This window comes from Ziziphus jujuba, chromosome 10 (assembly GCF_031755915.1).
Source record: "Ziziphus jujuba cultivar Dongzao chromosome 10, ASM3175591v1".
In the NCBI taxonomy this organism is placed as follows: domain Eukaryota; kingdom Viridiplantae; phylum Streptophyta; class Magnoliopsida; order Rosales; family Rhamnaceae; genus Ziziphus; species Ziziphus jujuba.
Genome location: NC_083388.1, coordinates 11,182,421 through 11,246,039, shown reverse-complemented (window position 1 = coordinate 11,246,039; position 63,619 = coordinate 11,182,421). Strand labels below are relative to the sequence as shown.

Here is a 63,619-nt window from a genome sequence, read left to right as displayed (position 1 = left end):
TGCTTTTGTTGTTTTATGCAGACAGAATCTGTCTACATTTTGAATCTCCTATGAAACCATTTAATAATGAGGGATTTGGTTTTATGTCTGTTGGCCTTGGAATTTATATATGCAACTTGCGTAATTTTTTAGTGGGGAAGAAAAGAACTTAACTAAACTAAGCTGCAAGTACTGCACTGTGTTTCAACGCCTTCAAATTGATTGAGAAAACCAAACTTTAGTTTCAATTTTAGTTAATTTAGTACTTTCTAGTTTGGGAGAATTGCAATTTCAATCTTCAAATTTAAAATGTTGCAATTTAAATTTTTATCAATTCATTGCATTTTGGTCTAATTTATTGCAAACAACTATTAATGCAGCATTCAAATTAGAAGGTATTAAAATGCAATTTTATGAAATTTAAGTGCTTAAATTGCAACAAATTAGATCAAATTGCATTTTAATATTGATGAAATGGGATGGAGTCATTAACCACTGTTAGTTAAAAAAATAATAATAATAATATTGGATAAAACTATAAGAAATTGAAATTTGATGGTCTAAGTTATAATGTTTTCAACTTAAATGCAATTACTCCAAATTGGAGATACTAAATTAGTGTCATCCATTTTATTACTTCTTTTGTCATCTATGTAACCTAACCCTCTCAATTTTGTAGTTTTCTCATCAGGCTTTTGTTTTTGGACGACACTAAAAGATTTATTTATAGAAGTACTTATTGGACTTGTTTTCAAGTTTTGTACGTGGGACTGGATTTGAGGTTGTAATTTTAGACTATGATAAATTTTTCAGGGCGGTGATAAAATGGAAAAATCCATGGATCAAAATTTGCTAAATTTAGCTGAGAGTGGAAAATTATACATATTACCGAGACCATCCTACTCATAATAAACTTCAGTAAAATTATTACCAAAAAATAACTTCAGTAAAATAAGTAGATAAATATCTAGTGGTAATTCTTTATTGGGATAGGGATGGAGTACCAAAACTTAACACTTTGCGGTCGGAAGCATGCAATAAAAGCATATATGCTTTTGACCAAGTGCATTTCTGCTTACTTTGGACCAAGAATGGCACTTTGTGGTGTCTGTTTTATTTGTTGCAGTACAAATTGGAATTGTGCAAGGAATTGGAAATATTGATATGATAAAATTAACCATATAAAATGTGACAGTATTATTCAGGAACTAGGATCCTCTTTTTTATGCTGATTTATTTATTTTATTTTAATTTACTCATTTACATCTTAAAATAATAATGTATATTTTATTTAAGTTATTATCTTAATACATTGTCTAGTTACTTGTATAATTGTATTATTTATTTTAAGAAATAATTTCATAAACTTCCCGTATAATTTGAAATTTTATGCAGACTTACCAATGTGTTTTTATTTATTTATTTATTTTAAATACTTCCTTTGTAATTAGAAGGATTTGCAAATATGCTTCCTAGTGTTTTTTTAATTTGTTTCAAAAACTTCTCTTTGATTTTTATTTCTTTACAATTGAAAACTTCCTTTCGTTAGTATAAGATATAAAAGTAACTCCAAATTAATTTGTAGGAAGATCCAACAACCTATGTAACATAGATTAAAAAATATTAATAAGAGTTTCTAACGATGATATTTAATATATTTGGTATTGAAAATTAAGTTTTAAGTCTCATGGTAAAAAAAATTATTTCATTTTCCTATTTAATGCAGAAAAAGGGAAGAAAGTTTAAAGAAAATAAAATTTAAAGGGAAGATTGTGAAAAAAAAAAGAAAAAAAAAGAAAAGAAAATGCGACGGTGAATAAATTTCATTTAAAGCTCTTAGATTTGTTATAAAATTACAGCTTTTACCTATGCTTTTCGAAATTCATAAAATGCGCATTTACCAATTACTGATGGACCATGGAGAAGATTCACCAAAAATGAATCTTGGGGACATCCTTCTTCGACAATTAGGGCTCGTTTGGTACGCAGGATAGGTCCGGATCGGACGGGATCGGACAGGATAGGTTCGGATCGGACAGGATCGGACAGGATCGAATAATGCAGTACTGTGTTTGGTATAGTTCTGGACTGAATGTTGGACTAGTTGTCCTATGTTTGGTGCAGGATCGGACTGGATTGGATTATTTTATAATTAAAGTATTTATTTTGTTATATATGAAAAGATTTAAAATTATATTTATATTTACAAAAAAATTAAATATTATATTTAATTAAAGTTTTATTATTACTTATATTTAATATGTTTTGTATAGATATTTATATGTTCAATTAATTAATAATAATAATAATTTAATGATATTTATAATACATTTGTAATTTTTTTTTTAACACCCATAAACTACTTAAAATATTGTTTTCAAAACTGATTAAAATAAAATTACTAATCATGAATAACAATTAAATACAAATAAAAAAAAATTGACATAATATTTAATTAAGAACTTGTTAATAGCATAAATATATCCATCTTCAATTCATACATATAGATATATAGATATATAAATAAATGTCACATGTAGTTACACTTTTAACAAGTATGACATCCGTATATATATATTGGATTTTACAAGGATAATCTAATTATATAAGAAATAAGTAAATAAACCCATTATTAGTAAGCCAAATAAACAACCTAATACAAAACCATTACCCCACTCGTTGTGAACTTGAGCACGTGTATGTACGGTGGTGGTATTTTGTATTGGATTTGCTTCATTGCGATTCTTCATTGTTTGTTCTACAAACTCAACATATGCAATTTCAGCTTCTTCAATTGTATTATAGGCTTGATATAAATTATTTGTAAATCCGTGCACTTGTTGATGACATTCAGACCAAGAATTATATATCCCTGGTTGTCTACCTTTAAACACAACATAAACCCTTCTCTTTGCCATTCAATATTCCTGCATATAATAATAAATGACAATATAATATAGTAAATTATTAAAAAAAATAACAACTAACCAAATCAATAAAGTGCATGTTAATATTCTAAAACATAACACATAATAATAAAATTATCCATACATGCATAATTAGAAACCAACATTCAATACGTTACAATATATGTCCATAAGTTTCAATTCCAAATGTTCATAGTTGTCATCTTCTCATACATATCCATAAATATATAATCCACAACATACTAATTTAGTTATCCAAAAATCCACGAGCAAATTCAATCTTCTGCGCATCGGTTTTAATAATCTTGAAAACCTCAACGTTCGATGGATCCGATCTCATTGCCTTAGAGATTTTGAGATTGTCAGTAATATGGAATCCTAACCTGTCAAGCTCCATAGCTAAGTATTGTGGATAGTTGATATCAGACTTCTCCAACTTGTCTAACTGTGTAGCCAATTTATCTATAAACTTATCTGCTACATTGTTTAACCCGCTAACGATGTCAACATCCTTCGATTGAGCTTTCCTCTTACCTCTTAATTGGGATTGTGTGGGCAGTTGACTATGTGTTTGATTCATAGACATTGGAGAACCCACATCATCAAATTGGTCATTATCAGGCTCCATATTTATATCATTAACTAAATCAATTGGAGTTTGTGCTCCATGTCCTGTTGCCCGATCCTTCCCAAAAATATTAGCAAGCCTCTCATATATCGGGAAAGGTTTATCTCTCCAACTTTTTGCACTTGGATTACTCTAAAATAAAAAAAAACCATCATTTAGTAAAAACATTATATATTTAACATAAGAAACACAAAATTCAATAAAGTTATTTTTCGTAACAAAGTCAAAACCTGCACATATGCTTTCCAAGCATCGTCACTATCAATCTCCACACATTTAAGAGTGTCATTCCATCCAAATCCACTTTTGTTCAGCATGTCGTATATGATGCCATATTGCTTCTTCCACTTTTTTAGCTTCGATTCAATATGTGGAGTTGCTCGCAATCCCGAGTTAGGACACATTTCAGCCAGTTGCCGCTCAATCATATTAAGTGTACCAGGTTTAAATGCTCCCGTATCACAACGTTGCCCACTAGCTACAGCTTCATCTAAAAGAACCAGCAAAGCTTCTTCCTCACCTCTACTCCATGTACGCCTAGATTCACCCCACCTATTATCGTTACTGCTACCTCCAGCTTCCATTGCTATTCAAGTAAACATTTCATGATTCCAACATTATCAAAACAAGATGCAAACAAAATAACAATAAATCTCAAATGTTGCACTTAATATAATATAAGTTTGCCTTCATACATATTATCCAAAAGATTTAACAAACAATAGTAAATAAGCAGTGAGAACATAATTTTTTACATAACCATCAACTAGTAATCATGATGACCTCTCCACTCACCAAACATTTGCTTAGCTAACTCATCTCTCCAATTCGTCCATTGATCTGAGGAAGCAATTGACCCTATAATGTCCTCCTCTTCATTAATGTCCACATTTTCCATCCTATCATATTCGACTTCTCCAGGATCGAGTGTCATTTCTCTTCTAATCAGATTATGTATCAGACAACATGCAGTAATGGTTTTGATTTGTGTTGCAATTGGGTAGAAAGATGGACTTCTTAAAATTGCCCATCGCATTTTAAGAACCCCAAAGCATCTTTCTATGATATTTCTAGCTGATGCATGCTTCATGTTGAAATACTCTTGATGATTTATGGGTGCACAACCATCTCTCCATTCGGAAAGGTGATATCTTGTTCCCCTATATGGTGCAAGAAATCCTTCACCATTTGTGTAACCAGCATCCACTAAGTAATAACAACCTAACACAGAAAAATTTCTCCTATTAGTTTATGCAATGTTAATCCACTCGATGAAATATTTAAGGATTGGTCTTACCGGTTGGTACTCTTAGTCCATTTGGCCTACTTATTGCATCTCTAAGTACTCTGGAATCTGAAGCGGAGCCTTCCCAACCCGGTAATACAAATATAAATTCCATATTCGGGTTACATACACCTAAGACATTTGTTGCGATCTCACCCTTTCTTGTTCGATATCTTGGCTTATCGATTTCAGGTACTTTCACCTTAATATAAGTTCCATCTAATGCTCCCAAACAATTCTATGACACAAACAATTTTACTAACGTCAGATAATGCTACAAGTCATCTAACTATAAAATTAATAACCAAACTAGTCCACATACGTACCTTAAACATTTTCCATCTATCATCCGAGCAATTATCTGACACAGGTTCAGGATGCCTCAACAAAATGGAATGTAAGCGCAACACCCCATTCAATACTGAATTGAAATATCTACTAATTGTCTCCCCTGATCTATAGAATCGACTGATAATTGTACGGTTTTTTGTATGATGAGCAATTATGTGCAAAAATATGCACACTTGCTCTTCCAATGTAACAGTACCATCTCTTTTCACATATCCATCTTGGCGTAATAACCGACATAAAATAACAAATGTTCTCCTATCCATCCTCAATTGACTAATACAAGTGACATCATTGTCCAACAAACTATCTATAAAAGATGTACGCAAGTCGGTATTCCTAGTTATTCTATTCCTAACACGTCTTTCATTTTTCCTTTGCCACGCTACATACATGTACATAAAAAAGATAAACATAAAGCCCCAACAAAAAGATTGAATCACAACTAATTTTCTTCTATCCATCTCTACAAAAAAGAAAAAAAAACAACAAATAAAAAAAAATTATCAGAAATACAATAAATTGAGCTGCTATTGCCAATACAATTGAATAAATACAGAAAACAAAAATCTTCCATAAATAATATATTTATATATTAGCATTCACAATAAACATTATATATATTTGGAAGGTCAAAATAAAAGGTGGATTTAAGTATTTTTAATATATATTCAATAATGTTTATTCATACTATTCTATAATAATATATATTATAAGAACAAATTTGTAGGCGAAAACAAAACATTAATTAAAAGTGTTGTTCAATAAGTAGTTTGGTTTTTAATTTTTATTAGTTTTACTTGATTACATGCGATGTGTTTGCTATAAATATTTATTGGTGTAGTTTTAATCAACGTTTGTTAAGCATTTCAAATAATAATAATTTAAATATAAAGGTTAAAAACACTAAATTAAAAACTATTTTAAATTCAGTTTAATGTTGTGATTGTATTTCTTGTTTTTTTACATTTTTTTATAAAAATTATAATTAATTTAAATGAATAATAAATTATAACTACCATTAACTCTAATAAATATATATTTTTAGACACTTTGGGCTTGACACTTTGGGCTAATTTGGGCTTATCTCAATGATCCAATTCCCATGGCCTATTCACTAATTTGGGCTAAGTTACTTAGATGTGGGAATACATGATATGTTTGATTAATTTATGAGAAGGAAAAAAACAAAAACGTAAAAAAAAAAAAATAAAAAAAAAAAAAAAAAAGGTCTCTGCCGACTTGACATAAAGTAGTTGTTAGGAGAGCTATAGCAAAAAAGAGCAATGCTTAAAGTCACGCTATGATAAACAATTACATCATTACCTACTTAACTTGTCCATACTTTTTTATCCTCCAAGTTTCACATATCAATTTGACTTAATTACATCAAGTATGCATACGTACGTGTCCTCTAAATATAATATATATATATATATATATATATGTATACGCACACTGGAATTGCATACATCTAGTTATATAGCACTTCCAGACCTCAATTTTTCCAAATATACACTTTGGGCTAATTTAGCAATATATCTTCTGAAAAACTCAACATTTCTTCTTCCCATCTTCAATACTACATGCAGGCTTTTAATCATTATATGGTGAAGACAAGCACAGAACGACCATCCCTTGAACTCGACCAGAGATTGGATTAAACTAAATATTCGAAAGCAGCTTTGCTCATCAAATTTTTGTAATATCAAATTTTATATGTAACTCATGTTCTTGATATGATATCATATTATATGTACAGATACTGAAAATTAGCTGGAAGCAATACAAGACATGTCAATTCTAATTTGTTCCATACAAAAAAATTATGATGTAATATTTTGGTCAGTGTTCACCTCATGGAGCACAAGTAAAATCTGGACAGCAACAAGCATAATATATCAACTACTCTACAGACAGTAGGAGAAAAGACACAAAGAAATCGCTACAAAAAAACCCATAAAAGCAGAGCAGCTAGACCAAATCTCACAGAACAAAACCATCCACTCCCATATCAATTATGTCTGCTGTCCTTTCCTTCCACATATACACAGGAAATAAAAAGACAAATGGCTTGCATAAACTTGAAGTCTTATTATTTTTTTTTTTCCATAGAAAGCTAAAGATTACACTCAAATTCATTGAACAAATAACAATGACAAATTAAATATAACATGCATAGCTATGCCTTCAACACCTAATAGTTAACTACAACAATCTGCAAAGAGATAATCTCTCTCTCAACTGTACGTTCCTAAATCTGATGAACACTCATGCATCACAATATCCTAAATCAACTCATATTCCTCTTCCAATATTGACCCTTTCAAAGGTACATATTTCATATTTGATGAATATGCAGATGCTCACAATGATCTACATTTTATCCACCTTAATTCTAATGGCAGCATTCTCTCCATATTTCCCTCAAGCTTGGATAATAAGGATAAATTTTCTGGCAGTTTACCAGTAAGCTTGTTATGTCCAACACTTTGATCTTAAGACAAGCAATGACATCCTATCCGTTTCATTATTTCCTCCAAGTACTAGGAAGAGTGAAGTCATGAAGATAAGGATTTGTACAGAAAATGACATAAGTTTGCTTACATTTATCATGCTAGGCAGCTTTATAATTCGAAATTGTATGTGTCCATCTGAATAAACTCAACAATATAACAGGAGACATGCCATAGATATTACTGAACTGTAAAATGTTGACAACACAAAACTAGGAAAACACTTGAACACACACAAGTAAAATGACTTTTTAGAACATTCTATAGGGTTCATGTCAGCAAACAAACCAGGTCACGTCCATCAATTCTTCTAAGTACAAAATTTTCCAGCCAAAAAATAGAAAGATGGAACTTTAGTTTCCGAGAATGACTCCCCCCCCCCCCCCCCCCCCCCAAAAAAAAAAAACCATGGTTTTTGTCGAGTAGATTTTACATGAGACATACTATCTGTAAAGATAAGTACAGATAGTAAATTTGCATCCAAAAAAAAGCAAAAGTAGAAAAAAAGTTGAAAGATCCACATGCCCTATATGATTCTATGAAAAACCCTTTAATTTCTTCCAAAGAGAAATTTAGGTTCTTTGCAACCTATGAATGTTACAATTTTCCATTATTTCTACCAAGAAAGTAAGAAGCATTGAAACACAAAAATGAACTGTGCATTGAAAAACACAATCGAGCATGTATGATCATAGCCCTCCAACAGTTCGACAATGTCAGATAAAAATAAGATAAGCCACATTTCGAGTCCAATAGCCTTTCAATCAACTAAGGACACGTTTGGTAGACAGATTCACTATTCCAGGTGAATTAAGAATGGCTATTCCCAGTGATAAAAAATACAGGAATAGAATAACTATTCAGAATCATGAATTTGGCTGCAACAAAAGTTAATAGCTTTGAATAGGAAATATATATATATATATATATATATATATATATATATATATATATATATATTCACAAGTGAAAATAAATGGAAATATGCTATTTTCTTCTTCACAATCTCCATATCTCCACATGAGTTTTTTTTTTCTTTCAAATCCAAAATTAAAATCAAGAAACAAGCAAAAGACAGAGAGAGTATAATTAAGCAAAAGACAGAGAGAGTATTGGGAATGAATAATTACCTGTTAGATACGGTTACTGGCCTTGGGGATCAGCAGAGTGGAAGAGTGGGCTGAAATGCTGGAATTTCGGAGTTGGGAGAGAAGGTCGGTTGCTGAAATGCTGAAATACGATTACAAATTTAATAATTCAAAACTAAAAAACAAAATAAACCACAAATTAACCACAGATCTCGGCCACTCACAGTGACAAATTAAGCACAAAACCCAGTTTTCTGGTCGACGTTTGGGTTGAGATTCGAGCGAGGACTCTTGGCGACGATAGAAAGGGTGACGAGCTCCAGATGCCGTTTCACGAAGTTGGGAGAGAAGGCCGGTTTCGGGGAGACAATCTGGTTGAAATGGGTTTCGCCAGCGGCAGAGTTAGGGTTAGCTTTGACAGTGGCTGGCGTGCTGGTAGTAATGGCTTCAAACGTCTTCGGTCAAGAATGGCTTCAAATCGAAAAGAAGAAAAACACGGGTGTGAGAGGCAGGTTGAAAGCATGGAAAGAGGGCAGGACAAAAGTGACCCAGGTGTTTTGGTGGGTCAGTTTTGTCCCCCTTGTTTCGGATAATTCGACTAACGGGACACATCTATCCCGTCCTTCATTTTTCTTCCCAAACACCAGACTGGGACTCAAACCCATCCGGTCCTGACCAATCCCATGTAACAAACACCACCTTAATAGCATGTGCTCCACTTGTATTTAAGTAGTGGATATTTTAATGTGCCTTTATTTGATAATGCAATATCTAAAAGTTTTTTTTATTTGTTTTTATGACATCTACTTTATTTTTATTAGGTATATAAATCCTCATATAAATGCTATAGAAAAGCAGTTCCTTTCAAAATCTTCAAAAGAAAAGAAAAGCAACGATTGCATATATATACTAGTGCATATTTTAAAGGTATATTATCAACAAAAGTCCCTAAACTACATAATTTGTGACATTTTAGTTTCTAAACTAATTTTTTAAACAATAAGATCCCTAAACTCCTTATTATAGTGCATGGTTGGTCCAAAATCCAATTTTCTTCCAAATATTTAACAGAAATATAAATGGTTCTCACGTGTCATTTCATAAGGGCATTATATGTCATTTTGACTCAATGATCCTCTTGTCTTCTTCCTAAATCCCTTGTACTGAAATTTTTTTTTTTACAACATTGCTTTTGAAATCAAAGAACAATGAGCTGGAATCCAAAATCTCTATTGTCAGGACCCGTCCAGAATTCCTTCCCCGGAACCCTAGACAGCCCTGATCCCAGGGAAACCCTACCGAACTCTCCAACGGAAAATCCGGCAGAGCCTCCCCTAAGGGATTTACTTAACACAAGTTACCTGCACTGAAAACACACTTCTAAAAACATCCCCTTATTCCTCCCACAAACTACAAACTGATTTCCACAAATTTCAGCACTTCTCAAAAGCAACAACAGTCCAGTGCATAAATAAAACAGAAGTATCCCAATAGTATACAGAGCTTTAAAAAGTGCTAAACAACAGAAATACAACAAGGCTGAAAGAAATAATACACTGAAATGAAAGAGTACAGAGTACGTCTCGAAACACAACAGCAGCGGAAAACTTGGTTCGCTCCGGAAGAACGTCTACCACCACTTGCACCTAAGGGAACGGAATTTAAGAGTGTGAGATGCTAATCATCTCCGTGAGTAACCCGAACTACTGAACACCTTTTAATAATAAAATAATAATAATAATGATGATCAAGGGAATTGAATAAATACCAACAATTAATAAATAAATAATAACTACTGTTGGAAAATAATAATTTCCCTCAAAACTCTCACCAATCGCTCCGTTTGAAATGTTCCCTTTTTAAAACCTTTTCGCAAAACCCAATGTACATACCTCCCAAAAACCAAGGGATTAAACCATTTGATAAACAATAATTAAATACATACATACCCCAAATATATAATTAAAAAATATAATAAATTATAGTAAATAAATTTTGAACACCTTTGGGGTTTAAACCATTATTTGCAATTTACACCGACAATTACACCTGACGCACCACACCATATACCGGTGATGCCCTCCGATACCCAGCGTCCCGAGGTACCGACTGGCGGGAGGTTAAAGAGAGAAACCTGCAGCGGTCACTTTGGCGTCCCGACAGTACCAACTGCTAAAAAAACCATCACCCGGCCAAGGAGGGGGGCGGCTGTGCGCAACAATAACCTTGCCTGCCCACGGTCCAATGGCAACTCACGGGTGAAGTAAAAACCGCACGCTAAACCACATAATAACCGCGTGCTAAACCACGTGTCCATACACCATACACCAGAACACCAATACTGTATGAGTGCGTCCAAAAATAAACATAAATAACCAACCGTACCGTTTTTCCAAAAACCACCGTGGGAAGTATACCAAAATTTCACAAAACACCATCCCACATATTTTATCCAATAACCCGGTACGAAACATTGATAACCAACAAACCACAATTTTCCTCGAAATACGAGATGCAACCACAAAAATACCGCGGGCATAATTTATAAAATTTAACCAAATATTTTCATAAAATATTTAACCCAATTATGCCCGAGAAATCACATTTGAAACCACGTAAAACTAATACCGAAACATACCTTGCTCATGCATAACAAATAAATTAAATTAAACCGCATTAAAACCATAATTAAACCACACCACATGAGCATAATTTAAATACTAATTTAAATACCAACTAAATATAATTAAATTGCCCAAAATAATTTTTGAAGATGGGTCACTCACCTGGAGAGCGCAAATCAACTAAGATCCTCCTCGGGATCAACTCTGCTACTCGCGCGTGCACCTAAACCACCACAGTGCACAACCCAAAAATATTAATATTTTATTCGGGTAATTCCCAAATGGATACCCGGGGAGCGAACAGCAAGCGACATCTAAAGGGTTACGAGTTATATACCGAATCGAAGCTCGCGTGATGAGGATCACGGATTCGGTCTTACTTTCCGGTGATCGGACCCGACGAGGTCGGAATCTCGCCGGAAAGCTTTTCGAGTTTCGGCTCCGCAATTCTCCCAAACTGTCGCAAATTGGCGGAAACGGAAGTCGGATTCGGGTTTAGGAGGTCGAACACTGCGGACTGGAGCTGGCGGCGCGTGCGGTGGCCGTTGGTCGTGAAATTTTGCAGACTTGTAGATCTTGAGGAGAGCAACCCAACGGGACCGGCGATGAGCAAAACGGAGGTCGGACGGCGAAGAAATCACCGTTTGAAGATTTCCGACCCCTCGCCGGAAAATGCTCCGATCCCGGCGCATCGGTGGTCCGATGGCCGTGATTTTTGGTGGGTCGGCCGGACTTGAGGAGAGGATCAAGGCTAGCTGGCGCGTGTACTGTAGAGCGGCCGGAAATGGGTCGATTTACGGTGGCCGGCGGTGGAGGGGGAAAAATCGCCGCCAAACTTCGGACGTCCGATCTGGGCGCGTCCGGCGGCCGTTCGCCGTGAAACTTGGAGGTTTTGCCAGAAATGAGGAGGGAAAACTTTCTGGCCGGCGCGTGTACAGTAACTCGGCCGGAACAGTGGAAAACTCCGGTGGCTGGCGGTGGCTCTCTCTCTCTCTTTCTCTCTCCTCTCTCTCTTTCTCTCTCTTCCCCGGGAATTTTAACAAATAAAAACCCCTGTGTGACACTGTTCATGCCACGTGGACCAATCAGAAGTTGACACGTGGCATTTCACTGTTCACCGACCAAAAACATTAAAATAATACGGTATCCGGTAAACTTCAAACGTCCATAACTTTTTAACCGTATGTCCGTTTCGAGCGTGCCGCTAGTCTATGAACTCGTATCGACGAGCACTTCACAACCATGCACGAGTCAAAGCTCAATTCCCCATAAATAAAAAGTCAACTCCGGCACCCCCGGACAGTTTGGACCGCAACTTGTTTCGTCCATATCTTCCAAACCGTAGCTCCGTTTTCGACGTGCTACCAGTCTACGAACTCGTGGCATCGTGCACTTCGCCACGGTACCCTGGTCAACTCGAAACACTTAGGCCCTGCATCAATTGGGCCCTCAACTCCGGATTCCATGTGGATCATGGATTTGGAAACTCCCTTGTTGTTCTTAATTTATTTGTTTTTTCCTAGTTTGAAAAGTGGGTTTATTCATTTTAAGACTTGTTAAATACTGTTGTTGTTGAATTGGTAATCGGTGCTATTTACAAGGTTGTACCTAGATTGATGTCGGCTATGGTCATGGAAGCAATAAGAGGGATTAGGGCAACTGCTGTGGTTGTTGGGAAAAAAGCCATGAAGATATACGCATACATGTAAGAAGGGTTTGGTGAACTTTGGGAAGCTGGTTTATAGTAGATGGGAATTTCCAAATAGAGAAGGAATGGGATTTGTATATTTTATTTATTTATTTATTTATTCCTGTTACAACATTTTATTAAACATAATAAATAAATATAATAGTTTTTAAAAAATTTAATTTGATATATGTATATTTTGGTAAAACGATTAAGTTGGCTTTGAATATTGATCAGTTATCATATAGTTTTTTTTCCAGCCTTGTATGTCTTGCAAAGGTATCGAATTCGAAGTTTTCTAATTTAGGGAATGAAAGGGAGATGAAAGTGAAAATGACCTTCAATACCCTTACAAAATGAATATGTGAAAATTACACACATGTTCCATTAAATATTTAGACGGAAATTGAATTTTGGATCAAATGTGTACCATTATAAAGAGTTTAGGAACTAAAGTGTCACAAAAATTAAAATTAGTTTAGGAATTAAAGTGTCACAAATTATATAATTTAGGAACTTCCCTTGATATTATCCATTTTTCTCCTCTTCCTCCTCCTCCCCCCCTTTCTCTATCTAGCTACTTTTTTATATTTGAGGATGATCACAAACCAATCACATAATATGTATATTTTGTTTCAGCAAAAAAATAATATATATATTTTGAAGTTAACAGATCACTTATCATAAATATGACAATCCTCGTTGTAAATCTGCTTAGTTAATTTTCCTGCTACAGCAGCTACTTCTGCATGGTTGGCTTTAGACCTGGCAATTTGGATCATGGCACGGCGACACGACTCGAAAACGACACGAAATAAATGGGTTTGGGTTTATTATAAATGGGTTCGGGTCATAATCGGGTCAACCCGTTTAACACGATTATTAATCGTGTCATTTTCGGGTTGACCTGTTTAACTCGAAATTGACCCGTTACGACCCATTTATTAATCGTGTCATTTTCGGGTTGACCTGTTTAACACGATTATATACCTATTACAACCCATTTAAATTTAATTTTAAATTAATATTTTATCACTAATATAATATTTAATAACTAAAAAATATTATAAATTAAATATTTTATAAAAATAATTTTCTATTACTAATTTTTTAAAAACAAAAAATACATCTTTAATAAAATAAAAACATAAAAATAAAAAAAAATAAAAAAAATTTCGGGTTAATAGGTTAATTTTAGGGTTAACGGGTTAATAGGTTAGTTTTCGGGTTAATAGGTCAATTTCAGGTTAACGGGTTAATAGGTCAACACGACCCGTTAAAATAATCGTGTTAAACGGGTCGTGTCGTGTTGACCTGTTTATAAACAGGTCGGGTTAGTGTTTTAGGTACCTGACACGATTAATAAATGGGTCGTGTTCGGGTTAGGCATTTTTGACCCGATTATTAAACGGGTTGACACGAACACGACCCACCAACCCGAATTGCCAGGTATAGTTGGCTTCACATGGTCACTGTCTCACTCACGGTCACTTTCACACCCCATTACTTTTCCTATATATTATTATATTATATTTATATACCTGCTTTTTTATTTCTTTTCTTTTTATTTTTAGTAATTCGTTTATCAAACTCATCTCCAATTTCTAATCATTAATCAAATTCTAAAAATCCAATTGTTTATTTTTAGTACTTAATTAATATTTTATTGATATCATGCGATGTACTGTATAATATATGTATTTATAATTGATGATTTTGAAAATGATTTATAATAATTAATTATATTTAAATCAAATTAAATTAATTAATTATATTATTTTTTATGAATAAATATCAAAGCCTACATTTATTATCAATTTTATAATTTCATTAATATTATATGATAGATTTGCAAAAATCAAACAGTTTGGACATCGTTTTTAGTGGATTGGATATGGGCGTATCACTCTAAATTCAATTAAAAAAATAAATACAATAATAAAAATTATGCAACATAAATATAATAAAAATTAGGTGATTGTACTAATTTGTGAAGAACAAACAACTTAAAATTTTTTAAATGTCTTGTAACAAAGAGGATTTTAAATATAAATTTAGTCAACTAAGTGAGAAAACAGAAAATAGCAATAATTTTTTTTATAATAAAAAATATTTTAACAAAAATTGAAATTAAGAAAAAAATATTATTCAATAGTTATATGTTTGATTGATTAAAGGTAAAAAATTTTAAAAATTGATAAGGATACAAATGTTATTTTAAATCAAAGATGGAAATTTTCTCTAATTCCTAAAATTAAGCCTTTAGTCCAAATTAAAATTTTTCTTTCATTATTTGAATCAATTTTAAAAATGATCATTTATGGTCACCACTTTTCCCAATCTAAATATTATGAACTTAGCCTTATTTATGTCCTCATTTATTCAAGAAAAAAAAGTTAATTTTCAAAATAAATAATTAGCCTTATGTAGGCCTTTATTGTTCTCTAAAAAAATTATTATTATTTCAAAAGGGTATTATTTGCTTTATTCAAAATCAATTATTACATTCCAGAGAATAAGCTTTTTTTATTACACGAGTAATTTTCATATTTATTATTATTATTTCAAAATCATAATTTTGATGTTTATGAGAAAAAAAAATGCAATTTGGATATTTTGGACAGACATGCCTTAAATAACTAGTTATCTTTATGTTTATTTTTTTCCACATTTAAAACCCAAATTAAATTAAATATAGCTTAGTTACCAATCGTAATATTAACTGTACATAAATGACATTTAATTAATATTTATGAAGTAATTAAATTTTTTTAATTCATCAATAGAAAAGTATTTGTCCATAATTTATTATCCTAATTTATACTTAGTTAAAAATATTGTTTTTAAAGTTCTAGGATCAATAATATTCTTTTTATGCATGAAAATTTTCAAATTTTAAATTTTAGCATCTTAATATCATAATTGATATTTTTATATAATATTATTTAATTGCCTACATTAAAAACTCATTATAATAGTATATACAATTTAAAATTTGAATAGCTATGTATTGAAATTATCCATTTTAAATTATAATGCTATTTACTATTGGCAAATAATATACGTAAATAATTTATTTGAGACAAATTTTTAAATTTTAAATTTTAAAATTTAAAAAGTTTTATACTAAAAATTTAAAGTCTTAAATTAATGGGCATTCAATATTGTTATTTATTTTCATAATTTATGAAATATAAAATTTATATACGTTAACACTTTTAAATTTTAAAATTTCAAATTAATGATTAACTGACTTGTTCTTATGGAATGTCAATATTATGTATAAAGAAGTTTTTTGAGTAAATTGTATGATATAATTCTTCTTATAGATTAAAAGATGACATTTGTGTAGATTTTTCAAAATTTATTACTATTTTATTTTCTTATATACATAGTATTTTCATAATTTGTTATTGTTTTTTTCACTTGATTAAGAAGATACATTTTAAAAAGTAATAAAATATGTACATAAATAACAATTAATTATAATTTAAGAAATAATTGTATGTAATATTAGATAAATGAACATAAAAAGAAATAAATTAATTTTTGATGTAAGTAACTTTTATTTTTTTCTTTTTATTTATTTTTAATTGCATTATGTATAACATTTGCTCTAACTTCTAGTAAAATTATAAAGATAGCTTTTTTATTTTTTTTCAATATATTCATCGTTATAACTTTTACTTGAGTTAAAATTTGTAATCATGTATAGAATTCAAGCAAAATGACATATACATATATTATAATTTCTACTATTGGTTTTAATTTAAAAAATTAATTTATATTGGATACCACTTTTTAAAATTTCAATGTAAATTCTTTAGTTTACTGATATATACTTTTAAATATTTATTTTCATATATTATAGTACATTTAATGCTTATCGAATACAATTATACCATTTCTTTGGGAATATTTTCAAATATTTCGCCAAACATAATTTTAAATTTTAATATATAAAATTTATTTTACCATATTTATTTTACATACTATTGTAACAAAATTTGGAAAAAGACGATATACAATATTAGAAAACATTACATTATTGGAAACATTTAGGGTAATGGGTAATATAAATTTAAAATATAAAAAATAGTAAATAGAATAAAAAAATTATTTTTATTTTATTCCAAATTAAAATCAAAACATTATTCTTCAAACACAGTAGATTCTAACAAAATAAAAAATAAAACATCATAAAGGAAAAAAAACTAAATTATCTGGGAGAAATGCTTAATATACATACATTGCTTCTTGTTTAATGTAGTTGTTGCAAATTCCGGGAATTTCAACATCACCTGAGCTAAAAAAAACATTAGTCTCTTTTTTTTTTTTTTTTTTTTTCTACATACTCTCGACTTGAAGAATCTCTTACATCTTCTCCTTTTTAGATTTTTGTCCTCTATCATCTTGGAAAAATTCATACATAAAGGTGAATTAAAAATCAATCAGAATCTTCCTCAAAAACCTTTTATTTTCTTGGACTAGTTTCTATAGAGCATATTCTAATTCATCATTGTCAACTTTGTTATGAGATTCATCATCTTCAACAAAAAATCTATAGCATGGTTCACTTCGATGCTCATGATTTGGACAATTAGATAAAGATCCATTCAATAAAAAAAGCTAAATTAAAATTAAACAATAAAAAAATAGAAAAATCCTAATAATCGAAATTGAAATATCAAAGAATAAAAAACGCCAAAATTAAATAATATAAAACACTAATAATCAAATATTGAATATCAAAATTTTAAACAACCTAAAAGTTACATTTACTAATTTATAGACAAATATATTTTGGTTATTTGATAAATAAAATAAAATCAAATAATATGTTTTGAATAGAAATCCTACTTTGTCATATTTAACAACTATATTATGAAAAAAAAATCTCAAATTTCTTCTATTAATTAAAAAAAAATATTTATGTAATATTTTTAATGGTAAAATTATGTATATCTTTATTCTATTCCATATAATGCTTATCCAAATAATTGCAAATAATCTTATCATAGTGATTGTCATATAAAATATAATATATATCATTATATTATTGTAAATATAGAATATATTTTCTATATGAAATATCCACAATCAAATATTCATTCCATTATTTTCACAATCAATTTTACCAAAACTAAATAAAATCAAATATATACAATATGAATTGATTTTCTATATGAAATATTCATAATTAAATATTCATTTCATTAATTTCATAGTCAATTTTACCAAAAATGAATAAAATCAAATATATATATTTTTAATATGATAGAATCTCATTATAGTTGTTTGACATCCTAATAATAATTAATGAAATTTTTTTTTTTTTATATTTTTGGAGGGAAACTTAAGTATTCATAGACTATCTTAATTTTATATATAATATAGATTTCTTTCTTTTTATTTATTTTATTTTTTAGTAATTAATTAATCAAAACTCATCTTCAATTACCAATCATTTTTTAAAGCTCCAAATTTTTCATTGCCCAATTACCTATTTTGCTTATGAAAAGGAAAAAGGAAAAAGATTATTATCATCAATTATGATATAAACAAAAAAATTATTAAGTTGTAGGTTGTATTCAATTGGAGAAAAAATTACTACCATTTATAACTAATGCTCTAGATCGTCTCTTTATTTTTAACCTCATTAGGACTTTCCTAATCTACAATAATCTGGTACTAACATTCTTTTTATAATTCAAGTTTACATTTATTGTGTATTTTTTCTCCTTTCATTTTCATATCTTTTTGTTGATATATAATGTATAACTCTCATACAAAATTTTATAAATCAAAATAATTTATATGCCAATGTAATTTTTTTCTGAAACAATTATTTGTTACTAATATACACTAACTACTATCAGAAAGTGAATTTTTTCTTTTTTGATACATTAATTGATTTAATTTCTTTTTCCTACGTGTTTTAATTTCTCTCCTTTTACTTATTTATTTATTTTTTGTAATAGCACATTTTAAATTATCTCATGTATGAGAGCTTATGAGTAGTAAAACATATTAAATATAATAATATTCTAATGTATGCAAGATGGTTAATTTGGAAGGTAATTCAATTAAACATAATTGCTTTATGCAAAATTTTATAGATCTCTTGTTAACATAATTAAAATTTAAATAGTGCTATTTGGTCGATGTTTGTTCTAAATCCTAAGTTTAAACCAATATAATATATATATATATATATATATATATATATATATATATATATATATATATATATATATATATATATATATATATATATATATATATATATAAATTTTATGGTGCAGATGGTCCAAATGCAGATCGTAAGTATTGACGACGGTTTCTGAAAAAATTATCATTAATACTCTTTCTGTGTAATAGTATTGATAACGATTTTTTAAAAAAATTGTCGTTAATGCTCACAGTCTACATGTGGACCGTCCGCACCGTAGACAAATTCAATATAAATATATGTATATATATTTATAACTGCAATAACTTTTTTTTTTTGGTTTTTTTTTTTTTTTTTTTTTTTAACTTATTTTGACTTCTAATTTCATATTTCAGCTTTGTTCTCCATATTAATTTTTTTGACCTTCCTTTTCCCAATAAGAAAGTGGCAGCACTAGGCATATGCTATAATACTTATTTTGAATGGTTTGAAAAACATAAATCTGAATGTTATAAACAGTTTTAACTTCGCTGTGCTTTCAAATGTAGTAATCATAATTTGTTTCCTAAATGTGCTTTAGTGTGTTCATTGTAAGTCAGTATCTAAAAATGGTCCAAACTAATATAATTGCCAATTAATGTATGTATATTTAAACTAAAAGAAAAGTGTATTTAATTTATTTTTTTCTCATTTTAATTATATTCATGGATATACAACCTTTTTTTTGTTCAAATTTCATAATAGATGGAGATCCAAAAGAAAATCTTAAATGATAAATAATTTGTTAATCAATTATGAAAGGAAAGCAAAATGATCAATATATATATATATATATATTTATATATTTGATCATAAAAAATGTTGTAAACGTTTATTATGAAATAAACGACAAAGGTAAAATAATTAAAATAATTTTATCTTTTACGCTACTGCAAGTTTAGTTTTAATGTAGAAAAAAATGATCATTTTTTTTTTCTCTCTCTCTCTGTCTTGTTACTTTTTTATAGTTTAGGATGATCACAAACCAAACGCATAATATGTGCTTTTTGGATTCAAAAGACCACTTACCATAAATATGACATTTTTCATTGTAAAAAATTCTCAGTGTCATCTTATCGTATTTAGGCTTTTTTTATGCTTCTTTAACTCTTTATCTTTAAGAATTCCAACACTATTTTCACAGTGTCACCTTTTGAATATTTTTTTTACTCATAATTATTGCTCAAAATAAATTACAGAAAATACTCAAGAATCATCAACATCTTCATCTTTCTCTCGACTTTTTCTCTCTTTTGTTTTTCCTTTTTTCTTTTTTTTTTTGGGTCATATTTAATAAAAAAATATTTTTAATTATTTCATGTTATGTCTCATATTTGTTTCTTTTTCATCTTTCACACGAATGGGCTCTTTTTGTATATATGTGATGTGATATAATGCTTTCCTAAACTTACACTACAACAAATACAAGATTTTCTAATGTACAGTTATAGCATTTTAAAAAAATGCAATTACTAATATAAAACAATAACATGTTTAATTAATTTTTTACATGTTAAAATGTGTTGAATAAAATTTTATTTTTCAACAACAATTTTAAATGCTATGAAAATCTATAGCATTTTCAAATGTTAAGAATATACTTAAATAGCATTTTCAAATGCTATAAAATATACTTAACATAACATTTAGAGTAGCTATTAAATAGAATTACTATACAAGAAAATCCTAATATAGTAACATTTATTTTAATGTCAATTTAATCCAAAATGCTACAAATTAAATAATTTGTAACTAAGGTGAATAAGCATAAAGAAATACAAATGAGTCCAAACTAATTTTAAAGTTTCATAAATGATAATAATTCCTCTCTAAATTGATTTTCGCATTAAACAAGAAATTAAGATGGAGTAATATCACCAAGGAGGAAAATAAAATGAGTAAAAATATATGGGGAGTAAATAATAAATATTCATACATATAATTCGTAATTCAAACTCTAATAAAACAACATAAGACCATATATACCTTATTTATATTCTCTGTCATAAGTACTTTGCATATTTTACCTTTACCTCAATATTTTCTCCTAAATTTCTTTTTCAATTTGTCTATCTCTTTATCAACCCTTTATTATTATTTTTTTTAATATGTTCATCAATCTTTTAGTTACATGGTATTATATAATTTTTATGAGTGTCACTTGTTTATTAAATGTTATTAAAGTTTAAGTTCATTGGATTATAATTTTTAGAATGAAGTTTTTCTTTTTGATATTATTATTTGTATAGAAAGAAAAATAATATCAATTGAAGTTGTTAGGTATCCAAAAAATAAAAATAAAAATTGTTATTTTTTTCCAATTCTTTTCTATTTAAATAAGGTAAAAATATCATGCCATGATTGGATTAACTCAAAAAATAATTTTGGGTTAAAAGGGAGACTAGTTTGGAGGGATGCATTAATACATTGACTAATCTCCCTTTTCATCCAAAGTTATTTTTTGAGTTAATCCAATCATGGCATGATATTTTTACCTTATTTAAATAGGAAAGAATTTAAAAAAAATTAACAATTTTTATTTTTATTTTTTGAATAGCTAACAACTTCAATTGATATTATCTTTCTTTTTATACAAGTAATAATATCAAAAAGAAAAATTTAATTTTAAAAATTATAATCCAATGATACTTCAACTTTAATGATATTTAATAAACCAGTGACACTCCTAGAAATGACATAAATACCATGTAACTAAAGGGTTGATGAACATATTAAAAAAAGTAAATAAATAAATAAAGGGTTGATGAATAGATAGACAAATTGAAAAAGAAATTTTAAGAGAAGATATTGAGGTAGAGGTAAAATATGCAGACTCTTGTGGTAGAGAGTATGAATAACGTATATATGGTCTTAAGTTGTTTTATTAGGGCTTGAATTACAAACTATATGCATGAATGTTTGTTATTTATTGTCCATATAATTATACTCATTTTATTTTCCTCCTTGGTGATAGTACTTCATCTTAATTTCTTGTTTAATACTGAAACTTTGATATTATTGTTGACTTATTTGTATTTCTTTATGGCTTATTTACCTTAGTTACAAATTATTTAATTTATAACATTTTGGATTAAATTGACATTAAAATAAATGTTACTATATTAGGATTTTCTTGTATAGTACTTCTATTTAATAGCAATTCTAAATGTTATGTCAAGTACATTTTATAGCATTTTAAAATGTTATTTGAATATGCTATAGATTTTCATAGCATTTGAAAATGTTATTGAAAAATAAAATTTTATTTAATACATTTTAACATGTAAAAAGTTGATTAAAAATGCTATTGTTTTATATTAGTAATTGAATTTTTTTTAAAATGGTATGACAGTAATCTTGTATTTGTTGTAGTGTTGCTAATTAAACCCCTGATGCATTGAGGCTTTGAGCTGAAAAATGAGTATATATGTAAAGGTCATAGAGATAGATAAGTTAAATAAAAACAGAAACCAATCATCATGACACTAGACTAGAATATTTAGTTTGTTCTTTGACTAGTACATATTATGAATATAAAAGAACTATGATTTTGTAACCAGAGAGAAGTGCATTGTCAGACTAACCTTTTCAGATTAGGATGGAAAGAATCCAAAAATACAAGTTGTAATGCAACCAAAAATGGAGATGAAGTTGAAGAACCCATGCAGAAACAATAAGTTAGCATCAAAAATTCCTATCTCCCATCTGCTCGTCTTCTCATTTGTTTTGCTCTTGGGTGTGGCTCTCATCCTCCAGCATTTTATTCTCTTAAGTAGGTTCAAACAACTTCACATTGTGGAATTTGCCAGATGATCCTTCAACCTCCACTGTATGATGGCTATCGTCATCCTCTACCTTGTTTGTTTTTTCATCCTCTAATGGAGGTCTCCCTCCTTATCCACTATCATATGTTCTTCTTTTGTTGCTTTTGGTGCCTCCACACTGTAGTATCTGCTGGATGCTTCCACCTCTGCTACCTCTTGATTTTAATCTTCACATTGGAAGGATCCTTGGCTTTCTCCCTGCAATAAGATGCCACGGCCAAAGACAATAATGACGGCTCCTATAAACCCCCAAAAAACAATTCATTAAGTAAGAGAATAATAATTCACGTATAATAACATATATATGCATATTTTTTCAAAATTAACAAGAATTTGGAACTATTGCATTCCTAGTTTGAGATTCTCCTTGAGGATTAGAGTTTTTAGAACCATGAAGAAAATCGTGGACAAGAGACTAAAGGAGATAAAAAAGATAGGCCCCTCTAGCTTTATCAATCAGCCTTGTATGTAGATGGGAAGACCAGAAACAAAAAAGCCCTATATAGACAAGATACAATATTAATAATCCATTTAAGTGGAATACACATTATTGTAATGACGTAGCAATTGAGAGAAACTAAAAAACAAATATGGAACATGCTTAGATACTTACACGGTATAAATAGGTACACAACATGATATTTAAGCCCCATAGCTATTCTAGGCCTAAAAATTTTGCTTGGCTAGGCCTTTCCAGGATATGCAGAGTCTCCAATCTTAAAAATGATAACAAATATGTAAGTTCATATAAATAATTAAGGAAAAACGAATTGAAATAAGAAGCATTTTTTTTAATAACCTATCGGAATATCCGAGAGCTAGGGGTGACAATTTACGTCATGTAAGTCATCACAACTAAAAAACGATATGAAATTAGCAAATTTAGATTTATTATAAATGGGTTTAGATCAAATTCAGATCAACCCATTTAAACGATTGTTAAATGTACCAATTTCGGATTAACAATTTCGGGTTTGACCCGTTTAACACGAAATAGATCAAATTGACCCGTTTAATAAAACATGTCAATTTTGAATTGACTCATTTAATCTGAAATTGATCAGTTTAAGTAAACATATTAATTAATATGTCAATTCAATTCGACATGATTATAATCCGTTTAAATTATAATTGTAATATATTAAATTTACCATTAATAAAATTTCAACTAATTCTTTTTTATTACCAAATTACAAACTTATTTAAAATTGTGTTATTAATTTTCTTTTATTAATCAAAAAATAAAAGATATTAAAACAATATTTATTTTATTTATATGTAAAATGTTTAATATGTGTAAGAATTTATGGACATCAAAAAACTAAAAAATAATATGCCAAAGAGTATTAGAGATATAGAAAATTAAAAACATGATTATTAATAAAGTTTTTTATATTATTTTTAGAGAAGTGATATTAGGTTTGTTATGTATATATATATATATATATATTTAACTATTATATGAGATTGTTATAGTATCATATTATATATTATATATTATATTAGCATAAATCTGTAACTATAATTATATAGGCTCACATACATATACATATATATATTAATTTAGGATTAATTAATTATTAAATTATTTTTATTTTATATGAAATAATTAATTTAAACATGCCAATTTATTTATTTGGGTAAATTTCATTTTTTTGCTTATTAATGCCAATTTATAAATGCAGAAGATGCAATTCATATAGGATAATATTCCATCATTTGACATTGTTTATTGTTGCTTTTTATTGAACATTTAACATGCCTTAAATTTTTCATTGATTAGAACATGCCTTTTACTTTTTCTTTATTTCACATTTTTAATGATTGAAAGAATTACAAGCATAGTCGATAGGTATGGACAACTATTAATATAACAACTGTTGTCTTTTCCTTTTTCATGCCTTTTGATAAGCATTCACCCATCATTGGTTTATGATGAAGGATCTTAAAATATATTTTGTTAATGTGTTAAAATTTTGAAGATACTCGTTAGTTTTTCAATTTCGTTCTGTTGTTTTTGTATCTGTCATTTTTTATATTGTCATGAATCTTCAATGTAACAAAACCATTTTCTTGCTTTTCCTCCAGTTTAATAAAACTATTGTTCTCTTTTCCTTTAGGCTTTTATGACGCTTTCTTTTTACTTGCAGATATGGCACTGTGGCAAAAGGTTGCCCTTTGCAGATATGGCACTATGTTGCCCTTTGCAGATATGTCATTGTGGCAAAAAGTTGCCCTTAGTTATGTGTTATAATGGTTCCTCTCCTTTTGGGAAGGAATTCGATACTTGTCAAGGTGGCCCTTAAAAAGGGTATGGAGATACAAATCTTCCTGCTCTACAAATATATCATTGCTTTGGTGCTATTGGTGCAGCTTGCTATCATGTATAGGTACATAAGATAACCTTTTTTTTTTTTTTTCATATATGTTAGTAATTTAACATAACACTAACCTTTTTAATTTTTTCTTAAAATATGAACACCTTGCCTTCACTAATTCAGAAGATTCTCTTTTAGATTATCACATAGGGAATTCTTGGATAAGTTCAATCTCCTTTTCAAATTATTAGTTTATAGTATTAGGAATTGTATCCCTAATTGATCTTTTGAGTTGTTATTCTATTCAAGTGCGTAATTGATTTATATTTATCTTAATTAGTTGTAGGTTGCCTAGGATCCTAAAATATATTTTGTTAATATATTAAAATTTTGAAGATACTCTTCAGTTTTTCGATTTTGTTATGTTGTTTTAGTATATGTCATTTTTTATATTGTAATGGATATTTAATGTAATAAAACTATTGCCTTGCCTTTCCTCTAGTTTAATAAAACTATTGTTCTCTTTTCCTTTAGGCCTTTATGACGCTTTCTCTTTATTTGCAGATATGGCACTGTGGCACAAAGTTTCTCTTGGTTATGTATTGTAATGGCTCCTCTCCTTTTGGAAGGGAATTTAGTACTTGTCAAGGCGCACTTAAAAAGGTATGGAGATACAAATCTTCCTACTCTACAAATATGTCATTGCTTCGGTGTTATTGGTGACGCTTGCTATCATGTATACGTATGTAAGATAACTTTTTTTTTTTTTATATGTTAATAATTTAACATAACACTGACCTTTTTAATTTTTTGTTAAAATAGGAACACCTTACCTCCACTAATTCAAAAGATTCTCTGTCAGATTATCACACTGGGGATTTGTGGGTAAGTTCAATCGCTTTTTCAAATTATTGGTTTATAGTATTAGGAATAGTATCCCTAATTGATCTTTTGAGTTGTTATTCTGTTCACATGCATGTTTGATTTATATTTACCTTAATTACTTGTAGTTTGCCTAGGATCTTAAAATATATTTTGTTAATATATTAAAATTTTGAAAATACTTTTTAGTATCTGTTATTTTTTATGTTGTCATGGATCTTTAATGTAATAAAACTATTCCCTTGCTTTTCCTCCAGTTTAATAAAACTATTGTTCTCTTTTCTTTTAGGTCTTTATGACACTTTCTCTTTGCTTGCAGATATGGCACTATGATAAAAAGTTTCTCTTGATTATGTGTTGTAATGGTTTCCTCTCCTTTTGGGAAGGAATTTAGTACCTGTCAAGGCTGCATTTGAAAAGGATATGGAGATACAAATTTTTCTGCTCTACAAATATATCATTGCTTCGGTGTTATTGTTGCCGCTTGTTGTCATGTATAGGTACCTAAGATTGGTTTTTATTTTTTATTTTTTTTATGTTAGTAACTTAACTCAACATAACACTTAACCCTTTTAATTTTTTCTTAAAACAGGAACACCTGACCACCACTGATTTGGAGGATTCTTTTTCAAATTATTTATTAATAATCATGTTTTTAATTTTTATATATTTAATACTCTTAGGCATATTAATTTATATTTTTTCAATGTCCATAAATTCATACATGCATTAGACATATTATATATAAATAAATAAATATTATTTTAATATTTTTAATATTTTTAATTAATAAAAGAAAATTAACAACATAATTTTAAATAAGTTTGTAATTTAGTAATAAAAAAGAATTAGTTAAAATTTTATTAATGGTAAATTTAACATATTAAAATTATAATTTAAACAGGTTATAATCTCGTCGAGTTGAATTGACATATTAATTAATATGTTTAGTTAAACAGGTCAATCTAAAATTGACAAGTTTGGTTAAACAGATCAATTTCAGATTAAGCGGTTCAACTTAAAATTGACACGTTTAATAATCATTTAAATAGGTTGATCTGAATTTGACTCAAACCCATTTATAATAAATTAAAATCCGCTAATTTCATATCATTTTTTAGTTGTATTACGTGTGATGACTTAAATGACTTGAATTGTTACCCCGAGCTCTTGGATATTTGGTAGGTTATTAAGAAAAAAAATGCTTCTTATTTCAATTCCTTTTTCCTTAGTTATTTATTTGAACTTACATATTTGTTATTGTTTTTTAGATTGGAGACTTTACATATCCTGGAGAGGCCTAGCCAAGCAAAATTTCTAGGCAACGCAATCATGATCACCTGGTCTTCTTTTTGAGAATTTACAATGGTCCTATTATAGTCATGGACTCCACTTTTAGCATTTACTTCTAGCCCTTAGCTTGTTGCCCAGCTTAAGGAAAATTGGATCCGAGGTCCTCTTTTACTTGTGACCTTAGTACTCTTTGAGCAACATACAACATGTTATTGGTAAGTTCTTCTCCAATTTCACTTGCAAATTTTTCCTTTATAGTTTTAAAGGATTCATCTAAGAATATCTACAGTTTCTCATCTTGTTTTCTTACTTTTTGTTGCTGTTTTTGATTTTCTCTTATCTGGACAGGACAATAAAATGCTACCATGCTTTGCTTGCACTGGTGGCTTATATATGTTGTATTGGGGCAGGAATTAACATGGGATACTCCTTTATACATGAAGGCACTTTAGGTCTTGAATGGCTGTGGGGCTTAAATAGTAAGTTGTGTGGCTATTTATAAAGTGTAAGTATCTAAACATGTTCCATATTTGTTTTTAATTTCTCTCAATTGCTACATCACTGTAATAAAGTGTTTTCCACTTAGATTGATTATTAATATTGTGTCTTGTCTATGTAGGGCTTTTTTATTTCTCATTTTCCCATTTACATACAAAGATGGTTCACAAAGCTAAAGCGGCCCATCTTGTTTATCTCCTTTAGTCCCTTGTCCACAATCTTTCTCATGGTTTTAGGAACTCTAATTCTCAAGGAGAATCTCAAGCTGGGAATGTAATATTTCTAATTTCTTGTTAATTTTGAAACAATATGCATATATATACTATTGTATTTGAATTGTTACTCTCTAACTTAATGAATTGTTTTTGTTAGGTTTATTGGAACTGTCATTATTGTCCTTGACCTTGGTATCTCGTTGTGGGGAGAAAGCCAAGGATCCTTTCATGATGAAGATCAAAATCATAATTATAATTACAAATTTATACTGATATAACATATAATATGATAATATAACAATATCATACAATAATTAAATATATATATATATATATACACACACACAGACACATAATAAACATAATAATAATACTACTTCTTTAAAAATAATATGAAAAACTTTATTAATAATTATGTTCTTTTAATTTACTATATCTCAAACATTCTTAGGCATATTAATTTTTATTTTTTGATGTCCATAAATTTGTGCATGTATTAAACATATTGTACTTAGGTAAATAAATACTATTTTTATAATTTTTATTCTTTATTTTTAATTAGTAAAAGAAAATTAATAATGCAATTTTAAATAATTTTGTAATTTTGCAATAAAAAAGTATTAGTTAAAATTTTATTAATGGTAAATTTAATATAATTAAAATTGTAATCTATATGCATTATAATCGTATTAGGTCGGATTGATACATTTAGTTAAATGGGCCAATTTAAATCAATTTCAGTTAAATGGGTCAATTCAAAATTGACACGTTTAATAATGGTGTTAAACGGATTAACACGAACTTAATCCAAAACCATTTATAATAAATCCAATTGCACTAATTTCGTGTCTTTTTTAGTCATGTTACAGTGTTATGAACTTAATTGCCACCTCTAATCACTCTCATGCTCTTATTTTTTCTATATATTATATTATATATTTATATACTTGCTTTTATTATTTCTTTTCTTTTTATTTTTTATCTTTAGTAATTCATTATCAAACTCATCTTCAATTTCTAATCATTAATCAAACTCTAAATTCCAATTATTTATTTTTAGTACTTAATTAATATTTCTTTCTTTTTATTTATTACTTTTTTTAGTAATTAATTAACCAAAACTCATCTTTAATTGCCAATCATTCTTCAAGACTCCAAATTCTTCATTACCCAATTACTGTTTGCTTATAAAAAGGAAAAAAGGAAAAAAAATTAGCATTAATTATGATATAAACATAAAAGTTATTAAGTTGTAGGTTGTTGCAGAAAAATTACTACCATAATGCTCCAGGTCGTTATTTTATTTTTAGCCCCACTACTACTTTTCTAATCTACAATCTCTCAAGTATAGTATGGTACTAATCTTCTCTTTATAATTCAAGTTTAATTTTATTGTACATTTTTGCTCCTTTCACTTCCATATCTTTTTGTTGATATGTAATGTATAAACTCTTATTTTTATAAATCAAAATAATTTATATGCCACTATAATTCTTTACTAAAACGATTATTCATTACTAGGGATAATATCAAGAAAAGTCCCTAAACTATATGATTTGTGACACTTTAATCCCTAAACTAATTTTTGTGACAATTAGGTCCCTAAACTCTTTATAATGGTACACCGTTGGTCCAAAACTCAATTTCCATCTAAATATTAAATGGAACATGTGTAGTTCTCACATGCCCATTTTGTAAGGGCATTGAAGGTCCTTTTCACTTTCATCTCCCTCCCATCTCCTGAATTAGAAAACTTTGCAAGAAATACAAGGCTGCAAAAAGAAAATATGATAACCGATCAATATTCAAGGCCAACTTAATCCTTTTACCAAAATATACATACATCAAATTTAATCCTCTAAAAACTATTATATTTAATCCCTTAAACTATTACATTTGTTTATTATATTTAATAAAATGTTGTAACAAATGAAAAAAAAATAAATAAATAAAATATACAAATCCCATTCCTTCTTTACCTGGAAATTTCCATCCACCATAAACCAGCTTCCCAAAGTTCACCATGCCCTACTTACATGTATATGTATCTCTTCACAGCCTTCTTCCCAGCAATCACAGTTGTTGCTGCAATCCCTCTTATGGCTCCCATGATCGTGGCCAACATCAATCTAGGTAGAACCTTGTAAATAGCACCAATTACCAATTCAACAACAATAGTAGTCAACAAGTCTTAAAATGAATAAACCCACTTTTCAAACTAGGAAAAAAAATCAATCCAAGAACAACAAGGGAGTTTCCAAATCTGCGACCCACAAGGAATTTGGGGTTGAGGACCCTATTGATGAAGGGCCTGAGTGTTTCCTTTTGCTAGGTGACCTTGAGGTCTTCGATGGAGCCTTTAGATATGCCAATGATCCCACCAAACAAGTCTCGTGCGAATAGTGATAGGGCTTCCTCCTCAATGAATAGATGTATTGTGGCCGTTGAAAAAGTATAGAGATTTTGGATTCCAACTCATTGTTCTTTAATTTCAAAAGCAATGTTGTAAAAAATTTTCAGTACAGGGGATTTAGGAAGAAGACGAGAGGTCATTGACTCGAAATGACATATAATGACCTTATAAAATGACATGTGAGAACCATATGCATTTTTTGTTAAATATATGGATGGAAATTGGACTTTGGACCAACGGTGCACCATTATAAGGAGTTTAGGATCTTAATGTTTAAAAAATTAGTTTAGGGACTAAACTGTCACAAATTATGTAGTTTAGGAACTTTTATTGATAATATTCCTATTTTAAAATATAATTTAAAAACAAGAAAGCCAAATAAAAATAAAAATAACATACATAATTATATCCTACTAATTGAGGGATTTGTTATGCATTTACATTTTTATATTTAAATAAAATTTGGAATAAATTTTGTTTAGAATAAAGTTTTTTTTATCTCTTGAAAAAACTTAGAAAGCATCTTGTTAAACATTGTTAGTAATAAAAATAAAATAAAGAAAATAAAAAAGAACAAAATTATAATTATTTGAAATTTAAAAGTTTAAATTGCATCTTTTTTAACTTGAAGATTTAAATTGTAACTACTCCAAATTAGAGATGCCAACTAACCATTTCAATTTTGTAGTTTTCTAATCAAGCTTATGTTTTGTTGGATGAAACTAAAAGATTTTTGTATACATTAATAAGGAAAAACAATGAATCAAATTTGCTAAATTTGTCTGAGAGTGGAAAATTATATTAGCGAGACCGTCCTGCTCATAATAAGCTTCAGTAAACTAAGTAGATAAATATCTAGTCGTAATTCTTTATTGGGATGAGGATGGAGTACCAAAACTTAATTATTTGGCATTGGAAGCATGCGTTGCATGGATGCTTACTTTTGACCAATAATGACACTTGTGATGTCTGTTTTCTTTGTTGGAGTTATTATAATATATATTTTATTTAAGTTATTATTTTAATAAATTATCTAGTTATTTTCTTTTTTCAATTATTATTATTATTATTATTTTGTTTGATGCTTTAGCATGGGAGTTATTCCGTGAAAATTCACTTAAATAAATCATACACATTTTATGTACCTCTATTAAAAAACTGTTGAATTATATTCTATTTTGTTAGCATATAGTTAAGACTGATAGACTAATAATATAATAAATTTTTATATTAATTTTCAGCCGTGTCTCCCTAGTTTTTACATGGTTTTACATGCTTAGAGATTTATTCTTTTTTTTTTTTTTTGTCTTTATTGATATGTTGGGTTAATGGTGGTTCTTGTGCTTAATTTTTTATTTTATTTTATTTTTTTGGTTAATATTCTTGTGTTGTGTTGCTAGTTACATGAGACTAAAAATATATTTCTTCTAATTTGATGCAATTATTTACAATGAGGAGTCCAATGGGCAAGTTGATGAAGCCAACAGATTGTCCTCATAATTACTACATTAAAGAAGTGGAAACTATGTGGTTATTCTGGTCTTGCAAATGATGTTGAACTTATCACCTACTTTGTTGAGAATGCAGTATAACTGAAGAAAGTCATTATCAATCCTTTAATGTATTATTGTTATTCCTAGAGATGACCACAGACAATTGAAGATATAATGGAAGTAGAAAAAGGCAAAAGATCATGCTATGAAGCATGTGAAAGAAAAGGTTCCGCCGAGTATAGAATTTATATGTCTCTAAAGCCTTACAAAGTCCACATTACCCCAACGACATGGCATAAACCCAAATGTTAAGAAACATTATCTTGACAAACCCTCAAGTAGGGAATCATATATAGTTGTCTTGTTGTCTTGTTGAATCTCTAGGGCAAGTGCAAGGAGAGAGGTTTTTGGGGAAGTTGTAGATTTCATGCATAGAGAGAGAATTGTTTTATTATGGTGAAGTAAAAGGACAAATGAAGAGTATGCCAGTGAAGGGAGAGCTATTTACTTCTACATTTAGTTTCTTGAAAATTTTGTGTTAGGATAGGTGCAGGCTTGTTGATGTAGCTAAGAACGAATGTAGAGTAAATTACCAAAAAAAAAAATGTAGACTAGGGTTGGAAGGCACAGCTCTCTTTGGATTGAGAGGAGCATATTTTATATATTTATCTATTTTAATTCATAGAATTAACTTAATGAATTTATATTATATTCTATTGGATTATTTTATTATTTTATTAAAGATTATTGCTATTTATTGTGTAAGACAGTACGGTGGGTATTATAAATTTTTAACCTGTACAAATAAATAAGAAAATGAAGCATCATCTTAACATATTTAGATGAAACTATTTAAAGCATTTTCAATAGAAATATAGATTGTGAAAATTAATATGCCATAAGCAAAATAAATATTATTTTACAAAAAAAGTATCTCCAATTGGAATGTTTAAAATGAGTGTCACGCTGATGTAATATTATCAAGGTGAATATCTACTTTTATAGGTTTAGTTAGACATTCCATATTTATCATAAATATAAAATTTTCCTAAAATATAAATGTTTTTCGAAATATCAACATTGTTTCATAGATAACAATCCACATTTATTATTAGACATTTACCATTTACCATTGAAAATGCTTTTAGCAAATGTTGAATTACATACCAGATAGTCTGTTAGTACCTTACATCCGTCCAAAAATATTACATAATGGTTATTAATAACATATAACGTACCCAAAGCTACTGAAATATAAGTGGACAGCTTCAAATTTAGTTTCCCGCAGGCTAATTGGATGCAACCCAACTAAAATATATTTCAACCAAAACAAAATCTTCTAGAATCCGTTAGAGCCAATGAATATCTAAATTAATATCTGATTAAATGTACGTAGAAGAGGACTGTAATGATCATGCCATTGTTACTTTATAATATATTACACAATGTTATTTTGGAAAAGGAGTCTAGGCCATAATATTTTAATTAAAAAAGATTAAGTGGTGGCTTATAATATTTTTCAAATAAAATATTAACAATATATTATTTATAGTTAACAAATTGTATATGAAAAAAAATGTTTTTTTTTTTTTTTAATATCTTGACACAAGAACAAAATCATACAAATTGAAAATGAATTAGGACTATTTGCTTTTTTTTTTTTTTCAATGTTTTTCTATGCTACTTTTTTAATCTAGTGGAAAATATCAAATCATCTCATCACACCCTATTTTGTTAAAAACAAAAGGACAAAAAAAAAAAACGAAAATCAACATATATTGCTGCTAAAATTCATCATGTGAGTACTAATTCCTATATATAACCATTGTAAAACACCTTCTGACACTGATGAAGTGCTAGTCAAAAGACATTAGTATGGCGTTAGAAATGACATTGCTAAGTCATTAGTATGTCCGTTTTTGGTGTAGATTATGTCTTTGTTTTTTCTTTTTTTTTTTTTTCATAAAGATCGCTTTATTGAAAAATAAACTTGATATACATTGTTATACTCATTTTCTAGTAGTTTAAATTTTTAGAACAGAATATAATTTAAGATAGTATTAGAGCTATGTGACCAAGAGGTCTTGTTTTCAATATTTGATACCCTCATTTGAACTTGAACTACTATAAATTGTTGTTTGGCACGGATTTTTCCAAACTAGCCTACTTCTTAACAGGTTAAGCTTTGAGAATAGATGTTCATAGATTTTTTTTCTTTTTTTAGGAAGAGAATCGCTCATAGAATTTGATTTAGGAGTTTTCTTGCTAGATTTAATTTGGATTATAGCACATTATGTAAGCTATATTATAACTTGATTAGAGTATAGGATATATAGTGTACTTATTGGTCTGTTAGGCACACTTCTTTATTTTTTGTAATATCTGCTGGGCACACTTTGACTAACTCATTGTTCAAATAGTTTAATGGTCTTCGTTTCAACCTTTTAAAATTTTGTGCATGACACATATTTCATTATTGTTCATTCAAAATTTTCATGTGGAGTATAACATATTGGAAATCACTATTGTGATTTCATTTACATGGAAAAATATTCATATTAAATTAATTCCTTAAAAACTTAAAATTTATGGTAATTTTACATAGCATCAAAGCTTAAAATATTAGGGATCAAGATTCAAACTAAACCATCATCTTAAAGCATCCCCAAGAACTCCTTAAATGTGACATTCTCTTTATTTTAAAAAGATAACATTAAAAAAAAAACTCCAATAAACTTTTTATTTTGACTTTTTAATATAAAGAGTTGGTTTGGCTCTCCAAATGTAGAGAGCCAAAATCATTATTTATTTCAATATTATATTTGTTTAATTGAATATAACATATTCTTCTATGCCACTATTATACTATTTAACAGATAGGTAACTCATATAAAAAATAGAGACTACAAGTAAAACAATAAATATTTATAGAAAAAATAAAAATAAAGAACTTAAATAGAAAATTTATTGGAGAACATTTTTAAATTTTATTTATTATTTAAAAAAATGTTTTTTATTATAGAAAATATATATTTTTTACCTCAAAAAGTTCCTTGGGGATGCTTTTATGAGGATCAAAGTAGTCTATAAGTAAGAAAGAATATTTACATACCTAGATGTACATATTAAAATCACTCTCTCAATATACTCTTTTACCTTAAAGAGTTCCTTGGAGATGCTTTTATAAGGATCAAAGTAGTCTATAAGTAAGAAAGAATATTTACATAGCTAGATATACATATTAAAATCACTCTCTTAATATTTAAGATTTTGAAATTAGTGGTAGTTTAATAAATTCTCCTACACTTCATGTATTTCAAATGTTAAAAAAAAAAAAAAAAAAGCATAGATGAATGTATAGGGAAAAAATAATAATAATAAGCAGATGGCAATTCAGGTCTATTTTATTGAGCCTCTCCCAACAAGAAATTTGAATATTGCCCCAAAAATAAAAAACAAAAAAATTGTCTCACTCTTTTCCTTTTTCCTCGAGTTTTTATAAATAAATATAACAATAATTGAAAATTAAATACGCCAGAACCAAAGCACAAACAGAGAAAGAATGAAGGTGGGTTAAAAATTATTAGGGAATCAGTTATTCGATCTAAATCAAAGTAATTATGTTCAACATTAACATTTGGGAAGATCTGCCGGTGGATGAAGCAATTTTTGATTGGGAAGCTTTCCATCTAATACTAACCAAGCCATCTTCAATCCCCAACTCGTGTGGATCTCAAGGTGACAATGCATGAACCATACACCTGTTTACAAGCATCATCATTATGCAATAGTGATTAAAAATTAAAAATAATAATAATAAATATATAGTTATCTCTAGTTTTCATATTTAGGCTAAATCAATTTTTATGTTCATTTTAAAATTTCCCATCTTATAATCGTTTAAAATAGTTCCTATATTTCTCTTGTTCGAATCCTGCATTTCCCACATATATAGTATAATTTTATTTTCAAGATAAATGTAATTTATAAATTAATATCAACACAAAAATAAGTAATTTTACTTAATTTTTTTTTTTTTTTGGTTTGGTAAGTTGTTTGGAGAATAGACTACTTATTCAACAAATATTAATTGATTTTAAATTTCTATTCACTACAAAACATCACCAAAACTCACCGGGGTTGTCGGCTAGGAACCGAATAGTAACCCATCCACCAGAAGGCACGCCAACAGTATTTCTCTCAATGGGGTCAACCAAATTGAAATTTTTAGGGTCTTTATTTGGATCAAAGTTTCCAAATCCTTGACCAACAACAAAGAAATTAAATCCATGCAAATGGAGAGGGTGGCTTTCAGCACCAAGAATGCTCGTGTCCTGCATGACCAACTCCACACTAGTATTAAAAGGAAGAACAACAACCTTTGTCCCATTGCTTACCATTGTATTGTTTGGTGGGGTTCCTGTATAATTAAAAGGAATTAAGGGACTATTTGGAAAACCCGGAGAGTAAACCCCAAATGATTGCCCAAAGAAGTGACTCTGAAGTAAGGCAGTGTTTGGGAGAGCAAAAGAAATGTTATTAATTGAAGCAGACATTGTTCCATTAGGCCCTTGGCATGTTTGGTTATGTTGGCTGCATGGATTTGTTCCAAGTCCTACTGTGAAGAAGAAGCGTTTATCAACCTTTTGTGGGACATTAGCAGGGAATTGAGCATTGGCTAAGCTTCAGAGTTTCGTCGCAAATTTTGTTGCGAAAGAAGTGTCATTTAGAGCAGGCAAAACCGGTTTGTAAAGAGGAAGTTTCTTATTCACTGAGAGTGTTGAATGAGAGGAGGTTTTGCTGGGAAGTTGGTATTCTAAAATACCAGCAACGGTGGAGTTGTCAAAGGTGCCGAGGCCTGTAACGTATGGACTAGCAGTCATTAAGAATGTGGCATTTGGAAAGTTTGGTTTGGTTTTGAGAAGAACATTTGTGGTTTGTCCTGGGGTTAATAGAAGTGTGTCAGTCTCAAAAGGTTTAACATAAATTGCATCGGCTTCAACCACTTTGAGGGTGTGGTTTGCAATGCTGAAGAAGAGCTCGTCATTGAGTGCAGCGTTGATTAGGCGGAGAAGGTAAGTCTTCCCTGGCTTCACCTTCAACTTGAATGTATCTGTTAAAGATCCAATATTAGTTTTAGAATTTATACAAATTTTAAGTTTTTAAACATGGGTTTGAGCAAAAGTTGTTGGCAAAAAAATATTTCTAGGAATAACTACATTTTACCACCTCCTGGAACCCCTTATTTTGCCCTTTTCACAATTATTTTCTGTTAGTTAAGTCCAATGCTATATTTCTATTTATTTTATTTTATCTTATTTTTTGACAATGTACATATATAGATATATATATAATTTTTATGATTGAACTAAATTGACAGGGACGAGAAAGGGATTTATGATTTAGCAGAGAGTTTAAAAAGTAGCATAGTGAAGGAGGCATCCAAATTTTTTTGTATACCTTTGACAGAGCAGTTATACAATGGGCCTGGGAGCCCATTGATTGTGTAAGCATCAGACACATTTGGGCCTCCACCAGTTTGCAAGGCTTGGCTAATGACTGCCTCAGGATCTGAATTCCACCACTCACCTGCACAACATTTTTAATGCATTCCAGTCAATTTGTTTTTGTTTGGAACACTGTAGTAAAAGTGAACATTGAAAATTGCTCACTTAATTTATACACTCGGCTTAGCAAATTATATTACATTGGGTCCTTACCTAAGATGATGGTAACTTCTTTGTGTGGCTTAGTGAAAGGGTAAGGAACACCAAACTTTGGGAGGATGATTATGGGACCATAAACAGTTGACCTTAGCCATGAGATATGGGCATGCCAGAAAAGGGTGCCTCTTTGGCCCACAATGGTGTAGTTGTACACATAGCTTTGACCAGTTTGGATTGGGCATTGGGTCACATAAGCTGGCCCATCAGCCCACCCTGTTTGAAGTTGTCTAATACCATGCCTGTTTCAAAACTAAGAAACTAAATAAATAATCAAAGCTATCATAATTATAAATCTAAGCAAATTCAGGACTGAAAAATTCCTAATTGTAATTAATCCTTAATTACCAATGGATGGAGATGTTGTTTTGAACATGGTTAACCACTTTAATAAGAAGACGATCACCCTCTCTAGCTACAATACGGGGTCCAGGAAACTGCCCATTGACTGACACAATGCTTTTTGTGTGACAAAGTCGCGTCACATTTTGCAATTTGATCTGAAAAAAACCGATCAAAGAAAATAATGCCAATAATCAAGAGATAAAAAAACTTAAACTTAAGAAAGAAAGTTAATATATTAGTTGATATATACAGTAATTTTTTATATTAAGCGTCGCCGAGTTTACGTTAGACTTCTAGTGCCCAATTATATATATAATCAGCAAGATATTTCATCTAAATTATATGTAACAATATGCCAGACGTCCAACACGAAAACTAGTCGATGACACAGAGAAGAATAAAATAATATATATATATACACACACATATATATAAATTTGTAACACATACATCAAACTTATAGTGCCTGGTTGTGGCAGCAAGTGCAGGCTCAGAAAAGAGAAACATGGTTATGAAAGAAAAGAGAAATAGACTGAAAGATAATGGTGATGGAAGAAGAAGATGAGGCACACCCATTTTTCTTTCTGGAGAGAACGTATGAACTATAATTTGGAGATGGGGGTGAAGCTGATAAGTACCAGCTAGGTTGGTCGAAAAAGCTAAAGGGAGTGAGCATATATAGGAAAGGAAAAAAAGGTGTTTGGTAATTAGATTAGGTGGCAGAAGACAGGATATATTGTCTATAGAAAAGGAAGAGATTGTATAGCTTTTTTTTTAAATAGGACAAGTTGTTAGAACAACTTTAGAGTGGTGTCGAAGATAATCAATTTCTATTGACCACCTTTCTTTTCAAGTCAAACCTTTAATATCCTTTTCCTCTAAATAAATAATATATTTACATGCACATTTACATGCCTTATAAAATATTCTAAAAGTTATATTATGTGATTTTGACCTGCTTCCTTGCTTACCAATGACTTCCAAAATTAAATTAAACTTTAAAAGCTGAAAAAACAAAAAAAAAAAAAAGTTAATTAGGTATATATATATATATATATATATAGCAAAACATATTTTTCAACATATTGTAAAATGAACAATCTATTGTAACATATCTCGTAATATATTGTTGGATGTATTTCATCCACCATTTAGTGATTGACTTTTCCCCTAATAACAATTTCATATATTACATATAAGTGTAATTTTCATACAATATTATCAAAATAGTATTTTATTGAAAAGAAAAAAAAAGTTTATAAATTTAATATATAGTTTTTTTTATTTAAAAAAAAAAAAAGCTTTTTGATGGATATCGTCGGTCCAGAATAATAATTGAGAACTATGAACTATTAGTAGTTGTGTCTTTTCAAAACGGTGAGAGTCCAAGAATTACCTAGTCCATCATTGTCCGATTGTACCAGTCTTTCTCTCCAAAGTGCTTTGCATGTGGAATCCACTTCAAACAGAATGGAACTACTGGGAATCAAACCCGCAACTCCAAAAAAGAAAAAAATGATGGATTACTAGTTCCTACCACATATAATTATTTTAATAAATATATATATAAATTATATTTACTATACAACAAGATATATAACTTTTAATTAATCCGACGTCTTCTGTCTACTTCTTTAATTAATATTAATTAGTTTATGTATATTATAATCAATGGAAGCCAATTAACAATAAAAGGTTGTGAAAATTGTAGCAATTAATATTGTCCGCATGCAGCTGTCTCAGCCGATAAACTTACTAATAAAGCAAATCCTATATGAAGCAGTCATTTTAAAGTAAGATATGACCAAAAATATAGTAATTATAATTTCCATGCAGATAATATATATATATATATATATATATATATATTCATGAAGATATATATATATTCATGAAGATATATAAAAAATGTCACAATCACTTGAATAGTAGGGAAATCTCAACTGACGCAATTTTCACTCAAGCAAACAATCTGATCTCATTGACGCCTAATTAGTAGTTTATAATGTACTGCATAATATTAACATAATATATATATATATATATATATATGTTATCTTAGAGTGATCACAACATGATTAGTGGTTTAAAACTTTGCATTAATATAATAATTTTGGTTGCACCAACTGCGCTGCAGCTTGTTGCACAATATCTCTATCTGTCTTATTCTTTGCAATTGGCTGTTAGGATGAGTGACGGCTGACCTGCAGGCATACTCATGATAACTTATTTGAGCTTCACATTCAATGTCTTATGTCCATGGTCATGGCTTTCTTTCTTACCAAGTTTCTTAGCGCGGCCATTTCATTCTATCTAATTAATTTCTTATTTCTTTCTTTCTTAAAAAAATAAAAAATTCCGCGACTTGAATCCGTTTTGTCTCTTTTCCTATGTAAAGTAAATAAAATTTAAATTTGTTTATTGATATTATATGTATAAAGTATAATACTTTATGGTCAAGGATTACAATATATTATAAATTAAAAGGGAAAATGCATGATTTAAACTTGATGGTTAAGTATGGGGTTAAGAGGGGCTCTAGCCCAGCCAAATGAAATAATAATAATAATAATAATAAATTAGCACTATCATGCTATATGAATTTACTAAAAAAATTAAAAATAAAAATAATTTCCTACAACAGAAATAATATAAAACAATTTCTAAACGAGAAACTTACAACCCTTTTAGAAAGAAAAATAAGAGAGAGAAAAAGAGGAGGGTGGAGATTTAGAAGCATATATCACTTTGAATCTTGGTAAGTTTTTCTTTTTTTCATTTCTTTTTTTCTTTTTTATTAGGAAAAAAATGTGGGAGTGGAGACAACGAGCTTTCGTAAAAATCTTTTTTAAATTAAAATTAGTTTTATATTTAGATAGTAATTTTGAGTTGGACTTACATTTTGATTGGTCATATTTAAAATTTAGAGATAGTAATAACATTGGCTAATTTGAAATTTTTAATGATGCAGTTAAAATTTATTATAATAAATATAAAATGGTGAGTTATTTTGGTGTTATTATTAAGAGAGATTGATAATCTTTCCAATATATATATATATATATATATAAATTTAGATCCGGTTTGATAATAAGTTCATTTTTTTAATTTAATTTTTTAAAAATGAAAAACAATTTTTGGTTTTAAACTTTTTCTGTCTTTTTTAACATTTGTAATTAATTAATATATTTAACAAATTCTAATTAATATCAATTACCATAAACAAATCATTGAAATAAATAAAATACAAACAATTTAGAAGAAAAAAATAAAAACAAAATACAAAAAATAAACTTGTTATCGAATGGATCTTACTTAGTTAATTTTATATAAGTTGCAACTTAAATTGTATTTTTAGTCTTTACTGTATTTTCATCGCAATTTTTGTGTATTTTTATTTTATTTTTCATTTTTCAGTTAATTTATTATTTTCAATTCAAAAAAAATTTCTTCTGTTGAGGTTTGTTTAACAAAAAAGAAAACAAAAAATTATTCAAACCCCTTGGACATCAAATCCTTGTTACGTACTAGGAGAAACCACAGCATCAAAAGTGTGGGTGTACGTATATGGATGTGTTTATCAATAGTTATTATCATTATCAAGGTAAATTACACAAAACTCTTTAAAACTATTGTACACTGATAAATACCATTGATATTGCAGAAAACCCCTTAAACTATTACAAATTTACAACTCAAAGAATAATATAGATCAAGATAAAATTATCTTTACCAAAAATGTATAAAAAGATTAATATCTAAAATTAGATAAATTTCCATGATGAATAAATTCATTTAATAAATATTAATATTATTTTTATTTCAAAAAATATTAATATATTTTTTATTTTTTTACAATTTTTTAATATTTTTGAATAAAAATATTGTTTTTAATATTTCTAGTTATATTATCTTTAATATTTAGATGAAAAATGATTAAATTATTTTGGAAAATATTAAAATTAATATGCCGAAAAGGTATATTTGTCAAATTAAAATAATTTTTAGTATTTAATGGGTTAAAGAGGACAACATGTTATGCATAACCATAGTCGAGAGTTTTATTTATTATTTTAATAATTTTAAAAGATTGTTCATAGGTATCATATGGTTCATAACGGCTTTGTGTAATTTAACCTTACTATTATTATTTGATCCAATCGATAGTCATTATTGATATTGGATTTTTTGCACTATTGCCCATAAAGTTTACAAATTTCTGCATTTGGCCTTCTAAACTTTGATTTCATCACCATTAGCCCCCATTTTTTTGGAACGGCACAATAATGCAGGCAAAAGTTTAACTCAATCTGTTTTTTCTTTTCCTTTTTCTTTTTTTTTTTTTTTTTTTTTTTTTTTTTTTTTTTGGTTGTGAAATGACAAGTGCACTTCACATGCCCTAGCAGGACTTACCCTATGAACCCTCTCAGAAATCTTGGATAATCCTGCTTATGGAAGTTTCACTAAACAATTTTTATAAAAAAGCCTAATGAAACCTCACTTAAACCATAAGCAACCAACGTACTCAATACAAAATAATACCTCGATATATATATAAAGCTACAACATAATGCAAATTCCTAAATATAGTCAACAACTATAGCCCGTAAGACTACAGGCCTTTACTAATCATACGACAGACCTTTACTAAACATACATATTAGGTTAATATTGCATCCACAATGTAGATAAGAGAATTCTAAAAATATTTGTAAATTTAAGTTGCATAACTAAATCATATAAGTCTAGAAAGATAAAAACAACAGCGAAAAATAAATACCATCGTTACTTGAAAAATACGGAAATGATAAGTAATTTGCATGGTACAATGTCCATAATTGTTTTGTCCTGGGAGAAAGAATCTTAAAAACAAATAAAACATGCAATAAATATATCTCAGTAAATAGTATAATACAATAAAAAAATAATATTTTACTATTGAAAACATTTCTTTCAAGATCTTTTATTCCAATCTTTTGAAAAATTCCCCTTTTAAAATTATTTTATAAAACCCAACTTATATCATAAATTAATATAATAAAATAAGCATTTCATAATTAAAGAATTTAAAATATTATTAATCAACTGAAATATAAATTTAATGCAAAGCAAGAAACAATATAATTGTATTCTTAGAAATAATTATGAAAATGCAGTAAAACCACCAAGATATGTATATTAGAAAACATAAACTGTATCATACAATATACTTAGCATTGCTAAATGGTGCACTGCATCACAAAACACTACTAGGTCACAAGGCCAATCTATCATCATCACAACTCTTTAACATGCCAAAGATATCTGGCCAATCTATCATCCTGTAGTCACAATGAAGTGACACACAACTCAATAATCACTCTAAAAGATTGTCACAAAACTCAATCTTCATTCTCTCATATCATAATTATACATAAGGTGACTAAATATGCATGTGACTAATAACATAAAATAAAATCATTGGTACTATATGGTACATCATTTAAAAATAATAATATAGTATTCAAAAACAATATTTTCAAGATCATATGTTTCCATTATTTTCTCAAACAAATAACAGTACCATAAATCGAAATAAATTTTCAAATCCAATAACTATTTAAATATTTTAAGTAATCATTTCATGCAAAAACATAAATACGAAAAATTAAATATATATCACTATAAACCATTTTTAAATACTTTGATATATAATCACTTGAACATGCTTAAGAATATACAATTTCCAATTTACTTTATTAAAATAAATTATTTTCCAAAAAGATTATGATATTAATTCAAATACAATGATTTTTAAATAACAAGATTTAAAAGTTCATTATAAATTCATTAGAATCTGAAACCATTTAAATATTGTCAAGAATAATGTAAAATGATAACACATATATATAAAAGCAGATATTAATATACGCATAAAATAAGCATTTAAATTAAACAATATATATATATAGATATATTGTACTAAGATGCCCAAAATTATTTAAAAATATAAACCACTCATAAATATCACTGACGATCACTTCTGCTTCTCTGTATGGTTGCCTCCAAATACAGTATGGGTGCCTACAATATAATAAAATAGTATTTTGGCTCCAAAAGTCAAACCAAAGATATTGGTGTGGTGTCTATAATATAATAAAATATTTATTAAGTTACAAAACTTAAACCAAAGATATTGACAAATACTAAATGTCTTAAAATAATTTACATAACCATAAAATTACATAAATTGAATGTCGAATGGTCCAATTGTATCGTGCCCTTAAGATTCAGTACCTAAAATTGAAATTTTTTATCCAAAAGCCAAATTTATGAAATTGAATTTTCAAATAGATCCTAATAACATTTAGAAACACATTTCCATCATCAATTTAGTTTTAAATTGTCCAAACACAGTTCAATTTTATCTAGTATTTAACTAATTAACCTAAAAATTAAAATATAGTCAAACGATATCCAAAATTAACAAATAATATGCCAATGAAAAACCAATGAGATGGGCATCACATTAGTATATTCACTTTGGTCCAAAAGTCTTGCTAGTGATCGGAAAACACATCAAAAATATCAGTTAAACTTGAGGTTGATGGAGATTTTAAACCGTGAGGAATTTCAACAAATGAATGTTGGCTTCAAGCTCAGAGGATCCAAAATAGGGAAGAGAAGGATATGGGTCAGTCTAAAATGGTGAAAAATCTGATCAACTCATCGGAGAACCATTGATGATGCTATCATTGCTTCACCTACCTAGTCAAGGCACGTTACTGATGGGATTGCTATGAAAATTGGAGTGCTTGGTTGACTTTCGATGGGATCCAAGGTAGAGTGGCTTGTGGCTTCAATAGTGGCCTAAAAAGGAGCAATTGGTAGTGACCCAATGGGTTGAGGAATGGGTTTGCAGGTTGGAAAATGGGTTAACAAGTCTATCTAGGTTTTTCAAAGGTTTGGGGACAAAACATGTATTTTTTTATTTTTTTTTCCTGTTGGACACATTGTCTAATCCATATATAGGTTCTTAGGTTACTAATAGATAAAAATCTGAGACTAGTTTGGATATTATTATAATATTAATATTTGAAACTTCTCAAAACTATAACTTTTCAACTGTATTTTAAAATTAGACATGCCACTAGTTTATGAGTTTGTATCGATAAACTTTACACCATAGTATACCGGTCAAGTCCAAAACTTGACCATATAAAAAGTCAAATTTGTGATTCACAAATAATCTAACTGGTCAAACCCAATCAAAATTTTAAAATTTCTAATATTTACTAGGACGGATTGTTACATGCTTTCCTTTTATTATCGAACATCATGGATAAATTTGGAAATTCAATTAAAAAATTAACTATAAATATGTAGAATTTGGGGATTAGGGAAAAATTAATAATATAATTAAGCAATCAATCCTCAAATCAAACATCCAACAAAAATACAAGCTTTAGGTTGGCGACCTAACATTAATTTGCCCAAGTAATGAGTATATTAGTTTGATTTATGACATGTTTATTAAGATAACAAAGAAAATTATTAATTGAAACTATTATTCAAATGAGAATTAAATTTATTTCACTTATTTGAATTATAAACTATAGTTAAGTATAACTTCTATGTGTTTTATTTGAAATTTAATTTATCATTTCTTTTGGGAGGCCAGATCCCTTAGGGCATGTTTGGTGTGTGAAATTGATATAAAAATAGAATAGCTATTCCATAGGATTAATTACTGCAATGTTGGGTAGATTTTAAATTTTTAGGAATAATTATTCCATGAGATTACTTATTTCCTCATTTCAAGTAATAGCTATTGCTTTAAAAATGCTCAGAATTATTATTCATTCATTTAAAGAATAAATATTCTTACTATATTTAAAATATAATCAAATTGAGATTGATTATCCTAAGCTAAAAATACATAAATAACTATAAATTTTTATTTAATTAATTTTTACCAAATTCGATATTTTTGACAAGAAGCATTTATAAAAACTAAATATCAAACCTAATTCAAGATATTAACCAAACAGATCAATAGAAATATCTAATCATTTTCCTTTTTTCAAAACCTATGAATATTTATTCTTATGTTATTAGGAATAACCATTTTATATACCAAATGTGACCTTAATTTTTTTTCCTGGTAAAATATTATTAGAAAACTCAAATATAGATCAAATTAAAAAAAAATTAAAAAAAAAAAAGCATGTATACAAGTCTATCATGCTAACTCAACAGCCGAATTTTCAAAAAAAAAAAAAAAAATTTAGAGCTGGATGTGTCCATTATATACTGCTTTTATGTTTTTTGTTTTCTATTTTACAAGTTAAATAATTCAAAAGATGCGATGAATCAATAATTGGGCTTAAGAGGTTAGTAAATTTGATATATCACTAATTGAAATACAGTATATGATTTTATGTAAATCTTGAGAATATAGTGTTATATTGTTTATTAATCTAGATGATTGATGCATGTTTAATTGATTTATTTTGTATTAGTACTAACTAAGTATAGATAAGTGAGGCTTAAAAAGGATGAGTAAAACCCATTGCAAACTAATAAAATAATGACATGTTATTTTATTAAATTAATACATAGGAAAATTATTTTGTATCATTAGTTAAATAAGAAATATGCTTGTTTGGTAAGTGTTAAGATATTGGAGGCACTGATAATGAGTGATTTAATTTAGGAAAAATTTCAATTACACCTGTTCAATTTTGATTATAATTTTTTTAGTTAATTTTACAGTTAAAAATCATACATATAATTTTGACAAAATTGAATGGCTCTAAATAAAATTTATCTATAATTTAAACTTACTGACTTAAGATTTAATGTTTAATGAGTAATAATTAGTGATTTAATTATTTTCTAACCAAAAAAATTGAAAAAAACCACCTTGACACGTAGGATGAGTCATGGACAAATTGTTAAAGGAATGTTAAAATATTGCACTCCAACAATAACTCGACGCGTGAACAATAACTTTGGAATCTCTATATGCGGCTACAACTTTGGCTTTCTATGCTCTGTTTTATCAAGCATCAAGTTTTATGATTTTTGTTGAGTGAAGTTTCTTTAATCAAACGTGCCTTCTTGGGGACAGCCAGCAGAAATTATGGGTTCAAATCATATTATCCTGAAGATTAAAAAAAAAGCAAAAAAAAAAAAGTTTGAATCAAACGTCTTTTGACTTTTAATTGTTATTTACAGTACTAGTAAATTATTATTAGTAATGATTTATCTTTGAAAAGCTACCAATATATGTTTTGGAAATTTGCTCAAAGCCTTCCATTGGAAGTGTATATGAAGAAAACTAACTATGAATGAACTATAAAATTTTTAGTTTGATTATTTAAGGAGTTCTTCGTTTCACTCATTTCTTTAGTGGGTATTTTCTTAACTTTTGATGAGAATATCGTGACCCATTTTACCTTTTAGATGAGAATAGTGTAAGAATTCATTTGAATCGCCGTAAATAAATAGGTTTAGATTGGACTATAGCAAATTTAATCGAGATTTATTGTAAATTTATTTTTTTATTAAATTGGACAATAGATAATATAGCCCTTATCCTATCCTTTTTAATCAATTAGATTAATTAACTTCATTCAAAATGAGATTATTTCATTGGCAACCATTTACTTGCTTTGACCTATATTGACCAATGTTGATCGTTGCTGGACCGCCTTTGACTGCTATTTATTTTACTATTGACAAAAAATAATGGTCAGAAAATTTACAGAAATTGCACTGGAGTTTGACTAAGTTTGAGAATATTTTTAATTAATTTTATTTTAAATTATTTAACTGGTTGTTTAAAATAAAAAAATTATATTTTATAATTCAGTTCAATTTTTGTTTGTGTTCCAAATAAATGATAGTACTAAACTATTCTATCCAATTTAATTCAATCTAATTCTATCAAATATAGTCCAATTTTATACTTATAATCCAATAAAGTATCACGATCCAAACAGATCCTAAATTTATTGGTTATAATATTTTGGATGGATTTCCAATTAGAGTGACTAGTAGTTTTCTACCCTTTAGCTGGTTTTGGGTACAATGGCTAGGACAAGGAGGATATAGTCCTTATTTTAGACCTTCTAATTCCAAATATGATCTCCATTTTTTAAAATTCCTAGTCATTTATGAGATCTAATAGATTGAAGTTTGACCAAAACTTTCCGATCATTTTTTGGCCACCGACAGCGAGTTTGGGGTGTTTGAGCTATTTCAATCTTTGTCTTTCAAGCTTTCATTTGATATATAATTGCAAATTATAATTGAGTATTTAAAACTTTATCATTTTTTAGCTAATTTTGAAATTTTTGTAGAAAAATTGACCTGTATTGGAAGTTTTCCAAAGTAATTCTCAATGTTTTTAGGTCTTTAATGATTAGGAGAAACTTAAAGATTGTTTAATTTCATTAAATTAAGTATAAGTAAAAAAAACCCAATTTTAAGGCAATAGGCCATTAGGCTTTGTTGCACAGTTAGACCGCTGATAATTAAGTCTTCGACCATAAATATGTATTGGTAGTCTTGGTTATTTATATTATATTTTTTATGGAAGCAGAAGTAATGTTTTTGTTTTTGGTATATTGTAGGCATCCGAGATAAGGTATGTGGCTGATCTTACAATCGAACAAATATAAACAGCGTCAATACTATGAGTGATATATATCTTTTTAAGCTCTATCTTTGAATTATAAGATATTTATAACAAATATTTGATTGATTGTGGTGCTTGTACTAATAAAATGTGTAAATGCATTATTTTTATGGATTTTTGTAAGTATATTTATTTTGTTTAATTGGTATTGTTCTATGAAATTTAGAGTTAGTATATTATTTATATTAATAATATATATATATTAACAAATGTATTATCATCATCATCATCATCATCATCTTGAATTTTTAATGTGGCTTTTCTCAATTATGCTATGTGTATGTGTGTGTATGTGTGTGTGTGTGTGTGTGTGTGGCGTGAAGTGTGTGTGTACGTATGGTTGTGAAGTCTTCAAAATTAATTATTTATATTTATTAATTTGAGTAGTTGTAAAATTAAAAAGATATCAATTTATATGGTTTTTTTCTAAACGTTTCTGCACTATAATTTTGATTACAATCTATTTTTGAATTGTGAAATGATTTATCATGAATCTTGACTTTGATAAAGTGAATAAGTTACTAAAATATGTTCGCATAATTTTGAATAATTATATATTTATATGTGTGTGCATAAATGAATACATGCATGCGATTTTTCTAAGGTTAATTGCTATTAATTATTGATTTATTAAATTATTCATTTATTCATTTATTTACTTATTTATTTATTCTAGATTAAGAAAATTAAAAGTTATAAAAGTACTCAATATCAAAATGATGGTACCTTAGTACATTTCCTTAAAATTGTATCTTGGGTTTCACAAATATTTATTTATTTATTTGTTTGTTTGTTTAAAATATTTAATTACATTTTTAAAATATAATTATGAGTAGTTGATATTTTTATAATTATATATTTTACGTGATTAGTTAGTCTGTTGATGCACTATATAATATCGATATTCTATATTGTTATATTTATGGATTTGCATGCAGGTTGTGATTAGTTGTTCTTTGTGAGCTATAGTGAAAGAGAGTAGGCAAATATTTTGTGATGATAGCATCTACAATGATGACATTAGCTATCTCATTGACCATAAGATGGCAAGTTATTTAGCACTAGCACTGTTGGGACACTAATGGGGCTGCATGCAGGTTCTCTTCTTCTCTCTCCATTTGTCAACTAATGTTTGATATGTCAAGCACACTTGATAGTATTGGTATATAATATGGTGTATCAGATGTCTTTTTGATATATATATACATACATGCATATATATACATTATGTTAAGCATTAGGCTATGGTGTATCACACCGTATTAAGGCAACGATCCGACTCTGCTTATGAAATGGCCTAGTATTATATTTCTACTGCTTACAAGAATAATAGGTTGGACTGCCATTACAGGTAACCATCCATGACCATATTGGTAATAGTATATCTACGGACAATTGATATCATGGGATTGTGCATTAATGTACTCCATGATACATCAAGTGTATCTCCACTATGAATGTGCATGTTATGTAATGTATTTATCAATTTTAGTTATATTTTACCTAATTATAATTATGATTATGATTATAATTATGATAACGATTATTATCATCATCATCATCATCATCACCATCATTATTGTCAACTGTACAATTATTGTATTTGTCTGAATTGATAACTTAATGAATTGAGAGATATTGTAGCCTTCAGATAAGTGTATTAGCATCTTGGCAAGTACTGTATTCTTCAAATAGGTTATCCAAATTTCTAGAGAGGTTCTATGTATATATATAGAATATATTTGTGTATATATATATATATAAGAGAAAGCTACGATGCGGTCCCTCCACATGTAGACCTACACCAAAGCTGATACTTTTTTTAAAAAACATCGGCTTAATGCAGATCCGCATGTGCTATATATATATATATATATATATCCTTACATTGGTTCTAGATAGTAGTGATATTATCAGAGTTACCTTTAAGGCCTCAATTTTTCAATTTAAAATATTATTCCATTATGTGCATTTTCTTAAAAGTAATTTATTTTATTTAAATTTGCCTTATAAATTATCGATTATTGGCAGAAAAATTTGTATTTGTATTTCTTCTAGATAGTAAAGGGTATACTGAATGATTCAGGATCAGGGATTCAAGTTGCATTATTATTATTATTAATGTTATTTTTTTTTATTATTATTTTTCTATCTACATTTATGCGTTTGGTATATTTAAGAAGTGTCGTAGAAATGTAAGACTATAATAAATGGATAGTATAGACAGCCACGAGTTATAAAGGTATGTAATTCTTGTGCTGAGTAAAAGCTTGGAAAAATTCAAAACCATCCTAGGATATGAGTAGTAAGTTCCGGTAGGAGTCCTGATACATATAAAGGTCTTTTTTTACAGTTATTAATTGTTACTCTTTTTTACATGTTTTTTTTTTACGCTATTATTATTGGAGTCTTGTAAATTTGTAAAAACTTGTAGTAAGATGGAAAAAATAAAATGGATGTATATTTTTGAAATGAATTTTCTTTGCAGGGTACACTTGGAGGAATCCAATTTATATGGGAGATACTATCGAATTTTCTGTACAATTTCTGATGGGATTTCCTTTAGTTGGACCAGATTTTAATTTAGAAAAAATTTCATTTACACTTTTTCAGTTTTATTTTGATTATAATTAAATTTATGCTCATGAAAAATCATATTCAGATTTCATCTATCAATTTTTATGAAAAATCATATTCAGATTTCATCTATCAATTTTTTAAGTTAATTTTTATAGTTAAAAACTATAAATATAATTATGACAGAACTAAATTGGTCTGAATGAAATTTATCTATAATTTAAACTTACTGACTTAAGATTTATTAAGATTTAATGTCGAATGAGTAATCATTAGTGATTTAACTAGTTTCTAACAAAAAAAAAAAAAAAGTCATTGGCAAATTGTTAAAGGAATGTTAAAATATTGCACTCCAATAATAGCTCGACGGCGTGAACAATAACTTTGGAATCTCTATATACGGCTACAACTTTGGCTTTCTATGCTCTGTTTTATTGAGCGTCAAGTTTTATGATTTTTTTGGAGTGAAGTTTTCTTAATCAAAGATGCTTCTTGGGGAGAGCCAGCAGAAATTTTGAGTTCAAGTCATATTATACTGAAGATTGAATAAAATAAAATAAAAAATAAAAAAAAAGAATCAAACTTTAATTGTTATTTACAGTACTAGTAAATTATTACTATTAATTATTTATCTTTGAAAAGCTACCTATATATGTTTTGGAAATTTGTTCAAAGCCTTCTATTGAAAGTTTATATGAAAAAGACTAACTATCAATGAACTATAAAACTTTTAGTTTGAGTTATTGAAGGAGTTTTTTGTTTCATTCATTTCTTAGTGGGTATTTTCTTAACTTTTGAATTTATTTATCTTGACGTTTTTTATCTTTTGGATGAGAATATTATAAAGATCCGCTAGAATAGCCATAAATAAATGGATTTGAATTAGACTACAGCAAATTTAGTCCAGATTTGTTGTAAATTTATGTTTTATTAAATTGGACAATAGATAATCTAGCCCTTATCGATTAAAAAGATTAATTAACTTCATTGAAAATGAGATTATTTCATTAGAAACCATTGACTAGCTCTGACCCATTTTGACCTATATTGACCGATGTTGACCGTTGCAGGCCAGCCTTGAGCCTTTTGACTGTTATTGATCATTAACTAGTAAGAAAATTTACAGAAATTGTGCTGGAGTTTGACTAAGTTCCAGAATTTTTTTAATTAATTTTATTTTAAATTATATAACAAATTGTTTAAAATAAAAAATTATATTTTATAATTCAGTCCAATTTTTGTTTGTGTTTCAAATAAGTGATAGTATTAAGCTATTCTATTCAATTTAATTCAGTCTAATTCAATCAAATATAGTCCAATTTTATACTTACAATCCAATCCAAATAATAATCTTTTCGATGGATTTCCAATAAGAGTGGCAGGTAATTTTCTACCCCTTAACTGGTTTTGCGTATGATGGCCAGGACAAGGAGGATATTGTCCTTTCTTAATATTAATCATTATCCTCTGACATATATTAATGATATTTTTGTCATCTATTTGTGTATATATATATATATATATATACATTTTACGATAAACTAAATATACATTGATCAGGCACTTAAACATCAAAAGATATATATAAGCAGCGGGACCCAAAGACACGATATGAAACTAATAAAGTGAGAGAATCTAAGCTTTAACCTTCGAGATGTAAAAGGAGCAGATATAGCTAGCTAGCTGATTAATGAATTAATCAAATATGCTTTTCCCTAATAAGGAGGAAATCAAGCTTGATAAAAGATGTAATACTGCAGAGAGCATGAGTAAAAGTCAAGAAACCTCTTCTTATGCACGTTAAGTTAGTGCATTACCACATAGTCAGCCCGGCCGCCTATAGCTAGTTGATCACACATAAAAATCTAAGAATAGTCACTTTTTTATCGTGCCAAGCAAAGGATGATCAACCTCAAAAGAGACTATAAATTACAAAAACATAGAATAAGATTGATACTTGGGGTGTGGGGTTTCTATGCACTCTTTGAGCTGATCATCAAGAGCACGATCATGGTGATATTGCAGAGTTACAGAGGATTGTTCTTTACTTGTTGTGTCCTGTTGCTTGTGCTACTCGCTGGATGTGAAACAATCTCGCCTACTAACGAGGTAATTGTATAGAAATGGATGCTTATAAACTTGAAAAGAAAATGTGTGAGCAACATTTATATTGTATGAGCATTAATTATGTACACAAGATTTCGATATTCTTTCACAATTTCATGAACATACTTGAAATTCAAGGACCTACATTTTGAGGTCGGGATTAATTATTATCTAATTTATGTATTTTTTTTCTTTTAATAATTAAAGTACATAGAATTTATCATTAGGATAGCTATAAACCCCAAGATCTAATGGCATCTTTTACAAACATTTTTGCGACATTTTTATCTAGTTCTTTTTTTGACCATTTTATTTCCCTCAAATATTAATCAAAGCTCTTCTATATAGAAATATTCTTCACATTTTGTTCTCTGTGTTTTAATGTGGATGGCAGCAAAATTGTACCTACGCAGTCACCATCGAAACCACATGCACAAAAGGCGCTGAAACATCAGACCACATAAGCCTAAGATTTGGTGACACAAATTCTAATGACATCTTGATTAAGCATCTCAACTCCAAACATGTAAGAAAACTCGATCCCTTGCAGCCAGATGTCCTTGACGATATGCCAAGGAAGCCATTTCAAGCTTGCATGGTTGATCAATTCCAAGTGAAGGGTCAGTGCGTGGACTCAACCATTTGCTACCTTTATCTCAAATTGGGCGGCACCGATGATTGGAGACCCGGTTTTGCTCAAGTGAGGGTGGTGGATGGTGTTCCACATCTTAGCTCCGATTATTTCTATTTCCGAAGGTACTTACCAAGACATGTTTGGCACGGTATGGATGTGTGTGATAAAGAAGCCACTCCTCATGGGATGAAGTACAAGAGGAAGGAGTTTGTAAGGAAGCCACTCAAGAATTAAGAGTGTGTGTGTGTGTGTGTGTGTGTGTGTGTGTTTACTTTAGTTAATTAGCTTTATAATCTTAATTTGTAGGGTAACTAACTAATTATTGATTTGTTAACTTATATAATTAAGGAATAATAAATTTCTTTATGTATCTAGTTATTGTGAAGAACAATGCCAAGAACCAAAAATTCTACCAAGTTGTTTACAAATATACATGTATTATTATTTTATTCATTTAAAAATTAATATAACCTAGTTTTATATGTATAGGTAAACTTTGTACGGGTTAAAGCCAATCAAATAATGACAAAAGTGTAATTGGTAGAAACTTCGGTAGAATTTTCGGTACATCCAGCACTATTCTATAGTGGAATATAGGGCACAAAAGTACTCTTTTTTTTTTTTTAAATAAAAAATAAAAATTGCTTTATTAATAATGATATTTCTAATGAAATTTGAAAATGTGAAAGTACTAGTTAATTCTTTTTTTTTCAAACAAGAAAATACTCGTTAATTGATTGACAAATGTGTAGAATCATTTTAACATAATTGATTACTTAATTCTCAGTATTTGTATAAGTATTAACATTAGAGGGACAATATGTACTTTATTAACTTGTACTTTGAGAGAATTGCAATTTTGCCTCTTATTTTTAAACTGTCATAATTTAAACCCTGAATTTACATTCTGCAACAATTTGGTCCTGTGAAATGTTTTTGTTTTTAACAAACAGTAGTTAAGGCAACTTCATGTCACATCGGAATTGTATACAACCAATATTAACATACAATTTATTTTTTCCAATTTAAGTCCTCTAATTTAATTTATTATGATTTAGAACCTCTAGTTTTAAAAATTTACATTTCAGCACTTCTAATTTGTTTAATTACAATTTAATGCTAGTCATGTGCAAGGCATGCTAATTAGTTGCATCAGTTGGAACTGTTAAATATTTTATGAGACCAAATTGAAATAAATACGATATTTAGAGCTTAAAGGAAACATTTTTAAAAAGAAAATTTTTTTCCCTTCTCTTTTTTTTTTTCATCATTTTAACAAGAATGTTGAAAGTGCAATTACCCACAAAATAAATAGTACAAAAAATCAATCTTCCAAAATTATATTATAATCTCAACCAATCTATTTTATATACTGTTATTGAAAATGTCCACATCCCCAATCACCTTAGTAAAAGTTACATTTTCACTTGATGATAGTTTGAATTCAAATCTCCACTTTTAACATTCAAAAAATATATAAAGAAAAAATTTTCCAATGGTACTCCTTATGAATTAAAAATATTGTCTCTTGTAAATGACAAATAGTTAGGAAAAAAGGAAAATGAAAAGAAAAAGGAATACTCATAGAAATGAATTAGTAAGCAATGAATATGATATCAGAAAATACGATCTATTTACTAGATGTGGGTAATAATCAAGAGAGTCCCGTTAACTTAATGAGTTTGTTCCTACCTTTGAGCATGCCCAATACTGAATCATGTACTAGAAATTCAGTTATTACTTTAATTTACCAAAAGTCTCTGAAAGTTAGAGACAGAGCTACAGCCAAGGACAGTAAAAAAAGTAAAGTATATATTAATTACATAACTACTATATGTTAATAAAGTCAGAATCAGATCGACGGTCCAGAGATGATCTTTATGAAACAATTGAAAGGCAGAAGGGAAGTGATAGAGAAACTTCAATACCACACCCGTTTGTAGCACTGAAAAGTAAGAATTCTTAACTGATCAAACAGAACTGTTTTTAATTTTCCCAGGCAAGAAAATTAAAGCTTTCATGTATTGGCTTCTTGTTTGTATAAAAGTTCCTTTTTTCAAATAAAAAAAAAATATCTTTTGTTTTTTGGCCAAAAGTGATTAAAAAAATAATAAAAAAAAAGTTTTTATCAATGTGTTCCTTTAATTGCAATTTAATATTTTTTTTTGTTTGGAGGAATTGTAATTTGGTCTCTCAAGTTTTAAAAAAAACAAAAAAAAAAAAGATTTAAAATATTGGAACTAGATCATGAAGTTTCAATTTGTTATATATATATATATATATATATAGGATATTGATCCAATTTAATTTATGACTTACATGATTAATGACTTTAAGCCTTTTCATCAACATTAAAATGTAACTTTATTGAATTTATTGCAATTTAGTTTCTTAATTTTTGTAAATAAGCATTTTTGTATCCTCTAATTTTTGGACTCCGTATTAACTATCATTTGCTAAAAAAATTGTTTGGACTAATTAAAATGGAACAAAATGAATTTTGAATGTCAACGTTTGAGGTTTCAAATGCAATTCCCAAAACTAAAAGCTACTGGAATGAAATTAACTTTTTTTCTTTCGTAAAAAAAAAAAAAAAAAAAAAAATCGTGAAGGACTGACTGCATTGGGTTGGTTTTCATTTTTATTTTATTCTATTAAAACCCCCTGCAGAAAACAGGGTTATTTATTCATTTGTTTGCTAAGCAAAAAATTGATTAAAAATTTAGACCATACATATCAATGAGACAGATTTGTACTGTGCCATATGTGTTCAAAGTCCTAGATGACCTCTGTGCAAAGGCAAGAAAGAGGGTCATGGAGGAAGATGATAATAGTCATGATTTCCATATATAAATTTATAATAAGCTAATAATTAACCTTGAGGAGAGAGAGAGAGAGAGAGAGAGAGAGAGAGAGAGAGAGAGAGAGAGAGAGAGAGAGAGAGAGAGAGAGAGAGAGAGAGAAAGAGAGAGAAAATTGTATATAAAGTGCATTGCAAGAGAACCCAAAAAAAAGGTATAGGCATCTACCAAAAAAACAAAAAAAAAAAAAAAGGGTATAGGCACAAAATCCATAAAAAAAAAATGAAAATAAAAATAAAAATTGATAGCTAGCTTGGTGACAAAATGATGAAGAAATTAATAAAAGGAAGAGAGGAAGAGATTCAGGGCTAAAGGGAATGAGATGACCAAATACTGTGAAAAAAGACGTGGTGGTCATGTCCAATCACTGATCCTTGTAAGACATATGAGAGCACTTGCAAAATTTCCAAAAATAATGTGACTTTTGAAACTTGCTCATCTATTTCTGAATTTTATAATTTTATAAAAAGGAAATTAAATTTAAAAGAAAAAACTGGTACCTCCACACTCTTTTGGGGAGTGTACCAGTGAAGAGTGACTAGACAGTTAAGTTATAAATTGCAGGAGGTAAGATGGGTTAGGAATCCTCTATATTGGTCTGTACAACAATATTGGTGTAAATTATATAGGATTTGTTTTTTTGTTTGTGACGCTTTCACTCCAGGCCTACATGTGCATGCTTTTGGTAGCTGCCCTTACTCAACATTAATTGTTAGTATTTGTTTTTTCTGACCTGCAATTACAAATTCAAAATTTACTACATACTGTTGTTCTTTAGGCCAAGATACCTACTGATTATCTTATTTCAAAGCTTCTTAAGTTTTTCTTTTTTTTAAATTAAAAAAAAAAAACTTGGTATTCTTTTTCTGGATCAATATTCATATTATAATTTTTCTCAAATTCATAATTAATTGTATAGGAGAGGTTGGCTGAGAATGAATTATACATATAGTTCATGCTTTATGCATATGGAATTTTTTTTATTTACAATAATTTCTCATAGTTCCGATATAACAAACTCACAACTTAAATAAAGATTAAATTAGATATCGTTTATAATATTTGTAAAAAAAATAAATTTGATTTATATTATTGGGTTTGTTTCCTATTAACTATAACTTTAGAAATAAATTGTAATTTTGAGGTCAAAAAGCTGGGTTTTATGTTAAATCCTTAATAAAAAAAATTAAAGTAAACATATTATATTCAATTAATTAAGGAGAAAAAAACAAAATAAAAATTAAAAGACCAATTACACTACCAAACGCCAATTATTTCGTTTAATTTCATAAGGACAAATCTGGATTTAGTTTGTATTATAGCCTGTCGTTTTTCGTGTAAGAAAATAAGAAACAGAATGGAACATATGGAATAAGTTAAAACAAAATTTAGTGATATTTAAGATTACTGTCATATAGAACAAAGAAAGATAGAGATTGGTCTAATAATTTTTATTATAATTTAATACTTAACTCATGGACTTGAAGGGGGACAATATGTTGATATGGGCATTAGTTAAATGGACGGTAGAGATGAATGAGAATGTTGTCAGAGAGAAGGACAAAAGCCATGGAAAGCCAAAAAAGACATGGCATTCGACCCTGCTTCCATGCATTTATGGTTTATGTAAGTCTGCTTGTGGAAAGCTTCCGTTTTCTACAGTTCCACTACTTGGAGAGAGAAAGTTGAACATCAGAGAGAAAAAGAAAAATATTTATGTGCATATATATATATATATATACATACACATACACATACACACACTTGCTAGCAACACCAACGCGCTCGTTGCTGCTTGAATATTTCTGCAAAGTTACAAAGAAACATAAATTGATCTGAATGTAAACAGTAGAAGAACTAATCTAATGTCGGTTCATGGGGGTGCCAAAATGCTGTTTAAACAGTTTTAGGAGCCGAAATGTCAACAGTTTTATATTTAACTTCACAATGTACCTTAATTGACCCTTTAACTAAAAGGATCACATGCATGCATATATTTTCGATTGAGAAACAAAAGATATAAATAGGTTCATGCATGTCAAATGCTGAAAATGACATATCCATTAATTAATAATTTAAAGCTGAAAATTTTGAAGAAATGTCCAAGCATTTGAAAAATAATAATTCCTAGTAAATCAAAATACAGTACATATGATAAAAGTTCGTTTTGAAAGCGGAGTTGCTGTATAATTAATTAAAAAAAAAACCGTGAAAATGAAATTGTACATTACTAAATAAAAGAATAATATTGGGAGATGTGAGTAGAATGAAATATATTTTCATTGTTTTAGAATAAGTTAATCTTCAAACCTGAAAATTATATGGATGTATTTAACTAGGCTAAAAATCCTTAAGCTGTGCTTAAAATGGACCTAAAAACTTGAGTTTAGTTAGAACCTAGAAATCATCATGGACATGATCCCCTTCTAGTGAGTAGAGTATCGTACATCGAGTACTGGATTTGAACCCCCTATGTTTGAGTTGCTTTTGGTTCATTATTTTCCAATCCATATACGTCTACACTATTGATGTGATAGGTCTTTAGATTAGAGATTGACTATCTAATAAAATATATATAGATAACTGATCTCTTATTAAAAAGTATTATGTACTTTAAATCTAAAATGATAGATACGATATCTCAGCCTTTTAGCACTTCACATAAGCATTGCTTATTTAATAAAGTAAAAAAAAAAAAATCTCTACCAAAGAATTTTTGTATTATATAGATATATATATATATATATATATTAGGAAAAAAATAAAATAACATGATAGTTTATTTTTCATCAATTTAAATTTTTAAAATAAATATTATTTTAACATAATATTAAAATTAAAAATTTGAAAAATAGTGAATTCAATAAAAATTGGTGTTTAATTAATTTTTTTTTAGAATAAATGATAACTCAATAATATAATATATCACATTTTATTTTTTTTGTTGGTAAGTAGAGAGGGTGTCCATCACATGCCGAAGCGCAAGTGGTGTTTACAAAGGGAGGTAGCAAGTGTACGTCTTTTTCTGCTTTTGAGTTTCAGAATCCAACATACTTGGTGTCTTATTCGTTTTCTGTTTAGAAGAGTAAATAATTTGGTGATGATGACATTATAATTCAAAGCTCCCCACACACCCCCTGCACTCACTCTTTCTTCCCTTCACCCCCTGCACTCACTCTTTCTCTTCCCTCTACCAATCTTCTCTCTACCTTCCAGATTCTCTCTCTCTCTCTCTCTCTCTCTCTCATACACTCTCTTTCTCTCTCTCTATACACACACACACACACACATACATATATATATATATATATTATTAATCTCTGTGTGTATGTGCATGGCTAAAAGACTGTAAACCTTCACTTGAATGCCCCTCAGAGGGAGACATCAGCATGACAACTTGCACTAGTACTTTTTCTCCTCTTTTTTAACCTCACCCTTCTTTCTCTCTTTTTTTTTTCTGCTCTCTCTTCTCTCTCTCTCTCTTCCTTCTCTTTGTCTCTCACTCCCACTTTATATCCACTGTATCTTTTTCTCTCTATCCCTCTATTTATACCTTCCTTTCCTTCCCCCAAAAACCCCCACTTAGCTTACTTCACTAGCTTTTTCCTTTGAATTTTTTTTTTTAACTCATTTTTTTTCGAAAAACACTTTGAACTCAGAGAGGGCAAAAAATGTCTCCAGCTGCTAATTCATCATCACCATCGTCATCAACATCATCTAGATGGTGTCCAACTCCAGAGCAGCTGATGATCCTTGAAGAAATGTACAGAGCTGGAACAAGAACTCCCAATGCTTCTCAAATCCAACAGATCACTGCCCATCTCTCTTTCTATGGAAAAATTGAGGGTAAGAATGTTTTCTACTGGTTTCAGAACCACAAAGCCAGAGACAGACAGAAGCTTAGGAGGAAGATTTATAAGCAGCTTCAGCAGCAGCAATTGCTTCATCATCACCAGAACCACCATTTTCTTGGTTACTCTGAATCTCCCTCTGCTCCTGCTGCTTTTCAACAGCTTGCTTGTTATAACTCACCAGTATCCCACATTCCCCAGGTAATACTCCTTTTCTTTCAGAACAATTAATAATGTGCTTTTGCTTCCAGTTATGGAAAGAGAGAATATTCCCCCTTCTCTTACATTATTTTGTCTTTAATTAATTTCTTATCATGGGGTTTGAGCAAATATTATTACATTTAGCTAATTCTTTTTCTTTTTTTGGCCAAGACAAACAAGGCCAAAAACCATCCAGAAAGGAGTTCAATATACATATGCAATTGATCAAGTTGCAAAGTTCATGGGCAATGGTGTTTTTGGGTCCAATATAATATAATCCATGGAGATCAAATTTTTCATCCCAAAAGTTTAATAAAATAAATATGCATGTACATGTAAGCTTGATATAATATATATATATATATATATCACAATCCTACAATGCGGACATCGACATTTTGTGCGGATGGCACCATTTTTATTTGTTACGGCATTACATGTAGTCAGAAATTCTAATTACATGTAATTCCGCCAAATTACGCTTATCGGCATCTTAATAAAATGAATATTCTTAACATCTCCGTACCATTGATAATTCAATTATTTATTTTTTTTTTTTTTTTTGGGGACAAAATTATTTGCAACACCATTTTTCCCCTTTTTTGTCAGCCTAGATTATCATATAAGACAAATAATCTATATATGAAAATGTGAAAATGTACTGACCCATAAGGGTTTTGATTTTCTTTTTCTTTTCGAATCAAATTTTGTTTTTAAACCCAAAAAAAAAAAAAAACAAAAACAAAAACAAAAAAGAACCAAATTTTGTTTTCTTGTTCTGGTCCCCATGAAAAACGTATACAATATAGCTTGCTAGCTAGGTAAAAAAGCTTTACGTTTTTCATGGTACTAGTATCGATCGTGTTTTCAGTCCAACTCCCCAACGTTTCATGTAGAGTATTGTTCTCTCGTTTGGCTATACGACCTATAACCACAAGGTTTAGCCAAAAAGGATAATTTGTTTCATGAACATATACAAACTATACGATATAGTATTCACCAAAAAAAAAAAAAAAAGCACTCTACGATATAGCAAAAAAAATTATGATATAGCAAAATAATAATGCATGTTTGATTTGCATTTTATTATTATTATTATTATTATTATTATTATGTTTGGGTTTGGGGCATATATAGGTTGGAGTAGAAGAAGCATCGCCGCAGTTGATGAACTACCCGTGGAAGGTGGAAATAGCAGAGAGGATTGAGATGGAGAAGACCATGATGAGAATGTACGGCCGTGATTGGATGATGATGATGGATGTGGGCCCACCTTCTTCTTCAGCATGTTGCAGTGGTAATGGTAATAGTAGCAGCAGACCTCTCAAGACCTTACAACTCTTTCCCATCACTGCCACTAATCTCAGAGAAGAAGAAGAGTGTACAAGATTGTCCTCTAAGCATCTCAACCCCACCAACTCAAAATCCATATGATCACTGCATTCTCTCTCTCTTTCTAGGATATATACTAAACCTATATCTATATGTGTAGGTTTTTGAAGTGTAATATCCATAACTTTTTTTTTTTTTTTTCCTGGGGTTCTGTTATTTGTCTATGTTTGTGGTTATAGGTTGAGAAAGATCTTAAGTGTCTAATGAGTAATAGGTGTACTGGTTTCTACAGTCTTATTACTACACCTAGTTAATGAATGCCTTTTTTATTTTCTTTAAAAAAAAAAAAAGGAATGATAATATTATATTCTGCTTAGCAAAATGGTACTGATATTTTCTGATATAAAAAAATAATATAAATATTAGAATCTGCAAACTGAAATCTGCATTGATTGGGTTGGAAAAGGGTGTTGTTTTCTTTGTAAATATTGATATTCTGGGCTTGTCTCTTGTGCATGTTAAAGCTGCCAAAACATTGCAATCCCTCAGTACTTGATGGACATGTAGATATATAGTCATGTGGAGAGAGTGGTGATCAGCTTTTTACTCGGTCTTGGACCTTTCAGACAAGTCAATGCTATTTTTTGAAACACTATTATTGGCATGAAATTTCTGACAATATGTCAAAGGAAAAAGGAAAACTGTGAAATTGGGAAGAGCTAAAACGTTGAAAACCCAATCGAATTATTTAAAATCAATAGCTAACTGGTGACATAGTAATTAATAGTGATTGGGTTTTTCTTTTAATGATATTAAATAAGATGTTCAAATTAAAAATTTTTACAATTGGATTGTCTCTAAAAAAAAAATAAATTGGATTTTATATTAGACTTTGATATTGGTAGGAAATAAAATCTTCTTTTTTAAATATTGAGATCATACAATGAGAAAGCATCAATGGATTTGTGTGGTATGTGTAGCATTGAGCAAATTGGTATTGTACCATTTTAAATTTAGTTTAATCAAATTAAACTATATTTAAAACCGATTAGAATATATCAGTTCGTACTTTAATA

The 63,619-nt window shown here is 28.8% G+C and overlaps 4 protein-coding genes and 1 pseudogene across 4 annotated transcripts; 2 read left to right on the top strand and 3 right to left on the bottom strand.

Moving 5' to 3' along the window:
* Positions 1-3,002: 3,002 nt before the first annotated feature.
* On the bottom strand, positions 3,003-4,750 carry LOC125422940 (uncharacterized). The gene is made up of 2 exons (XM_060812358.1): positions 3,765-4,750; positions 3,003-3,666 (listed from the first exon to the last, which is right to left on the bottom strand). The coding sequence occupies exons 1-2, from the start codon at positions 4,116-4,118 to the stop codon at positions 3,154-3,156; spliced, it is 867 nt and encodes a 288-aa protein (XP_060668341.1). The 5' UTR covers positions 4,119-4,750; the 3' UTR covers positions 3,003-3,153.
* A 64-nt stretch (positions 4,751-4,814) lies between these two features.
* On the bottom strand, positions 4,815-5,631 carry LOC125423043 (protein ALP1-like). The gene is made up of 2 exons (XM_048476152.2): positions 5,146-5,631; positions 4,815-5,057 (listed from the first exon to the last, which is right to left on the bottom strand). Exons 1-2 carry the CDS (start codon positions 5,629-5,631, stop codon positions 4,815-4,817), a joined length of 729 nt encoding a protein of 242 aa, XP_048332109.1.
* A 30,228-nt stretch (positions 5,632-35,859) lies between these two features.
* LOC132799676 (laccase-17-like) lies at positions 35,860-38,873 on the bottom strand (annotated as a pseudogene).
* A 14,631-nt stretch (positions 38,874-53,504) lies between these two features.
* On the top strand, positions 53,505-54,700 carry LOC107411156 (embryo-specific protein ATS3A). The gene is made up of 2 exons (XM_016018689.4): positions 53,505-53,667; positions 54,059-54,700. Exons 1-2 carry the CDS (start codon positions 53,569-53,571, stop codon positions 54,530-54,532), a joined length of 573 nt encoding a protein of 190 aa, XP_015874175.1. The 5' UTR covers positions 53,505-53,568; the 3' UTR covers positions 54,533-54,700.
* Positions 54,701-60,332: 5,632 nt separating this feature from the next.
* Positions 60,333-62,878, top strand: LOC125419882 (WUSCHEL-related homeobox 3). The gene is made up of 2 exons (XM_048466373.2): positions 60,333-61,211; positions 62,349-62,878. The coding sequence occupies exons 1-2, from the start codon at positions 60,831-60,833 to the stop codon at positions 62,643-62,645; spliced, it is 678 nt and encodes a 225-aa protein (XP_048322330.1). The 5' UTR covers positions 60,333-60,830; the 3' UTR covers positions 62,646-62,878.
* The last annotated feature ends 741 nt before the right edge of the window (positions 62,879-63,619 follow it).

What these genes read in the sequence shown, in the direction of transcription:
- LOC125422940 (XM_060812358.1), bottom strand. Translation starts at nt 4,118, where the DNA reads ATGGAAGCTGGAGGTAGCAGTAACGATAATAGGTGGGGTGAATCTAGG. An exon ending in CTTGGAAAGCATATGTGCAG is followed by an intron (nt 3,667 to 3,764) that starts GTTTTGACTTTG and finishes TTTTTATTTTAG; the next exon opens with AGTAATCCAAGTGCAAAAAG.
- LOC125423043 (XM_048476152.2), bottom strand. Translation starts at nt 5,631, where the DNA reads ATGGATAGAAGAAAATTAGTTGTGATTCAATCTTTTTGTTGGGGCTTT. An exon ending in ATAGATGGAAAATGTTTAAG is followed by an intron (nt 5,058 to 5,145) that starts GTACGTATGTGG and finishes TTTGTGTCATAG; the next exon opens with AATTGTTTGGGAGCATTAGA.
- LOC107411156 (XM_016018689.4), top strand. Translation starts at nt 53,569, where the DNA reads ATGGTGATATTGCAGAGTTACAGAGGATTGTTCTTTACTTGTTGTGTC. An exon ending in CAATCTCGCCTACTAACGAG is followed by an intron (nt 53,668 to 54,058) that starts GTAATTGTATAG and finishes TGTGGATGGCAG; the next exon opens with CAAAATTGTACCTACGCAGT.
- LOC125419882 (XM_048466373.2), top strand. Translation starts at nt 60,831, where the DNA reads ATGTCTCCAGCTGCTAATTCATCATCACCATCGTCATCAACATCATCT. An exon ending in CAGTATCCCACATTCCCCAG is followed by an intron (nt 61,212 to 62,348) that starts GTAATACTCCTT and finishes GGGCATATATAG; the next exon opens with GTTGGAGTAGAAGAAGCATC.